At 34.5% G+C, this 72,089-nt stretch overlaps 4 protein-coding genes across 4 annotated transcripts; 1 reads left to right on the top strand and 3 right to left on the bottom strand.

Moving 5' to 3' along the window:
• Positions 1-444: 444 nt before the first annotated feature.
• LOC133320964 (cilia- and flagella-associated protein 44) lies at positions 445-12,647 on the top strand. Its single transcript, XM_061530057.1, has 12 exons — positions 445-536; positions 601-763; positions 858-1,625; positions 1,786-2,611; positions 2,674-2,896; positions 2,959-3,600; positions 5,734-5,841; positions 6,089-7,380; positions 8,104-8,411; positions 8,473-8,895; positions 11,460-11,684; positions 11,751-12,647. The coding sequence occupies exons 1-12, from the start codon at positions 445-447 to the stop codon at positions 12,645-12,647; spliced, it is 5,967 nt and encodes a 1,988-aa protein (XP_061386041.1).
• A 342-nt stretch (positions 12,648-12,989) lies between these two features.
• LOC133320963 (KIF-binding protein-like) lies at positions 12,990-15,086 on the bottom strand. The gene is made up of 2 exons (XM_061530055.1): positions 14,288-15,086; positions 12,990-13,768 (listed from the first exon to the last, which is right to left on the bottom strand). Exons 1-2 carry the CDS (start codon positions 15,084-15,086, stop codon positions 12,990-12,992), a joined length of 1,578 nt encoding a protein of 525 aa, XP_061386039.1.
• Positions 15,087-39,323: 24,237 nt separating this feature from the next.
• Positions 39,324-41,324, bottom strand: LOC133320962 (KIF-binding protein-like). Its single transcript, XM_061530054.1, has 2 exons — positions 40,511-41,324; positions 39,324-40,048 (listed from the first exon to the last, which is right to left on the bottom strand). The coding sequence occupies exons 1-2, from the start codon at positions 41,322-41,324 to the stop codon at positions 39,324-39,326; spliced, it is 1,539 nt and encodes a 512-aa protein (XP_061386038.1).
• A 1,866-nt stretch (positions 41,325-43,190) lies between these two features.
• LOC133320970 (KIF-binding protein-like) lies at positions 43,191-48,614 on the bottom strand. Its single transcript, XM_061530063.1, has 2 exons — positions 47,541-48,614; positions 43,191-43,987 (listed from the first exon to the last, which is right to left on the bottom strand). Exons 1-2 carry the CDS (start codon positions 48,505-48,507, stop codon positions 43,191-43,193), a joined length of 1,764 nt encoding a protein of 587 aa, XP_061386047.1. The 5' UTR covers positions 48,508-48,614.
• Between the last annotated feature and the right edge of the window lie 23,475 nt (positions 48,615-72,089).

The raw sequence follows: 72,089 nt of genomic DNA, 5'->3' as shown, positions 1-72,089 counted from the left end.
GACGATGATTACATTCAAACTCTTCTCGTGAGAGCGACTGTTCAGTTTTTGTTGAATTGACTCTCAATCTGTGTCTATTTGAATATGTTATGAGTATAAAACAATTTCTAGTTTCCAGATAAATTTCCTGGTAATATGAGGATATTAGGTTCTCGCCAGTAAATTTTAAGTTGATACCAATGGAACAGCGCTAGTATCTTGAATTGTTACTAGTGGGATATCGGTGTGTTTGATATCACCAACGAAGTAAACACAACTCGTTTACCAAACGGTGGGTATACTCGTAAACAACCAACAAGTATTTTGTTACCAAAGAAACAACCGATACAAACTTCGACCAGGATACCTTTTCCAAATAAACATTTCTTTTGTTTAGCTCAATATATAAAGCGGTTCGAAAACTTTGAATACGTTTTACTAAAAATATAAAATAATCCCTTAGAAATGCGTAACGATTCGGAAATATTGTATGAAAATGACAATGTGGAGCCAGAGTTTGAACCAACATTTGATGCCGGGGATGTTATTAAATTGAAGTAGGAGTCTTGATTTCTTGAAATTGTGTGAATTTTTCTGAATTAAAAATAATTTCCTTTGTAGGCATTCGTTTGGCTATGACTGTAAGCGGCTGTACAACATGGTCCTAATCGATGAGGATACATTGGTATTTGCCTCAGGCACATATATTCACTATTTTAGCATATCAAGAAGAGAAGTAACATTTCGTAAGTCAGTATTCGGTTGTGGTATTGGATTTATAACGGTAAGGCAACAAAATTTGCGTACTTCCCCTAAAGAATTTATGGTATAGATTTGCAAAGGAATAACAACTTTACACACTGTTCTTACGTTTATAGAAAAACTATCATCCTGATTATCCCCAACTTCTGACAATTGGTGAAAATGGACCTGACGCAACAGTTTTCATTTATGATTACCCGAACGAAGAACCACGCTTGAAATTAGAAGGAGCTGCTAAACAACAATTCACATGCGGTTCGTACAATCACAGCGGAGAACTATTTGCATCACAGGCAGGTTATCCAGATTTTATGTTAACCATTTGGAAATGGCAAAAAGTCGAAGTTATTCTACGATCAAAGGCATTTCAAAATGATGTCCTTCATGTACATTTCTCGCGTTTTAATCCCATTCTGTTGGTGACTTGTGGTCTGAGTCATATTAAGTTTTGGAAAATGGCAAATACATTCACCGGCCTGAAGTTACAAGGCGACCTGGGTCGTTTTGGTAAAACCGACTTTAGTGATATCTATGCCGTTTATATGTTACCCGATGAAAATGTTATATCGGGTTGTGAATGGGGTAATATGCTGTTATGGGAAGCTGGTCTGATAAAGTTTGAAATATGTCGTAAAGGTCGTCGACCATGTCATAGTAAACCCATTGTAAGGATTACCATGGATAATGGTGAAGTTACCACTGTGGGTATGGATGGTTATGTTCGCATTTGGTTTTGGGAAACTGTTGATTTAGCCGATCCACCGGATGATGATCGTTTTGTGGAAATAGAACCGATTTTTGAATTCTATGTTGGCGAATGTGAAATAAGAATGGTGCAGAAGATAAAACTTTTTGATGAGAATGATTTTGGTTACTATGTTTTGGTAAGTACAGTCGAAATAAGTTTGAAAATTTCCGAAGCACTTTTACGCTTTATTTGATATTACTTCGTTATAAGTGATATAACGCTTGTAGCGACATTTTGAATATTCAAAAATATGGAAAGCTTTTAGCTCAGATTGATTTACTACTAAACATTTCTAGGATGGTGGCGGTGGAATTTGGTATTGTGATCTAAATACCCGCGATATACCCAATGAATCGTATAAACTTTATTCGTGCCATGGTGGTCAGGTAATTGCAGCTCAAACCAGTCCGGTGTCACCACACTTAATGACATTAGGTCAAGATGGACGAATTTTGGTCTACGACTATGAAAACGAAAAAGTTATTTTGGAAAAACAATACTCAGCTGTTGGTACAGATCTTTTGTGGTTTGGCCCGAAGGTATCGGATTCCTGTATGGAATTGGTTGCATGTTTTGAAGATGGCATACTACGACAAATCTATTTAGATTTAACACAACCACAAAAACCCAACATATATTTGATACGTCCAATAAAGTCGCATACGGCTCCCATAACTAGGATTACAATAAATCCCTTGAATACCATGCTGATTACTGGAAGTGCAGATCGTTCGATTTTCTTATATAATGTAAGAGAAAAGAGGGATGCCTACATTTGGTTGCAACCAATGGGCTTTATACAATTTGAAGCAATTCCAAATTGTTTTTACTGGAAGAATGAAGAGAGTACGATTCTAATTGGTTGTAAAAGTGGTGAAGTTTATGAATACCAGCTGCCTTTGGATGTCGACGAGCAACAAGTATTTCTCAGTTATAATCTAACGGATAAGAATGCCATGAAATGTGGCAAGTTTGTATCGGTAAAGAGTCAGATTAGAAGGGAATTGCGCAGAGAAGAAATTAAACGTCGTAAAGAGAAAAAGAGGCAACGTAAATTGGATGATATTGAACGGCTAAAGGCTGCTAATCCGGGATTGCAAATTGATATGGAGGCTGCGTTGGGTGAGAATTCAAAATCTATTAATTTTTAAAGTATGCAAGTGTATATATTTTTTATTTTTCAGCTGATTCTGAGCCCGAAGAGGAAGAAGAACCTCTACATATACCCGCCATACCCAACCCAATATTATGGCTTAGGACAACACCAAACGATACTATATGGGTTTCAATGGGTGGTTATGATGCCGGTTATATATACGAATTAACCATGGATGCAGCCACAAATCCGATACGTTCAACAATTATCAAAGATGGTGATGACATTGAAATACATTCATTATTAGATATGTGAGTTGTTTCCAAAAATATAATTTTTTTCAAGAAACTGTTTTTATTTTGCATTCTTTCAGAGATCAATATTTAATTTTCGGTATGGTAAACGGCAAGATACGCATACAACACACAAATCCGGACAATTTCACCGATCTTCGTAATTATCATACGGTCAATATGCATGATCCGCTCAATGGCAAAATATCGCGTTTATTGCTTAGCCATGATGGTCGTTACATTTTCAGTGTTGGTTATGACGGCAATGTTTTCGTTTATCATTGGCTTGGACCCAAAATAGAAATAGAAAAGAAATCTGTACTATTTATGCCTCGAAAAATTATACCCTCTGAAGATATACTCGATCCGGAATATCCCTCATTGGAGCAAGAGAAAATTTATGCCGAAATAAAACGTCAAGAAGAAGCAGCTGCCGCTCATGAGCGAAAAGTTTTGAATTATATTTTAGATTTACAAGAGAAATTCAATCATTTTATGGAAGAAAATTTGAAGTTTGATGAAGATATTCGCATCGGACATCGTGATTTACTGTTGGATGAGCGTATTACGAATCAAATTCGTGATGAATTACAAGCCGAGCTCGATGATGTACGTGACGATTTGGCATATGATTTGGAAGTGGCCCAGGTTGGCAAGCGGAAATTATATGATTATTTTATTAGGAAATTGGATCATATACCGATCAAGATAACTGGAATTGGGTAAGTATAATTGTGTTTATTTCATTACAACATATATTTTTCAGATGTAATTGAAAATAGTCGATTTGGATTGTCTAAAAAAGAAATATACCTAGAAAGAGGGATACAATTTAATAATTGAACGGAATTGTATTTCAATTTGAAATATAAAATACTAGCAAAGTATGCGAAAAGGGAATACAAAAAATATATATTTCATATGGAAATCGTGAATACCGTATAATTTGTTGTGTTTTTGTTCTGAATTCCACCTCTATTTATACATCTAATATCAAGTTTGTTACCATTTAGTACTCTTCATACACAAAAGCACTATTTTCCGAAATCTATTTCTTATTTCCATTACACTGATTAATTTATTCTATTTACTATTCGTACACATAAATTCGAGTCTCCGAAGTTTTTTCCATAGCACAATACTACACTTCAACAGTAATCTAAATTCCAAATCTCAAGATTCAATCAAATCCAAATTGTACCAAATTTAGTATATTTCGTACAAATTTTCAAATATACCTCAATCCTGCTCTCAAATAGTAATCGTAAGTCCAAATTTAAGAATTCCAGCTCTGTCTTTTCATTAAAAACCAAATTATACCAGATTTGGTACCATTCTGTGTTTTTCGTACCCATATTCCAAACCTATCTCAATATTCCAAACCTGCTTTCAATTAGTAATCATAAGTCCAAATGTAAGAATACCTGCTAAGATTTGGTACCATTCTGTACATTTCCTACACTCCCACAGTAACCTAAGATGCAACTTTCAGGATGCGAGTTCTACCCGTTCACCAACGTCCAAATTGTACAAAATTTTGTGCTGTTCGTACCCATAATTACGAATTCCCAATGCATGCACCCCAATAAGTCCACATGTAAAGATTCCAGCTCTACCCGTTTAGCAACATCCAAATCCAAATCGTACTTATGAGTTCGAATTTCGAATTATTTCGAATCCTGTGCTATAACAGTAATTATATTTTCAAATATAAGTTTTCCGTAAGTACAAAATCCCAATACTACCTAAATTCTGTAATTTTCATTCCAAATTTATGTTTTCCATCTCTATCCGTTCACTCAAATTTACATTGTACCAAATTTTGTACCATTTAGTACACATAATGACGAATTTTCAAAACTACCGACATATCTCAATCTTGTACTCCAACTGTAATATTAATTCAAAATTTCAGAATCTTAATTACAAATTTCGGATTTTCAGCTCTATCCAAAATCCAAATTGTACTAAATTTAGTACCATTTAGTACTTTTCGCACCAATAAGTACGAACTACCACAATCGCACACTCCAACAGCCATTTTAATTCCCAAATTAAAGACATCAGCTCTATCTGTTCACCTAAATCTAACTTGCACAAAATTTAGTACCATTTAGTAATTTTCGTACACATAAGTACGATTTTTTAAAGCTACCTCAATCTTGTATTACAATAGCAGTCCTATTTCCGATTTTCAGGCTTCCATCTATATACACTCATTTAAACGCAAATAGTAGTAAATTTAGTACCACTTTGTACTTTTTATATAAAAATTTACTAATTTCATAAACCATTTCCATACATCAACACCACTTCCCAAACTGTATTCCATATAAAATTTCAAGATTCTAGCTATATATGTTCAATATACATGCAATTAGGACTATATTTAGTAAAGTTTAGTATTTTTCGTACACTTTTAGGACGAATTTTCAAAAACCATTTTATACATCTTTCTTACTTTCCATCAGTGGCCCACATTCCAAATTTCAGAATTCTAGCGTTTCCCGTTTGCCTAATACAAAGGGTACCACATTTGGAAATTCTAGTTCGAATTTCCAAAAACCCAGCCTTATCTCACGCCTACACACCAACAATAACCAACACTCAAAATCTCAAGCTTCTGCCTTTAGCCATTTCGTCTGGGCGATGATCTGTCAGTCACTCACGTACTTAACACACTCACGTAAAAACATTGAACTTCAATAACAAAAATGCCGTCGAAATGTTGTGTTTAATATCAATACTCGTCGAATTTTAAATCTCAAACAAATTCCAATGATTTACAAACGGAATGACGAAATATGTATAACTTCCATAACCAGTATAGTAATTTATATTATATTCTGTAATAGATCCGATGACGTTTTATATTCATTTCGGTTGGAGAGATTAGATGATAATTTTGAAGCAATTAAAGCTGATATTGAAGAACGATTAAGATTGGAAGCCTTAAAAAGAATGTAAGTAAATCCCTGCCTATTACTCCAAAATCATACTTACATCATATTAGAAATTGAAAATACTTTATACATATTCTAACATATTCTACTACCCACACGCATACATTCACATGTTAAAGAGGAAACATTGTTGTGGAATCCACATCGAACATTAGCCAAGAGTAAGAAACAAATCTCAACAACCTTCATCCTTTCGCTTAACGTTTAATAAAACTCTTTCATTCATTTTACATCTTTCCCCTCCTAGTCGTGCCCAAATGACATTGGCCGAAGATAAAGCCGACAGTATGCCAGAACCACCTTATGAAACGTTTTTCTTTGGTCGTGATCCCAATTCAATACTGCCACGATTTAGTCGAAAAATGTTGCGACTTTTAAGAGGTTATCGTTCCCGTCAGCTGTATCAGGTAGAGCGTAGCTTCAATTGGGAGAAAATGTGGAAACACAAACCCGATCCAAATAAAAATCATCCTGATGATGATCGTAAAATACAAGAGGCTGAACAAAACATTGGGGATTATAAGTTGAAAACTGGTTCCGAGTATGAACCACAACCGCATGAAACCTTAACCTATAAATATAAGGAAATAGTAAAACTGCGTGAAAAATTAAATGAACTTGTGGAAAATTTTAATCAGCGTGTTTTTCAATTGCGCGATGTCAAGAAGGACTTATACCAGCTTATTGAGGAGAAGAGTAAACGTTTGGAAGAAATTCATTCGCTCATACCGGAAAAGAATCGAAAGTTTCTAATGGACATACCGCCTCTTAATATGGACGAGGAATGGCCGGAATTGAATTTAATTGAACATTGCCAACCAGGTTGTAATATTGACATTCAAGATATTCTCTACATGGAAAATAAAGTAGAGGATTTGTTACCCAAAGTACCGGATCCAAAAGTTAAAGTTGAAATCTCACACAAATCATTGCACGAATTGGAGAAATATTTGGCTTTACAAATTAAAGAAGTTGATTGCTTCCCAAACGGCACAGAACTCATAACGAAATTACAACAATTGCCCCACCAGTCGGAGGACACATATTATAAGGCCACCGAAGATGGTCAGCTGTCTCCATGGTTAGTTGAAATACGTTATCGTTGGCTATTGGAATTACTTGTGGAACAAGATGGCATCATACATGAAGTTCACGAAAAAGTACGAACATTCAACGCCCGTCTTCGTGAACTGGAAGATCTACGACTTAATGTCAAATTTGAAGCAGAATTTATGCAAAGCTATTTGATTGGACTCAATCAGGAACTCTATATTTTACGAGATAGTGAACAAATTGAAAATGAATTGCTTAGCAATGCAGAGGCAGCCATGCAGACCCGAAATGCTGCCCAAACATCCATTAACGCATTGAATCGCCAAATTGATGATTTGCGTAAAGCTTGTGAACGTTACAACGAACAGATATCAATGACCCAGATGAAATTTCTAAGCACAACGAAGGGGCATAAATTCTTTGATTTTTTACGACGCATATTCAAAAAGAAATGGCGCCCAACTAAACCAGTAAAAGGGGGAGATGGTAAGTGACTTTTATTCTTTGAAAAATCTGTAAACTTTAGAATCGATTCGCTTGAAGGTTGTGTAGTTATCATATGCGACAACTATTTCGAGGCTGAAACATATGAATGGGGACGAGAGTCTATTGATTTTGAGTGGTAAAAGAGAGAGTAAATATTAATTAATTTTTAGAATATGTGGTATTGCGATATTATTTAAAGCTATTGGCGAAATAAAAAGATTTTTTAAGCAATGAAGAGAACAATACTGTTGACATTTTTGCCCTTACTCGCCTTCTCCAAGTTGGGATATGCAAAAATTCTGGCTTAGTACTCATCTTTCAACGAGCTCTTCAATGATGTTTATTTTTAAGGTATCTTTAAAGTTGAGCTGCAGTTTTTTACGCCATCGGTCACTGATCTGGCTCTGTGACAAATGTGTTTAAATATAACTCTTAACTCTCATATATACCAGAAAACCACCGAGAGACGTTTACAATAGTTACAAGCATTTTCGGGAACTGACGTCCATACGATTTTATCGATTTATATTTATTTCGTGACTACCCTGGTTTATATTCTAGTGTGCTATACTGGATTGGATTGAATTAATCGACTTCAAAGGCTTGTGGGAGCATCGAATTTATTTCAGAGTTAATCTTGTTTTTAGACATTTTAAATAGACCAACAACCTCTTCAGTTATGCCGATTCGAATACGATTAATATGTGAATGTTTATCTTTCAGAATCATCGGAATCGTCTTCGGATAGTGAGTCATCCAGCGAAGAAGAAGAGGATGACACAAAGAGTATTGATTCAACGGATATGACTGCTATACGATTGGACGAATCACATTGTCCGGCTGGCTTAGAGAGAAATATGTATGAAATGGCTTTCAAAATGCGAAGTGATCGCCATGAAATGGAACGATCTCTAAGCGAAGCTATGAAACTAATCGAATTGAAAAAAGAGGAAGTTAAAGAGGCCCTAAAGAAAATGAAACATCACGAAAATGTATATAGACAGGAAAATGAAAAATTATTGGATTTTAGGGTATGACACAAAATAGAACAAAATAATTTTCGATTACATTACACCTGTATTTCATTTGTAGCGCAAACGCCAACAAGAATTAAATAAAGTCCATGTGGCGGTCATTCTGCATATGCATCAGTTACAACATTTTCGTGAGGGTGAAGATTATCGTGATCTGAGCAAAGCTGTTCTATTCGACTCAACGCTGCTCATGGATTTGCAGGGCCGCGTAGATCAGTTGAAAGTTGAAACGCTAGAAACCAAACGTTTACATCGCATCAATATTGTCCATTTACGTCGCATGAATACCGATTTGAAATTTATGCGTACCGAAATATCACGCCTCGAGGAATTAATACGTCAGGAAATGATGAAAAAATTCGGAATGGTTATTGACTTGGATGAACTCGAAGAGGAGGTATTGCGAAAATATGTATTTGAATTGGAGACAACAGCTGAAGATGAATTAAATTTGCTGGAACTGGAAATGAAAAAGAAAAGGGTAAGTAGGAATGAAGTAAAATTTCAAGATATGCTGATGCATATTGTATTTTTGATGTGATATAAACATTTGACAAGCAAACGGTATATGGATGGTGAATATATGAACAGATTTTTCCTAGAGCATAACCAAATTGTTTTATTCAATAACAAATAAATGTCATCTTGTAGTGAAAAAAATGTGACACTTTTTGTACAGCATTCAATGCGTATATGCAGTATTTGATTACAGAATACATGGACGAACATTCACATACTTATTCATAAAGAACTATTACTATACATGTTTAGGAGAGCCTTGTCCGAACGTTTCCAAGAAAAATTGTTTATATTTTTTAGGGGGAATTACTACGCTGCATTTCAATTATTTGTTTACATTACTCCGCACTGAATGCTCGTTCGATCATTTTGTTTCCATATGTATGTACTTCAAACCTTCCTTGGTTGTTTGTATGAAGTGGTTTTTGTTTATAAATTTGTATCACATTGTAATTGAATACCACTCTCTTTTTCATAATATCCCTCACTTGAAAATTAAAATATTAATTTGCTTCGAGATTTCAACAAAATTGTTAATTGGCTTGTTTTTATTATTTCGAGTTAAAAAAATATTGTTCCAGTAATCTGATATCATACATTTCTCGCTGAAGTTTAATGTTAAAATGTATTATTTTGGGGAAAAAGAAATCCATTTTTTCGGCAGATGGCTGTACTGATAGATTTCTCGTAAATTATTGTTCAAACAATTTCAGATTTTTGCTCGTTTAAAGGATGGCATTTCACAGTAAAAAATATTTTGCTGTTTTTTGTTTGGTGCATTCAGTTGTGAGTTACAGGGTGTTAAAAATTGAAGTGAACAAAGAGGAAATTCGGTATATTTTACAGCTTTTCTTTGACAAAGGCGAAAATGCAAGCCAGGCGGCTAAAATTGTGAATGGTGTTTATTGTTCCGATACAGTAATAGCCAGTGGAATTTTGGTTTCGTAGATTCCGTTCAGGAATTTTTGACATGCCTGTCAATCGAAGTTGACAAGCAGTAGTCGTAACATCGCCCAGCAGCTAAAAATCTACCATAAAACTGTTTTAAACATTGCAATTGACCAGAAAGGGCCAGAATTCCACCAAGACAACGCTAGGCCACACACATCTACAGTGACTCGCCAGAAACTTCGGGAACTCGGTTGGGAAGTCCGCCATACAGTCCGGACTTGGCACCATGCGATTATCATCTTTTTCTTGCATTGCAAAATTTCTTTAATGACAAAAAATTGGTATCTAGAGACGATTTGTTAAAATCGACTACTGGAATTTTTTGCAAATAGAAAGCAGGACTTCTATGAGAGAGGCATTATGAAGTTACCTTTAAAATGGCAACAAATCATACAACAAAACGGTGCATTTTTGACCCAAATCGGACATTCCGAAGCATGATAAATAAAGTTTTATAGCCCATAATGAATTTCTTTTTACCCAATGTAATATTACTAATTAGTTAAACAAATAATATTTACCGTATACAATAGAATATGTTCCTTCCAAAAGTCACGGCATCGGCATATAGTTTTACAAAAATAATAAATATTTCACTATACGCTCAGTACTAAGGCTAATGCACATACACACACATACCCTCATCCATAATTATTAAATATACTTTTTTCTATAAGAATAAATGTTATGTTCTCTGTTTGTACCAATACATAATGGGCTAGTAAGCCTGGTAACAAGTCTTTGAAAATAAATAATAATAATAAATCCCAAGATGTAATTTATCAATCTACTCCTTTTTGTACCTTCCCCACAATGGTTCAACATTTTGAAAATTTCGTATAATGGTAGAATTCAGTTGTATACTCTCCAACGGAGTACATCATCGTTTTAGAATTGCCCCCTTATTACGGACCGTAAATTTACGGTATTTGGAAGGTTCCTATCTCAAGACAGGTCCATTTTAGGTATTTAAAGTACCTAGCGGTATTTTTAATCGATATTTTTGGGAATCGGCATTGTGACTCCTTGCCATAGTTGCATCATTTAAATGATTTATCGAAATTTTCTGTCAACCGTTGTAAATTTTATCTCAATAAATATGTAACTTCTCTTTTATTATTTCTTTCTTCTATATTTTCATATCTTCTATATTATCTTTCATGCATGCATGTGCAGAATGCCATAATACAAAGCAAATGGACGGGATTTTGTCCCCGGAATTCCATTCAATATATTATTAGCAAATTAATTACAAATATCAAAACACTTCCAACTCTATTAAACTTTTTTAATAAGTCCACATGATAGAATCTAAATAGACAACAGATCTGAAAGCCCAATAAAATATTTGTAAAAAATTAGGCTTTTACCTCAAAAAAATATTTCCACGATATCTCCTTTTTTTATTTTAAAATATTTTGTTTTAATTTTTATTCTAAGGGCGATGATCATTTTAATGATTTTTGATAATGGTGCAAAACTTCGATCATTAAACATGAATCGAAAGAGGAAAAAACTCACTTAAAATATTTTGTTTAAAATGTTCATTCTTCTTTCAATGCATTAATTTTTCAGACTGAATTGGCTCTTGCTCAGGAAGAACTTATCAAAGAGACCCAAATGCATTGTGACAAATTAAATATTTTGGCAATTTTAACGGAAGAAAAAACCTATTTGGAGCGTTTGCTTTTATCTCAGGAGAAAAACTATCAGAAATGGTCGAAACCACCAAATTTAAGTGTGGATAAAGACATTGAAAAACTCACCGCTATCGAACGAGAACAAAAGGAGCAAATTAAGGCATGTACCTAGAGCGCACATTTGCCATACACTCAATTCTTAAAATTTCCTACTCTTTTATTTTAGTTTTTGGAACGTGAAATATGCACATTGCGCATGAAAGCCAAACCTCTGCAAATAGATGGCGAATCTGATGAACATGGCATATTGCTGGCTCATCAGGAAATGATACCAACTGATGAACTACGCACCTGTCCCGACATATTACAAAGCGATGACTATCAGACACGACGCTTGGTCCCTGACGATTTCATAATGGATCGTTGTCAAAAGGTGGTGCAGAAACTTTTCCTACAACATTTCGGAAAAATGACATCCCGTGAAAACATTCGCCGTTATGCATACAAAGTTACCCGGTACTTGGGCCAAGCTGCATATAATTTTGAAGGTTCCATAACTGAAGAGATTATGAATTGTATAATTGAGAATCTACAAGAAATTATTCCTAAAAAATATTTGGTGGTACTGACACGAGACCATTTGGAGAAAATGTTTAACGAAATATTGGCCGTTTTTGATTATGAACGATCTGATGTTAATACCGAGGATGTGGTATCGGGAATATTTGACAATGCTCGGGAAGCGCTTAATCAAGCTACCGGCACAGCGGGCATAATGAATAAAACACAATTTGTTTTGGTGCATATGTTCAAGGAACTGATTGAAATATTACCTTTGGAGGAGTTTCAAAGTGACGACACAGTACGTTTCATTGCCGATAATTTGGAGAAAGAGACATTTTTTGATGCTCGTTGTATAAATATTGAAGGACTGGTTGAGAAAGTTGTAGAATATGCTAAGGCTAATTTCTTGGATGCCATAACGGCAATTCCCATAAGGACATTGGCAGTGAGAGTGCAAAAGGAATGTACCAAACGTCGACCACAATATGCACTGAGTGTACGCTGTTCTATTGGTTCTGTTCAAAGTGTGTCGGTAAAATCGAAAGATACAATGCATTAATTGTAAAGGATCTCATCCACATTTTCATAAGAAAAAATAAAAATAATTTTTGCTATAAAACAACTTGTCGTAACATTATTTTATGAAATTCTAAATGTCTATTGAAATAAAAATATGTATTAAAAGATTTTACATTTGATAATTCTATTGTCAGAGCTATTAAGCGGTGATGACTGATTATAATAAGGATATATTTTAACATTTTATAGTTTTTCCATGATTTTTATATAAGAAAAAGGCGTTACGAATTTATGTAATACATGGTATTTATTGTATAAAAATAGATTTCTTTATTTTAATATATCAACAATTAGTGCAAAAATAATTTATTCTACATAACACCTATGTATTCCTTTTATTAGTTTCACATTCATAGTTGAACAATGTCCCTGAAGCTAAAGCTTTCATCATCTCTAATCTAGCCGATTCAATATCACATTTGAATATATTTCTCAATTCCTCATCCTTTGTACACTCATCGACAAATGTGTTAAAATATAACATAATCATTTTCATCGAGCCAGGCACGTTAAGGTGTAGAGATCTAACATGTAATATGCCAAGTTTATAATGGGCGTTCATGCATAGTATCTTCTCGTCAAGGGTCAAGTTAGGTTTAAAGAAACTAGAACCACCTTTGGATGAGGCAATCACCTTTTCGAAGCACTCAATGGCATCTGCTGTTAGCTGCTGGACATCATTGCCATGCAAACGGGACTTGAGAATAATCTGAATACTATAACACATAGCCATGTCATACCAACATTGGCGACATATTGATAAATGTGTTTGCGTATTTAGATTGTCAAGTAGTTCTTTGTAGATTTTGATACGCACATTTTGCATTTCGAATTCATGTTTACCGTCTTTTTTAAAATAGGTTATTTGGTCATAAATATTGGTTAAATCCTTCATTACATCGACATATATTTCTATTTCATCATTGGGTGTGCAATATTTCTTGGCTTTTTCAAGACATCTTTTAGAGAATAAGAAAATTTTATTGGCATCCTTATATGTTGTCACGTAATCAGCGGTTATTTCACTTTCATATAGAGCTAATGGTAAACGATCATATAAGAAAGGCATATCGGTGTCGTTCAATTTTATGCTGTTGACGTCTGGAAATAAAAAGAAAAATAAGTGTAAGCTACGATAATGTGATGTACAGAAGAGAATTTAAACAAAACATTTTTTGAAAATATGAAGTTGAAAGATTAACGATGGGACATTACAAAATTAGCAATAGTTGATTTTTTTTTTGTCTATTTTGACTATCACATTTTTAAAACTTGTATGGATTATAATTTTGTCTTTCGATCTTTTATTTGTCTTTTTAGTATTTGTCTTTAGTAGTGTCTTTTATTTGACTTATTATCACAAATATCCCAATGAAAATGCATTACGAAAAATTAAATTACATATGCAAATGTGAATTTATTTGTTTAGAGAGTAGGAAATCTCGTTATCAATCAATAGATTTTTTTTGGAATTAAAAAATGTTAATGCGGAAGAGGGAATTCACATTTCCAAATTCCTAAAATTTTTAAAATAAGGCGCATTTATGAAGCGGTTTCCTCCTACTCTTTAAAAAATAAATTCAGTTTTCACTTGAATTAGGTTTACGAGTATTTACTTACCTGTTGTTAACATATCCACTATCCCGTCCAAACGTTTCCTTGACTCCAACAATAGAGCAATACCGTATTTTGCCCAGTAACGATTTAAATAGGCAAATATCATTTCGACATCTTGATGATGAATCGGTAAGGCCACCAATTTAAATTCATTTGCGAAGTAATTTGCTGCTGCCAAATATCGTCGAGCTTGTTTGAAGTTATTACTTTTAACATAGAAAACGGAAAGATTGGCTGATTGCCAGGCTAATTCATGATGTTTGTACGATTTACTTTCAAATGCCAGCTTCATAGATATGTAGTTATATTTGGCGGACATCGGATATATGTCCAAGTTTTGATATACTTGACCTAAGATCATTGTAATGTTCTTGTAGAGGTTGTCCACTTGGCGGAAATTTTTAGTATCACAAGCCTCTCTCTTATACTTCTTGTAAATCGTCTCCGCTTCCGCGAGAAATTTCAGAGTTTTTTTATTTTCCGATTGTTTATTGTACAGAATGCCTAAATTAAGATATGCTCCAATATATAGCAAAATAGCTTCCGTTACAAAATTTGCAGTTTTTATTATTTCAATGCATTCCTTCCAGTGTGTTTCGGCAATGGTAGCATCTTCACTGAGACGAGCAATGTCATAGCAAATAGGTGTCAAAAGCATTTGATATTGAAGTTCCTTGTCGCTGTCCTTTATCGTAGTTATAAACCTCTTAAGATCCTCTTTCAATTGTAGCAGGGATGAAGAATTCTTTAAAGATCCTGACTGATTCAACTGCCTATAGCGTTCATGAAATGTTCTGTTCATTTTTAGGAGATACATTTTTGTTGTATTTTCGATGACCGATCGATGTTTAAGCGACGACTGATGAAATTAAACTGAACATTTGTGCACAGGAAACATACCCATTCAAACTCTTGACAAAGACATACTGTTGGCGTGATACCGAGATGCAGTGAAACCCCAAAAATAAAGAAAAGAAAAACGATAGAATGTTTAAGTAAATATTTTCAATCTTTATTGTAAAGTAGGTGGGTTTCGTGAGAAACAAGACTTTACCTTAGCGTGCGTTAACTACGATAACGAGAGATGTTTTAGCAATGAAAGCGAGAATGTAAGTTTAATCAACGAGAGTTCGAAAGCAAGTGATGTTGCGATGGGCAAGAAAGCTACAGCAAGGCCGTGATCAACAACTACGACCACAGCATTGGAAAGCGCCTCTCTGCATCCGAACTAAGCGAATGTGGCTTCCAGGAGATATAGTAGAAGAGAGCGAACTCTCCCCTACAATCCGAACTAGGCGAATGAGGCTCCTGGAAGATATGCAGAGAAGATTTCCCCATTGGGCTCCGAAGAGCGGCCAATTAAAGTGGTTAATTGTAATGCTGTAGAAGGGGAAACAATGTATCGAACATATACATTGCCGTAAGCAATGTATCGAACTTAAACATTGCCGCCCACCTTGCCGCGCTAGCTGCGTGGCAACCGATATTAAATTAGTACGCGACTTAAACTATGGTTAGTAATTGCATTGTGAATTAAATGCATCGATAGGTATAGTAGTTCAGTTTTATTGAGCAGGAGCGGATATAATTCAATTTGAGATTATCTATTTTTCGACTATTTTGACAAAAAGAATACACGATGAAGTTATTCTTTACTATTTACAACTAATTTAGTCTCTGGTCGACGAACAATTCTTGTTGGACCTAAGTGATTGCTCACGACAGAGCACAACGAGTTATTGAAATTGCATATTGACTAAGTATATTTCGATTTTTTTTTCTATTGTGGAATTGAAGTAAATATAACAAATTCTAACTAGAGAAGACTATTGATAAGACTTAGAGGGAAATCGACTATTAATGGTTAAGGTGGCGAACGAGGAAGAGCGACTAGATAGATGTAAGTTGAACCGTATCGAAAGGGATCTAGAAGTTAAGCAGGCCTCAGTACGAATTAAACAAATTCTGTCCTATGGTAAATACGACAATCAAAAACGATAAAGAGCAGCCAAAATGAAGCAGAGCACAAGGGAGAAATGACTTCTAAGAAACTGCTTTGACTGAAAAGCAGACGAAGACATACACAAACCTTTGACGATACGACACGCTAAATTCGTATACAACTTCATATCGAAGGGTTCGAGTAAATATTTTTTTTCGAAAAAGAGCAATCAAGAAATCTCAAGAAGATTAAACGATTGATAACAAAACCCATAATTTTAGAGAACCAAATATCGATAAGAAGGCTACGAGGCTGATTTCCACCATGAATGGAAATCGCGTGAACGAATTCTGCAAGAATACAAACAAGTTGGCATGAAAACGGCAAGTTGATTGACGTACAATGTATGACAGCGTTAGATACTGAAAGCTTTGGGGAGGAGTGCACTGTTTGAAAGCAAAGAAAGGCTGATCTAGCAACGAAAATATAGGCCAGCGAGAATTACGAAAATTAGATAAATTTTGATCGGACGCAACGACGATAATTCCTCTCACAGAACATGTCCGACGGCGAAGGATGCTTCAATTTGGGAACATATGGAAGTCCCCAAAGTCGGAGTAGTGTTCTGTGGCGAGATTCATCCTCAGCAAAATCCAACGCAGTACTAAAGACCTGGACTGAGGACGAAGGCATAGGACCAGTCAGAATCCAGCCGAATATCGTGTTTTGGGCTAAAAGGGAACCCAAAACATTTCGTTGCGTCCCTTCCTTCAAGATCTGTGGATACAAATATGCCCCTAACAACAAATCTACAGGTCTACAATTGAAAAGATGAGCATCGGCTAAAAGAAGATTAGGCAAGCAAGAAGTGAGATTAGAACTAAGGGGCACTGAAGGAAGATTTCCAGATATTTTTGGAAGAACGAAAGCATTTGCATCAACAAATAAAGAAGAATCTAAGCGTGAACCGATGCGAATTGAACAATTTTTCTTGGAAGTGGCATAAGTTGATCTATTTACTCCAGAAACGGTTGCAGAGATTGCCTGAGTGGGCAATTTAAGACGATTTTGCAAATGTTCAGATATGAACGAAGTCTCTGATCCAGGGTCGATCAGCGCACGAACTGGATATGAAACTCCGGAATGAACGATGTTGACCATAGCAGTACCCAACATAACATTTCGATTTTGGGAGGTATGGAACACCTGACTATTTACTACTCGAGGAGTGTTGCCAGTAGAAGTTGATGCCACATTGCCATCTACTTGTGGAGGATTGACAACATTTGTCGCGATAGGATACGAAGGCCTAGACGATAGAGGAGAACCATTACTAGAGGTGTGAGGAGAACCAATCCTAGGTGATTGAGGAGAAGCAGTAGGTCTGTGCAACAAAGTATGATGGCGAATTTTGCAAATATTACAATTATGGATTCTGGCACAATTTTTGACGGAATGTCCTACAGAGAGGCAATTTAAACAACAATCTTGTTTCTTAGCCACTTCAAATCTTTTTTCAAACGAAAGAGTTCTAAATTTTGGACATGAGCGTAATGAATGAAATTCATTTCTACAAAGAATGCATGATTTCGACTTATTTTTAACCACAGAGGTAACCATATGGGCTTTGACTTTATTTTTCGAAATCGGACTAGAAGGGGAACTTCGCATGTCTCGCAAGCAAGCTAATGTTTGAATTCTTTCAGTAAGGAATTTGTTCAAGTCTTCCCACGACGATAGCGAAGATTTATCTTTAATACTCTGTTCCCACAAAGCTACAGTTAGTTTAGGTAAACGCTGTTGACAAATATATACTAAAATAGGATCCCAGTGATCCGTAGCTACATCATACACTGACATAGCAGAAATGCAGCCGTTGATACCACGCTGCAGAATTTTTAAATTAGAACTAGATTCAGAATCTAACACGGGAAGGTCAAAAAGGAGCTTGAGATGGTTATGCACTAGAATACGATTATTGTCGTACGTATCCTTCAACGACTGCCAAGCCATAGCGAAACTTTTATGGGTGAGTGGAAACTTAGACACGATTTCCCTAGCTTCACCTTTTGTTTTCTGAACTAAGTGACAAAGCCTCTCAATGTCACTTAGGCGAGAATTATTAATGAACATGGCAGAGAACAAGTCCCGGAATGTGGGCCACGATAGAAAGTCTCCATGGAAATCATCAATCTCACACGGTGGTAAGTTGAGATTATGCATTGTATTCGAAACATTAGGTGGTAAACTCCAATTAGAAATGGAGACGTCTGCAGGATTTGGAAATTCAGGTTGAACAATATTTGAGGAATTTGGGATATTCATATTCAAACTATTTCGCGAACTATTAATTTCATTAATTTCGATAGGAGGCCGATTAGATGCACTACCAATTTGTTGAGGATTTGGAGCTAAAGTAGTTTGCGGTGTGCTAACATTAACAACGACAGGAGTTGCAGGAGGAGATTTCACCGACTTAAAATTATGAATCCTTTCGTTGATCTCCGACAAACACTCAGTGAAACTTTGCCTAGAGGATTGAAATTTGGAATCGGCGGACGAAATTTGATCGGAAGTTATACCCTCTAAAGTCATCAAATAGTCAATACACTTATCATAAGTGTCCTTGACTTTAGACCACAATTCTTGAAGTTCCGAGCTTTGAATTTCAAGGTTGAAAATGGTGTGACTTTCCGGCTTAAGCATGTGGTACGAGGCAATAAATTTAACCACATTATCTGAAGCACGAATAAATTGTGTCAATGGAGTGACCGACATGATTCTGTAGAAAAACAAACGATAGCGAAGCAAAAAAGTTCAAAAAATCTATATTCTTACTATTTGAGGTCGACTAGAACCGAATATAGGGTACACACAGTCGAACTTGCAAAAGGATCGATGAAAAAGAGCAAATAGAGTCGATAGGATCAACAAAAAACAACAAATTTTAAGATATTTCCAAAAAGGGAACAACAATAGGCGAAAATAATTTGAAAATCGCAATTACCGACAGTAGGGTGCACGAAATTTCGAATTATGCAATAAATTTACAGTCAAAAAAGTTTTAGGGTAAGATCAAATAACTATTTTTTTCGCAAAAAATTACAACAATTTCAATAAAAAATTCCAAAAACTGTTTTTTATTAACTCGCAAAATAATACTTTAAATGTTCTTATTAAATGCGGATTGTAGGGTACTTTTTGTTAAAATATCCAAAATCTACAATAGACCAACAAATATAACAACAATTTTTTATAAATTATTTTTTAAAAAATTATTTATAAAAATCCACTATTTTTTATACGGACCCACTGTGCAGTGGTGAACAACGAATACCGCACAAAAGAGAATAAAACACAAGCAGTGTTGAGTGAGCGGCTAACGCACTACGAACAGACCAACGACAACGAACCAACAGAGATGTGTGGGGAGAGTAAGAACTTGTTGGTACGTTTGTTTGTTAGTCGGCTCACACTAAACAAGGCGGCTGGAATGCGAGAGTGATATTTGTTGTTGATATCACACGATCAACAACACAACGAGAATGAACCAACAGTGAGTGGGGGAAAGAACGATTGAACAGTATTAGTGGTGAAGAGAAATAATTTGTTGGTGGATCGAATGTTAACAAACAGACGCTATAAAAAGGCGCGTGGAATATTAGGATGTTATTGTTGTTATATTTATACGAACAAACAAGGAGAGTTGAAGTGATGTATTAGAACTGTTGGTAGGTTTGAGAATAACAAAGAAAAAAAAAGAAAAAGGGCTCGATAAGTGTATTGTTGTTAGTACTTTTTCTCACTAGTGGCTGATGAATTCAACGAGAAAGCGGGGGTGTATATGTAGCCTTTAGTGAGAAATAACAACTAAGCACTACACAATAGATCACTGGCTAACAAATTAAAGCAGTGATATGCGACAATGAGTGGACTGTATTAGATTTTTATTAGAAACACACACGGTAAAGCAATTGTAGGGCGACCAGAACGCGACGTAGCGCAAAATATAACACAAAATATTGAATATATATTTGTATAAAGCGAAAGGTAAAAAACGACAACACTCGCGGTATGCTCAATATTAAGAAACTGAACTACGTACCTTTGAGTTTATGATGTATTGTTTGGATGATGATGCAAATTTTGGCGTTGTTGATGATGATGTAGTTTTTTGGTGTTGTTGATGTTGATGATGGAGTTTTTTGTGAGGGATGTTGTTTTTCTCCTTTAAAAAAATAGGGAAGAGCTCAAATTAGCAACAACTTCGTAATTTGTTGGTGGTTGATCCGGCTCGAATGGATCAAAATGTTGGCGTGATACCGAGATGCAGTGAAACCCCAAAAATAAAGAAAAGAAAAAAATAAAACAATTTATATTAATATATTTTCAATCTTTATTGGCAAGTGGTGGGTTTCGTGAGAAACAAGACTTTACCTTAACGTTTAACTTTATAACGAGAGATGTTTTAGCAATGAAAGCAGAGTTTTAATCAACGAGAGTTCGAAAGCAAGTGATGTTGCGATGGGCAAGAAAGCTACAGCAAGGCCGTGATCAACAACTACGACCACAGCATTGGAAAGCGCCTCTCTGCATCCGAACTAAGCGAATGTGGCTTCCAGGAGATATAGTAGAAGAGAGCGAACTCTCCCCTACAATCCGAACTAGGCGAATGAGGCTCCTGGAAGATATGCAGAGAAGATTTCCCCATTGGGCTCCGAAGAGCGGCCAATTAAAGTGGTTAATTGTAATGCTGTAGAAGGGGAAACAATGTATCGCCGTAAGCATATACATTGCCAAGACGCATTTTCCAATATTAGTGTCAAATTTGTGCTATAGAGGGCTACACATTTTAATGGAAAATGCACTTTTTGATGTTCTCTTACTGTTTGCAATATGTTTATTGATGTGGATGCCTGAAGATTAGGATGCGGATTCAAATAATGACCCATGAATACTAAAACAACAATGATTTTAGGGTATGTCAGGATATTATAGCTCTGTGCAGCCCCAAGAGTTTGTAACGCCGCGACGTGTTGGTCCTAGACCCACCGTTAAGTATACCAATCGTCATATCTCGACTAGCTGAATCGATCTAGACATGTGTGGCCGTCCGTCTGCCCATTATTATGCTCTTCTGGCCAATGAAGATCCCTATGGTTTTTGGGAAAGATCAGTTGATATTAAGGGGATGAAATGGACCAAATACTTTATTTTTGTCGGTTTTCTGGTCGCTCCAGAGGCCGCAATTCTGACCCCAACATTTACACGGAGAATGGGATCAGGGCAAAGAATAAACATGCCAGTTTTAAATAAAGATCGGTCAATATTTAGCGGGTCAAATGGACCCTGACTTTTGTGTGAAAAATTAAAAATTTTTGTTCTATACGGAATAGAGTTGTTGACCTTTAAATTGATACCAATACCAATATTGTCGTATGTACTCGGCTGCGGGAGTTACACTTAAGTATTAAGAGGTGTTTAGGTTATTCAAATATAATTTAGTAAACCATTACCACACGGTGATCGCTTTGAAATGTTCCATGAGGTTGCAGTTATGGTCAAGGACAACGCCTATAATTTTCGGTGATGATCAGATAATAATTTTGGGCTGAAGTGGACCAAAAACTTATTTTGTTGTGTTTTTACGAGTCGATTTATAGGCCACAGGCCGAATAGCACAGCACAACCCACGGTGAAGGGAATCTGGACAAGCACTTAGAAGGGCTGTACTGAATATTTGTTTACCTGTAGTCGGTCAAGAGGTTGCAAATATTGCGAAATATTGCTCAAGCTCAGAATAAAGAACTACAGGAAGTCAAATTTTCGTTGAAGTTGTGTAGGGTAACATATGGTCGGCCCCGTTCGACTATACTGCTCGGCTCACTGGTTTTCAATCTATTTTTTTACTTATGACTAAAATATCCTCCGTCACTTCAAAATTTTTATTTCCGCTTCAAAAAAAATCTTCCCAAAAAAATAAAAACACAAAATTATTAAGTTTATGGCAATAAATAAATTAATTATACAACAACAACAAAATTATAAAAAATGTTTTATTATTAATAATTGGGTACTAACAAACCGATTGGATTATTAGTTTATGAGTTATCGTGCCCGCCATTCGTGAAACGCTGCTTCGAGAAATGCGTTTAAGAATCACTCTTGCCGTCACTTGATGCTGACTCAATCAATCGGCTATATCTTCAAGAGTAGATCGGAATAAAAAAAAATATGACACCGAGAATAGGGGGCTTTGGTGCACCTTTTACATAAAATCTGACAAAACTATATATGAGAGCTATATTAAATCTGAATCGATTTTCTCGAAACTTAGCACATATCATTCTGGACCTAATTGTAAAAGTGCCAAATTTCGTGCAAATCGAAATATATGAAGGGACTTTGGTGCCCCATTTACCTTAAATCTTAAATCTGAACCGATTTTCTTTTTCGCGGTCTTCAAAGTCTCTTCATAGTATCCAGATTTTTATTAAGTTAATTGAAATAAGTATTGAATATATATTCCCTTCTTACGTTTATAAATTGAAAGACTTTTTCGCGGTTTTTCACTATTTACATTGTGTTTTCATTGCATCGGGGGTTCACAATAATCACACAACAACACATGTGTATACAAAGTTCAATAAGTTGTCGTTTTTAAACGATTCTATGGCGTAGGAGAAACTCTTTAAATTACTAAAAAACCTAAAATACTATGTTATTTTTGGTTATATATAATAATAATTATATATCATATGTACATACTCTGTTTTTATTGTATATTTATACATTTCTGTAGCAGCGACAAAAATTCGCCTTGCACATTGTGGAACACATCATATATATTTGCAGAATGTTGCCAGCCATATAAATTGTTTTTAAACTCTCTAGGTTTTTTCTGTCATTATTCCATTGCATTTCAGAGAGTAAAAAATGTAGTTCTCTTTGTAATTAACAGAAAATGTTGTTACGATATCGTAACAACAGAGCAAAAGCCATCTAACGGCCAATTTGGAAATTCAATTGTCCTATCTTTATACTTTTATGTCTTTGCTCTTGACACACAAGGGTGTTGCTAGATCGACGCGGGTATCGATATTATTAGTTGTGTTCCTTTCCACATTATGTTTTGCCAGATCACTGATGATGTGAAAATGTATTCGGGTTTTTAAATTACAAGTTAAAAAAAGATATAAAATTTGTTTTCTCTTATTTTTAAATTATAATAAATAAAACGACAGTAGCCAATGTAGAGTTAAACGGCGAAACCCAAATCATGTAGTTATCATGACAGGATCAAAGTAGTTATCTTGTCAAATTCTAAATATATAACGTGTGAATACATGAAGGCGGCTTAAACAAATATACAAGTAAAAAAATTATAATCAGAATAAAAATAAAATAAAAACGCGAAAAAACATATTTGGTGTCCCATATAAAACAAATCGAACCGAAATTCGATTCAATTGCAATTCGAAAACTCAATTTGTAATTCATAACATTTCATTTGTAATTGTTAATTCACAATATTTCATTTCTAATTTTAAACTTTTCATATGTAATTTAAAAATTCCATTTGAAATTTAAAGAAAGTACAAACATTTTATTTTATTTCAGCTTTTTCATTAGTGATACATACATAAAGATTTTGTAATTCATATATTTCCATTTGATATTCCTAGAGTTTCATTTGAAATTCAAAGAAATCCATTTAGAATTTAAAGAATTCATAATATTTCACTTGTAATTCATAAAATTGCAGTTGCAATTCGTAACAATTCATTGCAAATGCATAATATTTTATTTCAAATTCGAATAAGTAGGGTAGAATTTTTTTATTATTTAGTGAAAAATATCAATAAAAAAAATAAATACATAGACATAATTTTATAAAAATATAATAATAATAATTGTTTTTTAATTCCACGAATATATGGAGTTCTAACATATTTACTTTGAATATGGTACATCAATTATATGTACATACATTATTACCCACCTTTATGTATTGCACTTTTTTGTATGTAACCAATAATATTGTTCAAATTTAAAATTAAATATTATAAATAACAACTGAAATGTTATGAATTAAAAATGGAATTCTTGGATTTTCAAATGAAATTTTATGAATTTCAAAAGGACTTTTAAAGGTTTCAAATGTAATTCTTTGAATTTCAAATGGAATTCTATGAATTTCGAAAGGTATTCTATGAATTACAAATTAAATTCTCGAATTACAACTGATATGTTATGAATTGCAAATGGAATTCTCGTATTGCAAATTATATGTTGTGAATTACAAATGGAATATTTGAATTACATTTGATATGTTTTGAATAAGGTATAGTCTCAAGCCGGTATTCAATTCAATTGGTTTTTTGTTTCACCATGGGAGCTATATGTAATTATGTAACATTTCGTTACGCTGTGAAAAATTCCGTCTCAATTGGACAAACTTTGAGAGTATGGTGCACCATTTAGCTATATCTAAATCTGAACTGATTTCAACGTCTTTGTTCTAATTTGAATTTATTTAGAATCATTGCACATAATACTCAAAACAATACACATACAAAATATATATTTCGATTTGATAGAACAGTTGATTGTAATAATTGGAATTTTTGTATACACGAACGTTTTAAACCGGGTTTGTTAAGGGATGATGTTTGCCGACTACATTTCTGAGAATAAATGAAACAAATGGATATTAAATTGTTAAGAGAGAGATATTTATTTTTATATATTTATTGGACACGTCGAAATTGAACATGCAAGGAAACATGGCTCGATTTGTTTTGTATGTTGTCATCACGTACGTGAACGACCTTTTTGGGAGATTTGAATCAGAAGAGCATAATTGGTTAATGGTTTACTAAAAACAATAACTGTCACTATGACCCGAAAATGCAACAGCCACAACTAGAGAGGAACTTGCAGCTGAAATATTTAGAATCAGAAGAAAAATGTGCATGACTAATTCCCTGATCTGAATATAAATATTTTTGGTATTTAAAAAAATCGAGATGTTACAGTAACAGTAAGTTACTGTTCCTTCCATCTTATGCATAAAAATGCCGTGCAAAACCAGTAATTTCAGAATGTATGTCTTAAGTAATTTAGTTGGTTAAATATCTAAAGAGGAGGAAGGTTAGGTTTGGGGATGAGAAATCAGACAGAAGATATATTACGTGTCAAGATTGCACTTTCCCCGCCACTTTAGGTTTCTAGGAGGTTTCTTGGAGGTAAAATACAGTTTGGTATTGGCTGTTTTATGCTTAGATACGACGAGTCCAGATTCCACACATGTTCTCGATCGGATTCTGGTCGGAAATTTTAATATTTTTCGATTTTAACCATACTTGAGTATGGCGACTTTTATGAACTGGCGCGTTGTCCTGCTGAGAAACGAGTCCTTCATTGTGGCTGCTTTCCCAAAATGGCAATAATTTGTCTTCCAAGACTTGAACGTACTCCATTGAATTCATCCGACAACTAGGAAATGTCAAATAAAGCTTTCCGTGGCAATAAAATGCTCCCAAGACCATTAAGGAACCGCCACCGAAATATCGTTTTTAGAAATATCGTGATTCTGTTCGTAGTTGCATGAAATGACGTAAGAAAAAACGGCGGAATCTTCCTTAGGGGATATACAAAAAATATGTCTATGTAGACATATTTGGGAACCTTTGGGAAGAGGTTATGTTTGTTTGTGAATTTGCTATCCATTACGCTCCAACGATGTTTCTATAGGGTGAAGATCTGATGATTGTGTTGGCTATTAAAAACTCTGGTTTTTGACTCTCGAAACCAATGTTTGACACGTTTTGGTGTATGTTTGGAGGTTATTGTCAAGCTGAAACACAGAAGGGAACAATAGCGTTTTCCAACACATTTGTATAAACAATCCGATCCATTACTGCATAAATAAATATCGTAAATATATCAAAGTCCATAAAAAACATTATGAAAACACAATATCATTATTGACCCTCCTCCATGCTTCCCAGTACCCTTGTAATACTTTGGCATGAGCCTTTCATTTTTGGACTTTCTCCCGGTAATTTTTTATGTCTGAGTGTTTAACACTAAACTTTAATTCATCCGAGAGCATAATACTTCTCCACTGAGTCGGATTCCATTGTTCCACCATTGTTTTTGCTAAAGGCAATCTGGCTTTCCGATTCTTTTCAGAAACAAAAGAACTTTCTTGTTAGTCTCCGGACATGTAAGCACGTCTACGTTCTGTTGTTGAAGTAATATCCAACCAGAACTCTTTCACCAATTCCGTTGAACTCTTAAATGGGTATTTTTTTTACTGCTATGACAATTTGTTGTTCAGTAAAGTAACTTCGGGTAATGTGGACTACCATTTTTATACCCTTCACCACACTGTGGTATAGGGTATTATGTCTCTGTGCATATGTTTGTAACAGGCAAAAGGAATCGAGATAGACCCATGGTTCCTTTAGAGAATATGCATAGCATAACTTTCTGAGTCGATTTATGCATGTCCGTCCGTACGTCCGTCTGTCTGTCCATGTTAAATTGTAAACAAAGTACATGTCGCATTTATGGCCCGAATTGGCATAGGTCACATATTTGGCCCAAGGACGAACCCTATTGAAATTGGGAAAAATCTGTTCAGATTTAGATATAGCTTCCATAAATAGTTTCGCCCGATTTTATGTAAATGGTGCACCAAAGTCCCTGAAAATAATTCGATTTGCACGAAATTTGGTACAGCGTACTGAATTAAGCCTAGAATGACGTGTGCTAAGTTTCGTGAAAATCGGATCAGATTTAGATATAGGTCCCATGTATAGTTTCGCACAATTTTTGGTAAATGGTGCACCAAAGTCCCTGAAAATCATTCGATTTGCACGAAATTTGGCATAACATACTGAATTAAGGCTAGAATGAGGTATGCTAAGTTTCTTGAAAATCGGTTCAGATTTAGATATAGGTCCCATATATAGTTTCGCCCGATTTTAGGTGAATGGTGCACCAAAGTCCCTGAAAATCATTCGATTTGCACGAATTTTGGCATAGCGTACTGAACTACGTCTAGAATTGTGTGTGTAAAATTTCTTGAAAATCGGTTCAGATTTAGATATAGGTAACATATATATGTTCGACCGATTTAATGTAAATGGTCTACCAAAGTCCCTACATATCCTTCGATTTTCATTGGAATCCGTCCAGATTTAGATATAACCCCCATATATTTTCGTCCCCATATAGTTTCGTAGGACCCAAAATATGTCTATTAGGAACAAAACGTGCATAAATTAGTCTAACCTAAACTGTGACAAGTATCGTTGAAATCCGTTCATATTTGGATATAGCTTTCATATCTATTTTCATCCGATTTTATGTAAATGTTGCACCACACTCTTCATGTATTTTTATACCCTTCACCACACTGTGGCACAGGGTATTATGTCTTTGTGCATATGTTTGTAACGGGCAAAAGGAAACGAGATAGACAAATGGTTCCTTTTGAGAATATGCATAGAATCACTTTCTAAGTCGATTTATGCATGTCCGTCTGTCCGTCCGTCCATGTATTTTTGTTAACAAAGTACAGGTCGCATTTGTGATCCGATTTGGATGAAATTTGGCACAGTTCACTTATTTGGCCCAAGGACGAACCCTATTGAAATTGGGAAAAATTGGTTCAGATTTAGATATAGCTCCCATATATATTTTCGTCCGATTTTATGTAAATGGTGCACCAAAGTCTCTATATATCATTCGATTTGCACGAAATTTGCATAGCATTCTGAATTAAGCCAAGAACGACGTGTGCTAAATTTCCTGAAAATCGGTTCAGATTTAAATATAGCTCCCATATATATTTCCGTCCGATTTTATGGAAATGGTGCACCAAAGTCCCAATATACTTGGATTTGCATGTAATTTGGCATAGCGTACTGCATTGATTCTAGAATGATGAATGGTAAAAATCGGTTCAGATTTAGATATAACTCCCATATATTTTCGTCAGATTTTATGTAAGTGGTGCACCAAAGTCCCTATATATCCTTCGATTTCCACGAAATTTGAATTTAGTCTAGTATGATGTGTGGTAAGTTTCGGAAAATCGGTTCAGATGTCGATATAGCTCCCACATATACATTTATATTCGTCCGATTTGACATAAATGGTGCAACAAACTCCTCATGTTTATCCGATTAACACGAAATTTTGCACAAAGTATCGAATTGAGACTTGAATGACGTTATTGCGTTTTATTGAAATTGGTGCAGATGCATTCATCGCTTCCATACTCGTATGTATTTCAAACGGTTGTCTGATTGACAGTGCGGCGTACCGAATAGCGTGTATCAATTTTGCTATAAATCATTTTCCACAAATTTGTCCCATGGTACGCAGACGCCCATAAATCTGCCCGAATGAAATTAAATGTATCGTATGTTGCAGAACATTGACATGCAATTGCAAGGATACATATGTACAATATACCCAAAGTGGTGAAGGTAGTCGCGAGTGATTGCAAATGCTTCTTCATTCATTGTAACTTTATCATTCGGGATAAATTGAAAACATTCGAATTCTCGCCGTGAGCATTTGTGAGAAAGAGCGTATTTTAATAATTCTTCGCACCCTGTTTTTAAACGTTAGGCATCTGAAAATATGAAAATTAATTATTAATAATTTAATCTTCGTTATAAACAGGTTTGCGAATACATGGGTAATTGCTGAAATCAAAGATATTAATTTGCTCGGTTAATTATTTAGCAGGTTTAAGTGTTTTTTTTTATAAATTTATACATTAATTTATAATTGCTACGATATTGTGTTTGTATTTGCCAATGAGATTGGTCGCGACTCGCGACAAAAACGATATAGGTATTTTTACTTTTGAATAATTGTACTTCGTTATGGGATTTTTTGTAACAAAATATTTTAACTCTTTGTGATCTTTCTACCTGCTTCCTACCACCACATGGCACCCATATCTAATAGACGTACAAAAATAAACAACAAAATAGTTTTTTATATCTTATGTCAATCTTAGGGTAAAAATATTGACGTATAACAACTATGTTCGTTTCCAGGATTTTTATGAAACTTAATGTTTTTACTACCTACACTCAATATGATTTTTATAAATCATGCTGTGAGATGTTGTCAATGCCGAGGCATCTTGTTGTATATTAGGAATACAACCACAAGGTAAAATACTTTTTTATTTTCACTTTTTACGTTTAACTGTTTTCATAAAACATTAACAGAAAACTTATCAATTAAACACATGTATAACATAAGGGCGCTAAATCAATCTGAACTAGGAAATGGGTATTTATGGTAAAGCAATCATATGAATACCATTTTTTCAGTGCTGTGTAGTCTGGATTGAAGGACCACGTTCAAAGATGTTGTTTTGGTCATTCCATCTAATTTGTGGCCTTCCCCTTCTGCGGGAACCATCAGTAGACTCGCTTATAAATGCGTTTTGAGCTGGGGCATTCTCATTGATTCGCACAACATGGCCCAGCCACCGTAGTCGCTGCAGCACAATACGACTGACTATGTCGATGTCCGCGTATAAATTGTAGAGTTCGTGGTTCAAGAATTTTTCTTTCAAACACCCCAAGAGCTGTCTCATCTGTTTGCGTAAGTACCCATGCTTCAGATCCATATAACAGCACGGGTAGTATCAGCGTCTTGTAAAGTGTGAGTTTGATCTGGCGGGAGGTGGCCTTGTTTCTAAACTGCTTACTTAGACTATTTAACTTTAACTGCTGACCTTGTGCTACTTAAAGTTATCCTGCATAACCGTATTAATTTTGCAGGAATAGTTCGGCTGGTAACCCATCGGCTCCTACTGCTTTATTGTTCTTGAGCCAATTAATTGTTTTTATGACCTCATCTTGGCTAGGTGGTATACACTCTATACCATCATATCTTATTGGTTCTGAGGTATCTTCTTCACCGTCACTATTTGATTACAGAAACTTTTCAGAATGCTCCTTCCAGATCAGGTTTCCTTCTTCATCTCTACAGGAGGATGTGCCTGTACCAAAACCTTCGGTTTGGTGTTTTACTCGTTGGTAAAATTTCCGGACTTCATTATTGTTCTTTCTTCTTTTTCTGAAAACACGTTTCTCCTCTCTCATTTTCTCCCGATAATTCTCCATCACATTACGTGTTGCTACTGGCTGCAGGGTTGCCCTATACGCTGCGTTTTTCACATCAGTAGCATTACGACACTCCTGGTCGTACCATGGGTTTCTTGGTGATGGTTTTTGGTACCCAAGTGTTGTTTTTGCTGCAGTTTGTAGGGAGTGGGCAATTCTCTGCCATTGTGCTTCTATATTATTATCGGGACAACGGGTGCTTTCGTCAAGCAGTTGGGTAAGTTGAGCAGAGTAGGCCTCTGCTACCTGTTGTGTTTGCAGCTTTTCGACTCGAGTTTCCGTGTTACATTAGACGCACCTTTGCTGCTACATTAAGACGGGTGCGAACCTTGGCTGCCACAAGGTAATGGTCCGAATCAATATTCACTCCTGCCTTCCGTCTATCACAACATGATCAATTTGATTTCTCATTACTTGATCAGGAGAAATCCAGGTGTCCTTGTGAATATCGAAATGCTTGAATCTGGTACTGCTAACTACCATGTTTTTTGCTGCCGCGAAGTCAACCTCATGCCGTTGTCGGAGGATTCTTCATGAAGGCAGAATTTTCCGACAGTGGGTCAAATAAATTTTACCTTCCGATTTTTGCATAAAAAAGAATTTTAATGTTATGGCCGGGGAAGTGGTCATATGCTGTTTCTAGGCGCTCGTAAAATATGTCTTTGGTCTGCTCATCTTTGTCTTCGCCCGGAGTATGGGCGCTAATAAGACTGATGTAGAAGAACTTCGCTTTTATTCACTCATCTACTGGAGTGAATTTGGAGACGAGGTCTTTAATTCTCCTGTTAACCATAAATCCACAGCCAAATTCATGGCAGCTATAATGTTGTGCCTAATCGTCTGATTTACTTACGCCTTTCCCTTTCCATCGCATTTCCTGTAAGGCAATAATATCGGCTTATTATTGGCCTAAAGAGCAACTGACAAAAATTAGATAGATCGGATCAAGATTTGATAACTCCCATACAAAGGGTCTTGAAAAATCCGCTTTTTGGACCTGTAAAATTGTTTACATTCATCCCAATTCCATGAAAAATTTCATGTCTTTGTCCAAATTACTTCAAATTTGATCGAAGACAGTAATAGTTGTTTCAATTTAGTTGTTGGTCCATGTTTCAGGTACCTGCCATACCAAAAGTCCCTAAAAAAGTACTATAAAATCGTTATATGCAAAGTAGTAGTTTTATTTTTGTTATTATAATGAAATATTTAATATACTTTAGTTACTAATAAATCACTTTTTTATCATTCACAAAATTTTCAGAACACATATCAGAGATATATATAAACCAGTGAGCGGAGCAGTATAGTCGGACGGGGCCGACCATATGTTACCCTACACAACTTCCACGAAAAACTAACTTTCTATGGATCTATATTCTGAGCTTGAACAATATTTGGCGATTTTGAACCATCTGGACCAACTAGAGGCCGACAAGTATTACTAATGTTCAGTACAGTCCTTCTAATTACTTGTCCAGATTCCCTTCCTTTGTGTTGTGATCTTCTTATTCCCATTGGAGCCTATAGATCGACTCGAAAAAACACAAAAAATTAAGTTTCGGTCCACTCATCACAATTTAATTATCTGATTGTCACCGAAAATTTTAGGCGTTATCCTTGCCCATCACTGGAACTTCATGGAACATTTTAAAGCGTCTAGAGAAACCGACAAAAATAAAGTTTTTGGTCCATTTCATCCCCTAAATATTAACCGATCTTTTCCAAAAACAATAGGGGTCTTCGTTGGCCAGAACCCATCCTACATGCAAAATTTCGTGAAGATTGGTCCATAACTGTGGTCTGTTCGTGTTTACAAATTATAATGGACAGACGGACGGACGGACACACATGTCTAGATCGCCTCAGCTAGTCGAGATATGACGATCGGTATACTTAAAGGTGGGTCTAGAACCAATATTTCGCGGCGTTACAACATTTTGGGGCTGCACAAAGCTATAATACCCTGACAACATAGTTGTGTAGGGTATAAAAATACGCTTTTACCCATAAAAAATATTTTTAATCCGTAATTTTGTAGCTTTTTTACTATATTGTTAGAATGTCCACGGAATCTCATTTTTATACCCTTCACCACACTGTGGTACAGGGTATTATGTCTTAGTGCATATGTTTGTAACAGGCAAAAGGAAACGAAATAGACACATGGTTCCTTTCGAGAATATGCATAAAATCACTTTCTGAGTCGATTTATCCGTCTGTCCGTCCGCCCGTCCGTCTGAAGATGTTAAATTGTAAACAAAGTACAGGTCGCATTTATGATCCGATTTGGATGAAATTCGGTACAAGTCACTTATTTTACCCAAGGACGAACCCTATTGAAATTGGGAAAAATCGGTTCAGATTTAGATATAGCTTCCATATATATTTTCGTCTGATTTAAGGTAAATTGCACGAAATTTGGCATAGGGTACTGAATTGGGTCCAGAATGAAGTGTGCTACGTTTTGTGAAAATCGGTCCAGGTTTAGATATAGCTCCCATATATAGTTTTGTCCGATTTAAGGTAAATGGGGCACCAAAGTCCCTACATATCTTTCGATTTGCACGAAATTCGGCATAAAGTACTGAATTAGGTCAATAATGACGTGTGCCAAATTTCGAGAAAATCGGTCAAGATTTAGATATAGCTCCCATATATAGTTTCGTCCGATTTCATGTAAATGGGGCACCAAAGTCCCTATATATCATTCTATTTGCACGAAATTTGGCATAGAGTACTGAATTAGCTCCAGAATGATGTGTGCTAAGTTTCGTGAAAATCGGTTCAGATTTAGATATAGGTCCCATATATAGTTTTGTTCGATTTAAGGTAAATAGTCTACTAAAGTCCCTATATATTTTTCGATTTGCACGAATTTTGGTATAGGGTACTGAATTAAGTCTAGAATGATGTTGCTAAGCTTCAAGAAAAGATCCATAGCTAGGCCGATTGACACAACGTACTGAAGTAAATTAGTCTCTGGCAAGTTTCCCTGAAATCGGTTCAGATAGAGATATATAATAAACACGCTACGTCTGTTAGGATACATATGTTAATACATACATATAGGGTATCATATAGTCGGCCCAGTCCGACTTTACTAATTTCCTTACTGATTTTATTTTAAAATATTTTGTTTATTTGAACTTTTTACTGTCAGGGCGATGATCACTTAAATGATTTTTGATAATGGTGCATATGTTCTTTCCCTGGTTTTCTTTTTCATTGCAAAACTTCGATCATTAAACACGACTCAAGAGGAAACATCTCACTTATAATATTTTGTTTAAAATGTACATCCTTCTTTCAATGCACTAATTTTTAAGAATAAATTGGAACTTATCAACGAGACCCAAAAGCACTGTGACAAATTAAATATTTTGGCCAGAAAAGACCTATTTGGAGCGTTTGCTTGCTCAGGAGAAAAACTCTCAGAAATGGTCGAGATCACCAAATTTAAGTGTGGATAAAGACATTGAAAAACTCACCGCTATCGAACGAGCACAAAAGGAGCAAATTAAGGCATGTACCTAGAGCACACATTTTCCATAAACTCAATTTTTACAATTTCCACCTCTCTTATTTTAGTTTTTGGAACGTGAAATATGCACCTTGCGCATGGAAGCCAAACCTCTGCAAATAGATGGCGAATCGGATGAACATGGCATATTGCTGGCTCATCAGGAAATGATACCAACTGATAAACTACGCACCTGTCCCGACATATTACAAAGCGATGTTTATCAGACAGAAATTATTCCTAAAAAATATTTGGTGGTACTGACACGGGAACATTTGGAGAAAATGTTTAACGAAATATTGGCCGTTTTTGATTATGAACGATCTGATATTAATACCGAGGATGTGGTATCGGGAATATTTGACAATGCTCGAGAAACGCTTAATCAAGCTACCAGCACAGCGGGCATAATGAATAAAACACAATTTGTTTTGGTGCATATGTTCAAGGAACTGATTGCGATATTACCACTGGAAGAGTTTCAGAGCGACGACACAGTACGTTTCATTGCCGATAATTTGAAGAAAGATACATTATTTGATGTTCGTTGTATAAATATTGAAGAGTTGGTTGAGAAAGTTGTAGAATATGCTAAGGCTAATTTCTTGGGTGCCATAACGGCAATTCCCATAAGGACATTGGCAGTGAGAGTGCAAAAGGAATGTACCGAGCGTCGACGCTGTTCTATTGGTTCTGTTCAAAGTGTGTCGGTAAAATCGAAAGATACAATACATTAATTGTAAAGGATCTCATCCATATTTTCATAAGAATTATTGCTATAAAACCACTTTTCGTAACATTTTTTATAATTACATTCTAAATGTCAATTGAAATAAAAATACATATTAAGCGGTGATGACTAATTATACTAAGGACACATATGGGAAATTACAAAAATCTTTTAAATTCCTTGAAACAGAGGTTTGCAAGCTTACAACATATTGCATATAATTTAAATTCGTTTCTATAAAATTAAATGTTCTTTTCAAAATCTTAAAATATTAGTATATAATAAATTGTGTGGAAGCTGTGATGGTGGTAATGTACAAAAATGGGTGAACGAGTTTGTTTGTGTTCCTTCATGATTTGTGGCTAAACTACACAACGCATGCACCTGTGATTAGTGAATAAGTTGCAGATTACCCCATGGACAATATGGTTCTATTGTAAAAGGATGCTGACATTTTGAAGCCGGATTTTCGATGTTTTTTAATAATGGGCTAAAATGATTATAGGATTGTAGAACTCTTGATTTTGCTTCGTTTAGTCCAATGTATATTTAATAAGGTAGCCGCATCGGGCCAGCTGTTGGACAAATAAATGTCAAAAATGTTGTTGTAATGTTGAATCAAAAAATTAAAAAACAAAATTATAAATGAAAATCTCCGAATTTCGAAGAGCTTTTTTGGCATTACTTTTATTAACATTTTCTACAAGAATTTGTGTAAAAAAATCTTGTCAATCTGTTTGTTTTTGCAAAATATTTTTGACATATCAAAATACAACAACCGATGTTTATTGTAGAAATTCGCCGATGCGGCTACCTTGTATATCTACCTTGGTTTAGTGTATATCTCATGAATGTGCTCACCTTAGGTTAGGGTAAAATATGTTAGGGATGTACGGTTGTAACAACTGTCCACTCGGAGACTATGTCCATTGTGATCATCCTTTTTCGATCGATTTTTACCCCTGACCAAAAAGTCAATTTTTAGACTTTTCGATTTTGCCTTGGACTAAAAAGTCGATTTTTCAATTTTGTCAAACCTGTTCAAAATCGATTTTCGACTTTTACCTACTAAAGAAAAATCGACTAAAAATTTAATTATTATAAGAATTGTTGTCAACATATTAAAAAAAATGTGGGATGTGTAATTTTTTAACAATTTCGGCTTTGTGATAATAAACAAAGAATTTATGAAGAAAATCGAAAGTCGACTTTGCGATTTTCTCAAAGGTCAAAAGTCGACTTCGACTTTTAGACTTTTCAATACAAAAAGTCGATTAATCGATTAGTCGAAAGTCGATTTACCCTAGTGCCTCTGTTGACAGATTTCCTCACAGAACTCTCTCCTAAGGATGAGTTGATAATTCTGCTTTCCAGCATTCTATCAATCCATTCCGTTAGGAGTGAGGGGAAACATGTGTTTACGAGAGCAGAATGAATGGCTTCCAGCTTCACATTGTTGAAAGCTCCCTCAATGTCGAGGAATGCTGCCAAAGTGTAGCCAGAGGACTCCATATTTTTCTCGATGCACCCAACCACCTGATGCAGGGCTGTATCCACTGATCTGCCTTTGATGTATGTATGCTGGGAGTTGCTAAGTTTACTATGGTCAATAGTGTTCCTAATTTCTGAGTCTAGTAACCTTTCTAAAGTCTTGAGTAGAAAGGAAGAAAGACTAATGGTATATAGTCTTTTGGTAGCGTATGACTCGGCTTCCGGCTTTCGGGATGAAGGTCATTGTTACCTCTTTCCATAGACTTGGTATATACGACAGAAGTAAACAATCCCTAAAGATGTCCGACAGAGATAACAATACTCGTTCATCTGCGTGTTGCAGCATGCCCGGTATCATACCATCTGGACCAGGAGACTGTTTATCGCCCATACCAGTTTTGGGTAGCTTATAGTATTTTCTATCAACTTCTCCTCCTCCCTCGTTCGAACTACAGGCTGATGAACACACTGCGCACCCTCCCTATAGTCCTTACAACCAGGAAAGTGGGTTGAGAAGATCAAGAGACTCACTGCCAGAGTTTGTCCACGTTCCATCACTTCGCTTAATACTACCTATAGATTTTGGATCTTTAGATAGTACTCTGCGAAATCTGGCCGCTTCGTTGACTCCTTCGATTGACTCACTATAGCAGACCCAAGACTCACGTTTAGCCTTCTTGATTTCGCTCTTGTACCTATTGAATTGTCTTTTATAGACATCTCAATCTGTACTGAGCTTTGTCTTACTAGCTCTATTGTATGCTTTCCTTGCAGTCTTCCTCAAGGTTGCAAGGTTTTGTGAACACCATTTCGCTGAGATTTTTCCCAGGGTATGTTAGGGGACAAGAAGCCTCATAGCTCTTCAGAAGAGTAGCCGTGACATTACCTCTCACCCTATTTAAAAACGTTGGTGTGTTGCCCCTATTACAAATTCTAAGATTATAGCTAAGTATAAACTCAAAAATGGACTCACCTCTCGGGTTGGTGTTACTGCTTCCCCAGTGGAAGTGATGTGCGTTGGCGTCACATCCGATGATGGTATCACCAACTTTGCCCATCTCCTCCATTAAGCGGCATACTTCCATACCGGGCGGGTCAGGAGCCTCGTAGGGGAGATAGACCGCAGAGAGGAAGAGAGGGTGAGTAGCAGTTCAGCAGCTGCTGCTCTACAGTGATGCAGATAGATCTGCACCACGTTAAGGCTTGCTGCGGTCCGCTTATTGTTTTGGAGATGGGAGACATTCCATAGCACATCTCACCCTTATTTTTCCTCAAATATTGCTCTGCAGCAGATTCCGTATCGATCTTCGCGACAACACCGCCGTTCCTTTCAAATGAGGCGAGGATTCTCCACCTCCTCATCTGAAGGACGTCGTTCTGCTTCTCCAATAACCTTAGTGTATTCTCCAGCCCCTTAAAAGGTGGTGAGATCCACACAGAGGTTACCATACCGCTTGGTATCTCATGGGCCGCTACAGCTGCCAGTCTGCTGCCTACCCAAAGAGGGTCCAGGTTGTTAAGTGTCTTCTTTACGCCTTTCTATAAGGTGGTCAGGCCAAACCGTAGGCTCTGTCTATCAACCTCGTCCGATAGGAAGAGGTCCTTCAGATGATGATGATCCCGTCCGGGTCAGCTCGGTCCATAATTGCTACTCGCAGATCTTCCGGAACCTCTTTTTGGAGCAGCAGAGTCGCTGAGCGTCGTTGTAGGTTTCTGTGCTACCTGCTTCGAGACAGCGTGTTTGGCTTCCAATCGCCGCTCTTGACAGGTTTCTCCTTCGACGCTACGACGGACGCAAACGAAGCAGAGCTTTGTACAGCCGACGACTGCGTGGGTCTCTTTACAGTAGGTTGTTGTTCCTCCCAGGACCTCATTCTCTTGACAGCCGTGGGCTGTGGCCGAGATTTGGCACCCGGGGTTGCAACCACTGCAGAGATATGCCCAGCCGACGCAGGCACCTGCTGCCCAATTGTCAAAGCCTTGGATATCGGCTTTGGCAATTCTACAGATGGTGTATTGACAAAGGGTGGTTGTGTCTTATCGGACTTCTTGGAGACATTTTTACGGGCTCTCCTTCGGGGCGACTCAAATTCCGTTGAAAACCGCGTGATTTTAGTTTGTTTAAGTGCCGAACCTAAAGAGCCCTGCCATGTTCAATTCCGCCAAGTAAAACGGCGGATATAGGTACCTTGAATGTATGAAAAACTGCAAAAACTAATTTCTACTATTTCGCGTTTCTCTTCGAATTGATTTTACCTACATTCATGCTTGCATTATCATATTCGCGGATCTGTGTGAAAATAGGTCAAAAATACATCGATACGCGAATAATATGTCTATTTTATCCTAAATTGATTGTGGTGACGCATCTGCGGTTCTTAACCAATTCCTTTAATATAGATGAACTTTTGTGTATTTTCATTGGAGATTACTGAAATCTGATGCGCATAAAAATCTTATGCACTTTGCGACATTTTTAGCCATTTTTACGATTTTTGCATAGTAAAGTGCGGCACACTTTGGCAGCTAAATGAAACATCGAAAAAGCCGCATGCGCAACAACTAATTTCCACTAATACGCGAAATGCATGCTTTTCAATATAGATCATTTTTATGTGCAATTATGCAATATATTTTGCCATTTTTGACGCCGAAACTCTTATCAGATGAATCTACCGATATTTAACAATCATCTAAAAGAATTTGAAGAGGAAAGCATCGCATATTTTAGAAGATTGAGGCAAATCCGTATTCCCTTAACCATACTAAAAAAATCGAAAATTCATATAAACGTTTTGTCTTAATTAAAAAAAATATTTTCGGATATCTTCTTCTTTGTTTTTCACGATTATTAACCTATGTACTAAAAAACCATGTACCAAAAACAATTTTCAAACTTTTTTATGGAATTTTAAAAGAATTTTTTAATTTCCCATATACGCGTTGAAAATTGAATTAAATATCCCAGCTTACATATTTCAACATTTTATTGTTTGTCAATGATTTTTATAAAAGAAATAGGCGTTAGTAATTTATGTAAAATAAGGTATTTATTGTATAAAAAATATGTTTTTTATTTTAATATTTCAACAATTTGTGCAAAAATAATTTATTCTACATAACACCTATGCATTCCTTTTATCAGTTTCACATTCGAAGTTGACCAATGTCCCAGACAATAATCAAGCTTTTGCCATCTCTAATCGAGCCGATTCAATATCACATTTGAATATATTTCTCAATTCCTCATCCTTTGTACATTCATCGATAAATGTGTTAAAATATAACATAATCATTTTCATCGATCCAGGCATGTTAGGCTGTAGAGATCTAGCATGTAATATGCCAAGTTTATAATGGGCGTTCATACATAGTATATTCTCGTCAAGGGTCAAGTTAGGTTTAAAGAAACTAGAACCACCTTTGCACGAGTCAATAACCTTTTCGAAGCACTCAATGGAATCTGCTCTTAGCTGCTGGACATCATTGCAATGCAAACGGGACTTGAGAATAATCTGAATACTATAACACATAGCCATGTCATACCAACATTGGCGACATATTGACAAATGTGTTTGCGTATTTAGATTGCCAAGTAGTTCTTTGTAGATTTTGATACGCATATTTTGCATTTCGAATTCATGTTTACCGTCTTTTTTAAAATGGGTTATTTGGTCGTAAATATCGGTTAAATCCTTCATTACATCGACATACATATCTACATTATCCTTGGGTGTGCAATATTTCTTGGCTCTTTCAAGACATTTTTTAGAGAATATGAAAATTTTATTGGCATCCTTATATGTTGTCACGTAATCAGCGGTTATTTCACTTTCATATAGAGCTAATGGTAAACGATCATATAAGAAAGGCATATCGGTGTCGTTCAATTTTATGCTGTGGACGCCTGGAAATAAAAAGAAAAATAAGTGTAAGCAAGGATAATGTTATGTACAGAAGAGAATTTAAGCAATTCATCTTTAAAAATATGAAGTTGAAGGGTTAATGATGGGACATTACAAAATTGCCAATAGTAGAATTTTATTTTGTTATGTTATGATAACTTGTGTGGATTAAAATTTTGCCCTTCGATCTTTTATTTGTACTCCGTATTGGACTTTACTGAAATGCATTACGAAAAATTAAATTGCATATGTAAATGTGAATTTATTTGTTTAGTGAGTAGAAATTCGCGTTATCAATCAAACCTATCATACACATTTTTGGAATTAGAAAATGTGAATTGTGGAAGAGTGAATTCACATTTTCCAATTCCTAAAATTAGTTGCATTTATAAAGCGGTTTCATCCTACTCTTTAAAAAATAAATTCAGTTTTCACATGAATTAGGTTTACGGATATTTACTTACCTGTTGTTAATATATCAACTATCTCATCCAAACGTTTCCTTGACTCCAACAACAGAGCAATACCGTATTTTGCCCGGCAACGATTTAAATAAGCAAATACAAATTCGACACGTTGATGTTGAATCGGTAAGGTCTTCATTTTAAATTCATTTGCAAAGTAATTGGCTGCTGCCAAATATCGTCGAGCTTGTTTGAAGTTATTACTTTTAGCATACAACTCGGAAACATTGCCTGATTGCAGTGCCAATTCATCATTTTTGTACGATTTACTTTCAAATGCCAGCTTCATAGATATGTAGTGATATTTGGCTGACATCGGATATATGCCCAACTTTTGATATACTTGACCTAACATCAATGTAATGGTCTTGTAGAGGATGTCCACTAGGCGGAAATTTGTAGTATCATAAGCCTCTCTCTTATACCTCTTGTAAATCGTCTCCGCATCCGCAAGAGCTTTTAGAGCTTTTTTATTTTCCGATTGTTCAATGTACAGAAAGGCCAATTTAAGATATGCTCCAATATATAGCAAAATAGCTTCCGTTACAAAATTTCGAGTTTTTATTATTTTAATGCATTCCTTCCAATGTGTTTCGGCCATGGTAGCATCTACACTGAGACTAGCAATGTCATAGCAAATAGTTGTCAAAAGAATTTGATATTGAAGTTCCTCATCGCTGTCCTCTATCGTAGTTATAAATGTCTTAAGATCCTCTTTCAAATGTAGCAGGGATGAAACATTTTTTAAAGATCCTGGCTGATTTAATTGCCTATAGCATTCATGAAATGTTCTTTTCATTTTTAGGTGATGCATTTTCGATTTACTTTAGATTACCGATCGATGTTTAAGCGACGACAGATGAAATTAATCTGAACGTTTGTGCACAGGAAACATACCACTCAAACTCTTGAGATTTAAATAGTAAGCCACACCAGGGTGTTGCCAGATCGACATGGATATGAATACGGTAAGAGTAATTTCGAATTGTATGCGTTTCCAAGAACAATTTGTCATATTCATATTGACACTAGTATTACGTTGGAATCAAATCAGCTGGGGTTTGCTGTTACCTTTTATAATTGTACCATGACAGTACTCAAAACAATACACATACAAAATATATATTTCGATTTGATAGAAAAGGCGATTGTAATAATTGTACCATGATTCATACTAACGTCTTGCCATTTTTTTGTTAAGGGATGATGTTTGCCGACTACACTTCTGAGAATAAAGGAAACAAGTGGATATTAAATTGATAAGGGAGAGATATTTATTTTAATATATTTATCGGACACGTCAAAATTGAACATGCAAGGGAACATGGCTCGATTTGTATTGTCTGTTGTCATCACGTACGTGAGCGCCTTTTTGGGAGATTTGAATCAGAAGAGCATAATCGATTAATGGTTTACAAAAAACAATAACTGTCACTATGACCCGAAAATGCAACAGCCACAACTAGAGAGGAACTTGTAGCTGAAATATTTAGAATCATAAGAAAAATGTGCATGACTATTCCCTGATCAGAATAAAAATATTTTTGGTAGTAAAAAAATAGAGATGTAACAGTAATAGTAAGTTACTGTTCCCTCCATCTTATGCATAAAAATGCCGTGCAAAACCAGTATGTTCAGAATGTAAGTCTTAAGTAATTCAGTTAGTTACATCTCTAAAGAGAAGACAACATTTTTAAAAAATCTTTACAGTATTCTGAGTTATAATTACTTATACTAAATTATAATAAGTTTTATTTACTGATATGCTAACATATGGATTGAAAAAATCACAGCCCACCAACTGAATGGAACATCTACCTAGCCCTCAGAAAAGTAACCTCTTAAGTCTTCATATTTGTTTGCACACATTTCGCCCACATTGCACTTACACATGCCTTATGGGACCACACAGTCATCCATCTATATGTTTGTAGAATATTTCAAGGCTACCAATCTTGTATTATTCGTTATACGCCTCTCATAAAGCAATGAAAAAAGGACAATAATACATACGATTTGAGTTCACAAAATTATTTTTCAATAATATGACTCAAATGTTACATACTCATTTATCAATTATCTTTCGCGAATTTTAAAAAGCAATTGCGGCAGTCATAACCATGTTTATTTTGGAATAAATGTATTGCGTGCGGCACAGAAATATATTTAATATTTGAAGGGCAACTTTTGAATCCATTATACCAATCCATTGTTGATACAATACCTAAGGCCTTATTTTCGAAAACTATTTACTGAAGTTAACGTCTGGATCTAATATCAATTTTCCTAAAGATAATAATACCTGACCTTTTTCTTATAATTAAGATATAAACACATATATTCCAATTTTTAAATTTCAATATTGCTTTATTGAGAACAAAAAAAAAGTTGCAAAACATAACAGATAAAAACGAATCAATCTCAATTATTATCTTGAGAAAGATTGAAATTAAAAAGCTTAAAATAGATTTCAATATCTAAAGTTTGTTAGTTTAATAAATACAAGTCATATTATTTTTTTATAAAAGCATAAATTATCTAAACATGGACAAGAATTGAGAGGTATGTAAGGCTGAAAACACAAAGAAATGACACGCAACGCATTGTCTTTGTGCTTCTTGTGAGAATGAAATGCATATTTTGTAGCCAGCACAAATGTTGCACAGCACAGCGCGATCGTTTAAACACGCAAACGTTTTTTCACATTTGCTATTTTCATTGGCAATAAATTTACCATTTCTCGACAGACACCAACTTCAGCCTGCAATGCTTTGGCTGGCTCCTCCAATTTGGCGCATTCATCAATGAAGGTTTTATAATATTTAAGGCTGTTGCTAAGATTCTCTAATTGTAGATTCTGGTCGGGAGTTATAATTTTATAGTGCAGTCTTCCGACATGAAAATGTGCGTACAACAGGGTTCGTTGCTCCTCCACATCCATGTTGGGTTTCCATGAACCATCCTTTTCGGTATACGACTCGATGTAGCTTTTAAAATGTTTAATGGCTTGCTGGCAGACTTGATTGATTTTACTTAATTCCTGGGGATTTGGTGTGCGACTAGCTTTGAGTAGATCTAATTTAATGTCGAGTATGGCGCTATAAGCCAAACCCGCTCCATACCAACATTCACGACATATGGACATGTAGAAGGTTGGATTGAGCAATTCAATAAGTTCTTCATAGTATTTGGCGCGACGTTTTTGCATTTTCGATTGGTTGATGGGATCCTCTTCGAAGAATGCAATGTGCTGATACAGTTCGGCGAAATCCTTAATGATTTTTGCATATTCCGTGGCATCGGTATCGGGTTTGTAATGTTCTTTGGCGATATCAAGCCATTTGGTAACAAAATGATAGACTTCTTTGGCATCGTCAAATGTTAAACAATAATCACAGGTAATACGTTTCTCGTATGCTTCCAATGGGAAATCAGCAAAAAGGTATGCATTTTCATTGATTTTCAAACGTTTGGCATCTGAAAATAGGAAAATTCATTATTAATAATTTAATCTTTGTTATATACAGGTTTGCGAATACATGTGTAATTACTGAAATCAAAGTTATTAATTTTCTCGGTTAATGATTTAGCAGGTTTAAGTGTTTTTTTTTTATAAATTTATACATTAAGTTATAATTGGTACGGTATTGTGTTTGATTTGCCAATGAGATTGGTCGCGACAAAAACGAATATTTTTACTTTTGAATAATTGTACTTCGTGATCTTTCTACCTGCTTCCTACCACTACATGGCACCAATTTCTAATAGAAAACATATTTTTTTTTATTTCTTATGTCAATCATAGGGTAAAAAAAGTATTGATGTATAACAACTCATGTTGTTTTCCAGGATTTTTATGAAACTTGATGTTTTTACTACCTACACTCAATACCACTTTTTAAATTATGCTGTGAGATGTTGTCAATGCCAAGGCATCTTGTTGAGTATTAGGAATACAACCACAAGGTCAAATACTTTTTTATTTTCACTTTAAGGAGATTTTTACGTTTAACAGTTTCCATGATGATGGATATATATAGCCGATAGTTTCACTAAATTCACTACACCTTTTTCAAATGTTATTCAAAACATTTCAATTTCAATTCGAGAATTATATTTGTAATTCGAGAACTCAACTCATTTCAAATGTAATTCGAGCATGTAATTAGTAATTCACAACATTTCATTTGAATTTCCATTTTTCATATGAAATTCCAAAAATTCCTTTTGAAATTTAAAAAAATTGTATTTGTAATTGGAATATTTCCATTTGAAATTCAAAGAATTCAACTTGAAATGTATAGCATTTCATTTGTAATTCTAAAAATTTCAGTTGTAATTCGAAACAATTCATTTCAAATTCATACATATTTCTTGCGTGTTACCAGTAATATTTTTCAAATATAAAATTAAATTTAAAAACAAATGAAATGCAATATATTTCAAATCAAACATGTTAAGAATTTCAAATGGAATTATTAAAATTTCAAATCGAATTTTATTAATATCAAATGGAAGTTTATGAATTTCAAATGGAATTCTATGAATTTTGAAATGTATTCTATTAATTAGAAATGTAATTCTCGAATTACAACTGATATGTTATGAATTGCAAATGGAATTCTCGAATTGCAAATTGTATGTTGTGAAATACAAATGGAATTCTCGAATTACATTTGATATGTTTTGAATAACATATGAAAAAGGTGTAGTATAAAATGTATGTTCTTCCAATACAAACTACACAGTATTCAGCATTTCCCTTTATATAATCAAAAAGGTAACAAGAGAAGTTGTCCAATATAAAACGTCTTCGGATTTAATGAAGGTTTATTAAATGGAACAACCAATTCGTTTTATCTGAAATTTACATGTTTTTTTTAGTTTTGATCTTTTTGGGGGAGGAACCAGAAGGGTCTCATCTTCAAGATTATACATTTGATTTAAACATTTTCAAAATGTACCACATGGCCTGGAACGATCTGATCTTCGGACTTGATCTAGGTTAGGTTAAATTTTACGATGTACACTGTTTCAATCAAATCGATTAATTTTTGATTTTACACAAAGCAGATGGAGGTTTTGGTAAAAAATATTACGATATGCTAAAATGGAACAAAATCGCTTTATATTGGATTTACATTTTTTTTGAAACATTGTGGGAATGTTCCAGAAAGAGTGGACAGGTAGTCCCATTTTAGTCCAATGATACGACACACTTTTATCGTAGCAATGTCTATATACCCTTATTAACAAAAAGCCTGAGGGTATAAAAACCTATTTTAAATAAAATAGGTGTAACAATGTATGCACCTATTTTTCATACAAAACACTACGAATATATATGCAGGGACTAGAAAAGTATTTGAAAATTAATTTCCCCCTTATACTTGGTAATATATGTACTTAGCTACGGCACCACATTTTTTGGAAACTCATTGTGCCAGTATTTTTTTCATTATGCAAAACAAAATGAATATCTAAACTGTCTTTTTATCAAAGAACTGTAATTAGAATCACATAGGTTTCTGACATATAATCTAATGTGTATGACAAATTACTTTAAGTGGCTTATGGCCTATCAAGAAGCATTTTCTAAGATATATGCCAAACAATCAATCAGATAACAAGTAAAAGCGTCATTTGTAAGGTAAAATAAGTTAAATGTTACGTCAAAAAATGGTTTTTTTGTAGTAGCTTTTGGATGAATATACACCTAAGTTTTACACGGTAGATTGGTTCCAGAAGAAGCCGTGTAAAAAAAAAAAGCCGTGTAAAGACATTGATCTTATACATAAAGCGAATTCCCCTAAATTAGTGCTTCACATTTGCTTTGACCAGTAAAAATTGTTTGTAGGCGCTAAAGGGGAATTCACATAAATCTTTTAGCTAGTGTTCGCAAACTATACTTCGCAAAAATTAAATTTGACAAAGAATGGAATAAAATCGTCTAAAAAAAAAATAAAAATATTCAATTTTCAAACCGTGTTATATCAAAACCGTGTACAAAAAGACCGTGTAAAAACAGACTTAGGTGTTCATCCAGTTCATATTAGTCCAAAATACAATGACTTATAGTGGCATTTTTAAATTTGTCGATCGACGATATTGCGAAAATTTATGTTGTAGTTCTTAATAATCTCCTTTACTTATAGTCAACGTCGACGTTCTATTGCTAGACAATTCGTATTGACATTTCATTTGCCGTCGTACCATCCGGCTCATCCGTCAGAACTTCATAATCTCCCAAATCAATATTCTCATAATTTCGTATATATTCCTATTAACAATGCAGATATTTATTCAAAAGTGTATCGGTCCAAAATGCGTATGATTAAAATCAACAGTGGCGGCCCATGTTCTCTTAACCCTTCCAAACATATTTCTTGATTTTTCAAAGTTTAACAAAAAAATCGATATTATCCAAACCATGGTATAATTATTACAAGGTAGGGCACAGCTACCAACTGATTACAATTTTTTCTCAAGGTGGCTTGTTCCATCAAATCAAAATACTTTTTTTTTGTGTGTATTGGTTTGAATAGTATGTCAAATAAATTGAAAAATATTCAAATTTAATTGAAATGAAAATAAAGTTTTTAACACTTTCGTCTGGAAATAATTACTTTGTTATGGATGAAACAAACATTTTATGGTATTCCCTACAGGATTTTGGGAAGAAATCATAACTTTTCATTCATTTTTCGCGTTTTTAATTTTGTGTTGAGGAAATGTCAAATAAACACAAACATTTGTTGCGTATATTTATTTTATTTTTGGCAGAAGAGGCCACACGTGTATAGTTGCTTTTTTGTTATTCACCTCAAGCTGTCCTACCTTGATCCAAACTATTAAAACAGTTGTATGCACAATTTGGAATGTTGTTTCAGTAGTATTGTTTAAGAAATAATCTATACCCCTAATGTTTTGTATAAGAGATGAAGTGAAATATAACATATGTATATCTATCAAGTACCGATATAGAACAGATACATAACGCTTCTATCCATTCTATATATTTTTTACTTACCTTCAGCTAATTTCGTTTCATCATCGTTGAATAGACGATCTTTCGATGCTGATAACAATGCCAGACCATATTTGGCCCAACATCTGGCTACATCGGCATAACGATGTTTAAATGTTTCCTGAATATCATTTTTCTGTTCTTCCGTCAAGTTGGGTGGCGTTAACATTGTTGCTTCATGTTCTGACATCACCAATGTGGCAGCAGCCAAATGATGACGTGCCTGCTTAAACATGTTTTGTCCTATGAAATACTGTGATAACGTTGCTGCATTCAAGGCAAAATCTATGGGTTCATAGGATTTGGCCTCAACCTGACGTCTCAGTGTCATGTGACAATATTGAGCAGATTTTTCCAGCTCACCCAAATGACCATAGACCTGTGCCAAATAGAATGAGCAAAGTGTATAGAGGCTTTCGAGCTCCTTGAGTCCCTTGCCGGCTTCAATTTCATCGGCCGTGCCAAAGACATCGGTTATAGCCAACGGAGTTTTCTTACTTTCCATAAATTCCTTGTACGATTTCTCTGCCTCAGCCAGATATTCAAATGATTTCTTATATTCCGTACGATTGGCATAGATAATACCCATTTCATTCATGGCTCCCATATATGGTATTATGGCTGGTGGTTCCATTTTGCGTTGCTGCACTAAATCCAAACACTCCTGCAAACATTTCTCACCCGTACTGGGCTCTTCACAGAAAACATAGATGCGGCCCAAATCACGGCACACGAAGGCCTGCAGCACTTTGTAGGTGAAATCATCCTTACCATCGTCCGCCTCTTCGGCCTGCACGGACACCAATTCGTTCTTGAGATTCTCTTTCATTTGCAACAGCAAATCCCTAGCCGCATAATGCGACCTATAGGGGTCTGTGGGTGGATCGTTTTTGCTTTCATCGTTGACAAGTTTAAAGGCCTTTTCGTAGACTTCCTTGTAGTCGCTGAGTATTTCTTTGGGGATGACCATGATGCAGTTGTTGTTGGAGCACGATTCTAATTTATCGTTTACGTAAAACGATCTATGGATATTTGTGTGTGCTGCCCCAAAAATAATTTTTCCGGAACGGGAAGCGCACGCACAGTGAAAATTTTTAGTTATGAATAACTTAGGGATTTATCAATCGACTTTGAACTTTCATGATTCGGTGTTACAAAGGTAGCCGCATCAGCACAGTTGCTGGTACAATTAGCTGTCAAAAATATTAAGTGAAAAACGAATTTTGAAGATTTATTAGCATTTTCTCAATGAATGATTTTTTTTTGATATGTTTGAAATATTATTGATCTAGAACAGTTTTTTTGTTGTAATTGGTTGCTAATAAACCTAATAAAATTTTCCTTGGCCGCAAGGTCGATTTACTTTGCATTACCATTCCCGGCATACTGTGCGGACTGCCAGAATATTAGATACCTTTGTATTTTTTTATGATTATGGAACATTGCCGGTATTGAAATACATAGGCCAGACGCGACCATAAACTTTACAATTTCCCTGAAATTTTATATATTGTACACAAAAGGTGTTAAAACATTTTCACATTCCTGTTTTTATAAAATTAAAAAAAAATGTCAAATACTAGAAATATTTTTATTAATTCAGATTAAGTACCCGCTAATTTCAATGGTTTGCGTCCTATGCGAAATGTGTGCAGGTATTTGTAATATATTAAATATATAAAAAATATCTATTGGATGCATCAATATTTAAATTATATTCCCAATACGAATATAATTTAAATTATTAAGGTATTTCCGATATATTTGCCAAAACCTGTTCTACCTTTAATTATGTTGGTATACTTTAATACTGTATTCGATGGTGTCATTTCTTTATTATAATTGTAGGCACTATCCAAAACAATAGCGGAGACTTCAATAACATCCCCAGTTAGATGAAGACACTTAGCAACCCTTCCAACAAATATTAACTCTAGATGTCACTGCAAGATAGCCTATCTCATCAAATACAACTCTGCATACAGTACTAACTCACCACTAGGTGTCTCTTTGAAAAATACAACTCTGTCACACGCATAGCTATGTTCAGTATGTATTAACTTTAGGCACACACATCATTTCTTCTATGCTCATAATTCTCATATGCATTTTCCACATATAGTTTGTATATATACAACGTTCAAAGCGGTGTTCGACGGAAGTGTGTGTCTTCTGTTTGTGATGGCACGTAGCTGGACATTGATCGCTAGACCGTTATTAGTGTTTGCAGATCTGCTCAGTGGACATCCGTCACACTATTGTTCTCCCAACATAAATTTGCCTGACAGATGTTTGGTGCTGAAGTTCTAGTGCCGGTCTTCTGTTGCATCGACGCCGGGTCGAAACGCACAGTCATGCATTGTCCGTCGGGTGTTTCTGGTGATGATGGTGGTGTCATGTCACCATTCGACCCAAGGCTCCTCGGCGGTATACAATTGCTGTGAGACCAGCATCGAATTTCCCAGTCTGTCGTTTTCAAAATTTCTTAGTTAAGTAACTTGGTAGCTTAGCTTCGGATTTTCGTAAATTTACAGTTCAGAACACTTCCATACCAGTGGCATTGCCGAGCAATTTGCCCATTAATTTTGCTTTTCAAACTGAAAAAAATATTTTTTTAATAAACAGAAGAGTGTGAGCGTGAAGTTAAAAAAATATATATGTTGAAGAAAAGAAATTAGGGAACACTACTTAGCAAGGTCAATTTATATTTATTTTCTACAAAAACAATGTTGTTTTTGTAATATAATTAGTTGTTGTAATTCATGCACACACCTTGTTACATAGCATGTTATAATAACATAGGGTAACAGGAAGTGCCTTACATTTAGTGGCGTGTAATTATATTTTATATTAAAAATCTAATAATTGATTGTTTAATAAATTAAAATTTGTTTATAATATATATTTTTACTTTGAGGATAGTAAATAAGATAATATAACCATAAAATACAACCATAAAATACAACAAACAAAAATTTATTCCAGGCAAATGCAGTAAAAATGTTTTTCATTTATATTAAATTTCAGCATTTCATTTATTTTAATTTATTTGACATGATTTTACACGCACATACACAATATATGTATTTGTATTGTACTGATTTGAAAGAACAGACCAATTTGAGTAACAATTTTAATCAGTTTGTTTGTGTAGAGAACACTCTAAATGTATCCGTTAAAAATATTAACAGACAATAGCAATAAATTAAAATATACAATCAATTAGAGCAAAACAGTTGCTATACCACATTATCAGCGCATTTGTTGAAATCATCTTTTATGGAATAGGAAATATTTTCAAAAATATCTCTTAAATAGTGAGTATAATATTTTATACCCTTCACCACACTGTGGTACAGGGCATTATGTATTTGTGCATATGTTTGTAACAGGCAAAAGGAAACGAAATAGACAAATAGTTTATTTTGAGAATATGTGTAGAATCACTTTCGGAGTCGATTTATGCATGTCCGTCTGTCCATTTTGAATTGTAAACAAAGAAAGAAATTGGCATAGGTCACTTATTTTGCCCAAGGACGAACCCTATTGAGATTGGGAAAAATTCAGTTCAGATTTAAATATATCTCCCATAAATATTATCGTCCGATTTAATGTAAATGGTGTACCAATGTCCCTATATATCTTTCGATTTGCACAAAATTTGGCACACGGTACTGAATTAGGTTTAGAATGACGTGTATTAAGTTTCGTGAAAATCGGTTCCGAGTTAGATATAGTTCCCTAATATATTTTCGTCCGATTTAATGTAAATGGTGTACCAAAGTCCCTATACATCTTTCGATTTGCTCGAAATTTGGCATAGCATACTGAATAAAGCCTAGAATAATGTGTGTAAAGTTTCGTGAGTTTCGGTTCAGATTTAGATATTGCTCCCATATATATTTTCGTCCGATTTTATGTAAATAGTGCACTAAAGTCCCTATATATTTTCTATAATAATGTGTGCGAAGTTTCATGAAAATCGGTTCAGATTTAGATATAGCTCCCATGTATATTTTCGTCTGATTTTAAATAAATGGATCCATATTCTATTGACAAATCGTACTGACGTTAATATACATTAACCTCTGACAAGTTTCCTTGAAATCGGTTCAGATATAGATATCCATATATAATTTCGAGCTATTCATGTTAATTGTACACCATAGGTTGAAGAATGACATGTGTAGGGATTGATGTTAGTCGGTTTAGATATAGATAAAGATCACATATTTAAGTTCGTTCAATTACATGTTAATGTTTCTTCAAAAAGGCGACGTCTCACAGTGGGAAAAAATGCAGATCTAGCGCGCAGAAAATAAAAGTTTTTACTGTATGTTTATCGATATTTTGGATAAAAATAGATTTAAATGGACAATTTTAATTATTTTATGAAAAAATTTGGCGATTTTTTTATTAACCCATTAAGCGCCGATTTTTTTTTTTTTAGAAAAAACTTAAATTTTTAGGTGAAAATTACTATTTTGAAGCATTTGAAATATTGTATAATAAGCAACATTTTTCGTTATAACTAATAATACTCCTAAAATGGGAGCTTCTTTTAAAAATTCCGAAACATTTGGAGGGTAAAAAGTAGGTTAAGGGCAAACATTATTGTTATTATATATATATATATATTTATTATTGTTAATATTACATATCTAAAACATTAAACTATATACAGTGGTGGCCACGTAATTAAAACATTTTCTGCGGCAAACATTTTTTGATCAGCCATCGATTCGTTTGAAGTATTTTTAAAATTGTTTTTAATTCAGAACACTTAGATATACTGCACTTAAGAGATTTGGTATGAAAATAGAAAATTATTTCTCACATACTGCAAACATATTCCGGCCTTCTTTAATAAAGACTATTGAAATCGAATCGCTCCTTTAGGTTTATTCCAAATTTTTTAAGTTTTTATTTCAAATATTTATTTATTTTAAGAAGTATTTATTGTTTTCTACTAATTCTAGCAATTTCTTTTTCATTCGGTCATTTATTTTCTATATTATGTGTGATTTTCCGAATGTTAGGTGTACTGTACAAACTGTTGCCAATATTGATAGATTTTACTGATTTTTGTAAAATTTTTTATCAGTAAATGATTTTATCGGCGATTAGTTTAATTAATTTAACAAATTTAATTAGTTTTTAAAAATAATTTTCAAAAAAACTGCAGTAAAGTAAAAAATCACACAATGTTTTATTTATGTGGCCACTTCAAAGACGACGTTTTTTCACAAATCCCGTTATTTAGGAAAAATTGCATGCTATAATTTTCTATTTTCATACCAAATCTCTTAAGTGTAGTATATCTAAGTGTTCTGAATTAAAAAAAAAATTTAAAAATAATTCAAACGAATCGATGTCTGATCAAAAAATGTTTGCCGTAGAAAATGTTTTAATTACGTGACCACCTCTGTATATTTTACAACATTTAGGAGTTACTTATTAAATACTAATCACATTCAGAATCCGAGTTTTGATCTGAATTAGTTGGTAGCATTGGATCCTCCAGTAGTTTAAGAACTTCTTCAGATAGTGACTCACTATATCGATAGTTAAGAAATGTACTACGAGACAAACTTGATATTTTTGGATCAGAAGAAAATAGCAACCTATTGAAAAGATCCTTCATTGTTTCCTCACGACTAATTTGTCTGGTGTACAGTTCCCTGTAGTTCCGAAAGTCCTTATTTCTGGATTCCATGGCATCTCCAAACAACATTCAAATGGGCAAAGCTGCACATTTAATTATATCAGCCAATTTCCATGCTGACGCTCCATTTGTTCCTTCTGGCGGCCATCCATTTCGTTTTAAATCGCGTACATAGCGTGGTAACTGTTCGTTCAACGTTTGGAGCAGCTTACTTAAATACCCCCATTTTCATTCTCACACCCAGTACTCTGGAACCTTAGGATGGACATTTTGAACTTGTTTTTTTCTTATCTGCTATGCTGTGATCTATTCCAAGTCAATTATATCAAAAAAATTCACAAATTTTTCATTTTATTTGAACAAAACCTTAAAAATTGGTATTTTTTCAAAAAATTGCCATAAATCCGAGAGTCGCAGGAAAAAATTTAATATGATGTTCTAGACAGACACACAAGAAAAATAAAACAAAAATCAACGCTGAACTCGACTGCACTCCATACTAAACCCCTATTTTAATTGAAGGAATTAAAAAAAAACGGAACTTTCATATATTTAGCCCGAAACACCTAAATTAAAATAACTTATGGGTTATATAACTATACCATTTAATTAAATACCAATACTATATATCAAAAATGGACAAATTCTTATAATAATATATTCACAGAATGCACACGACCATCGCAATTTTATAGCTAAAAAATACCATTTTTAACATTGGAATTTTTTTTCGTTCGTTTGTTTTTAAAATATGAGATAAACATTTTTTAAAAAAAAACATGAATGTAATAAAATGCCAAATGAGATATAAATGAGATTGGTTCAGAATATTTTATCTATCGAAATTAATACATTCCAACTGTCTTCGAAATTCCATTTACTGTTTTGAAAATTGAATACTTTTCTTTGTTTTCTCTGGCTGAAATACACGTTTGACGGAAGCAAACTAAATAGTAATTCTATCTCTAATGTACAATTTTACAAATTTAAACCTTTAATTTTAGTGTTCATCCTCATCACAATACTGTGATATAGGCTATTACGGCTTCGGGCGTATGAAACATGCAAAAGTTTATCCGATTGAGATGAATTTTGTCATTTTTCCAACAATTTGAAATTGATAAATGAGTTCCAAATTAAAAAGGGTTGCATTTTTAATTTCTCAAACGAGACTATCTTCGGTAATTATGCCATGAGTCAACCTATTAAATGCACTTGGCATATATTATGGAATTAAAAAAAAAAAACAACAATTTTGATAAATCAAATGAATATTGGTCTTTTCATTAAAAGTCAAAAATAAAATAACCAAAAAGAAAAAAAAATTATATATTTTTTAATTTCGGTTTTTCAAATGTAGAAAAATATTACAGAATCTATTTGTGGTACATCACGTTTTCAAGTAGAGAGACCATTGGCATTTCCAGAATATATAAAGAATCAAAAAGAATGTTTGAGTGCAACAAAAGGAGAGGATTGTTGACGTGAAAATTCAAAGATTGGTGAGTAATCTTAGTATTTTCAATATACATATACATATGTATATATATATATATACATATATATTTAAAAACATTCCGAACCGTTTGGGGAGGGTTCCCTTAAACGCTTTAAAAAAATTGAATGTTTTTTGTGTACTTAATTCGAACCTACACTAATCCAAGAATGTCCCTTTACAATTTCAATCGAAAATCTTGAAGATATAGCTGATTAATTGTGGCAACATCATGCGTTTAAAGTTGGAGAAGCACCACTTTTTTCGAAAGTGTTTTTACCAGTGGCTGACACGATAGATTTTAAATTTTTTCATAAAAAAAAATTATCGATATCTGCTAAAACTGTACCGCTAATCTTTGTCAATCTGAGGTAACGACCTTTTTATTGGTTTTTATTAATATTTTTGAAAAATTATGATTCCAAAACAATTTAAATAATATTACCATGTACAAATATCAACGAAATTACGCATTTATTGCAGTAAATAAGAAATATAATGAGAGATAAGTTGTAACAAAAATACCTAATTCCATGGAAAAATACAAACTTAGGAACAGAAAAAGCTGTACTCCCTAAAAAGGCGTGCATATCCGCAAATACTTATTTGTATACCCTTCACTGTGGTGCAGGGTATGTCTTTGTACATATGTTTGTTACAGGCAAAAGGAAACGAGATAGACATGGTTCGTCATGTTCCGTCCGTTCATGTATTTATGAGCAAAGTACAGGTCGCATTTATGATCGGAATTGGATGCAATTTAGCACAACTCATTTATTTGGCCCAAGGATGAACCCTATCGGAGAAAATGGAGAACATTGGTTCAGAATTAGAAATGGCTCTCATATATAGTTTCGTCCGATTTTAGGTAAATGGAGCTACAATATCGCTTATTGGATTTTGTATAATATATTCCGATGTAAATATAACCCCTATATATTATGTCTTGATTTACAAATATCTTCCATACATAATTTTGCTCGATTTCATACAAATGGGACACTAAAGAATCGAAGTCTTCCCGATTGACATTCAATTTTATTATAAACTAGCGGGCCCGGCAACCGTTGTCTTGCCTTGCAATATTGTTGAATTAAACCCTCCAACATAAGGTAGTAATATTTTTTTCAATTTTTGCATTCTAAAGTTTCTGTTGATAAAAATTTATTAATATTCGAATTCGTGAAAAAAATAATTTTAATAAATTTGGGATTTAATTAAATTTCTCGATATATTTATAAGAATCCCTCATAACGGTAGCTCAATATTAATATAGCTTTTTATACCCTCCACTATAAGAGAGCTTTGAAATTTGCACATACATTACTACTCCTAGGCTATTGGGTATTGAAAATGTTCCATATTGGTTCTCTTTTAAGGACAAAACGGTATTTTGTAGTATGAGGAATTTTGATTTTTTCAACAGAAATGGTAGTAATTTTAAATTTTGGATTGTCATTAAGCAGAAAGTTTCGGTACCAAAAATTATTAATGTTTCGGGGTACCGCACATATAATGGTAGCTCTCAATATTCGGTATTTTGAAGATCATGGGCTCGGCCTTCAACATAATTGTTTCTAATTTAAAAGAAAGGATACTTACTGAGCAGAAAATATCTCTACTTAAAACTATCAATATTGTCCCATGTGTTCGGGTCTCCTACTAATAGCGTCATCCCTTAATATTCGATATTTGGCTTAATTTTATATTTTGGATCATCATTGAGTACAAAATGTACCTAACAAAATTTGCCCAAGCTTCCCAAAAGCCTCCACATTATACGATTCTTTGGGGATTTGGGCATGTCTTTAAACCTAATCAGCTGTAGGTCGTTGTTTTATTTGGTAGCATAATTCCTACTAAAAGTTATCAATATTGGTGCACCTTTGTGGGGTAGCCTCTATAAAAAGGTACATTCGGTAATTTGGGGAGTTTGGTCACGTTTTCAACCAAATTGGCTGTAATTTTATATTTTAAATCATCATTGAGTACAAAATATCATTACAAAAAATTATCAATATTGGTTCAAGTTTCGGGGTAGCACCCATATAATGGTTTCCCCCATATCTTCCTACAAAAAACTAATATATCTCCATTCCCATTGTAGTACCTGCACATTTTTGAAAAAAAATCTCTATTTAGATCCAAGTTTTGATATAGCTTCTACATACTGGTGCCGCCCGATTTTCAGTATTTTGAATAAAACCCGAATTTTCTCATAGAGTTGTTTATAATTAGGAATAACGGATTTCTGTGAGTAAATAACATCATATCAGAAATTATACTCTATAGCTTAACGTTTTAAAAATACGCCATAAATATTTCCCATTCAATTTTTCGGTATGTTTAAGTTCATACCCCCGTTTTTGCAATTTGTAATTTTATAGTCACATGTTCAACATGATATGGTAACATCATGAGACTTTTTGTTATAATAAATGTTTTTGGTGAAGATTTTGGTATAACCTTCACGTTAGGTATTTTGCCTTGGCTGTTTTTAAATATTACTGGTTTTTCGTTTTCTCTTTCCAGTTGTGCTTAATGATATATTTTTGCAAAGGAAATGTCTTGTATAGTAGTTTTCTCTGTGATACAAATTTTTTGTGTCGGATTCATACAATGATCGCGTGTAAATTCAATGATATACTTTTCAATTTTTTAGGTATTCTCACATAAAATAGTTTCAATACAATGTCAATCCAATTGAAAAAAATAATAATAAAATATTTTGAAAATGTTTCAATAATTGACAAATGTAGACTTAAATGCATGACACGCGGCCAATTTTCGCCCAAAATAACATCTATGACGTGGTGCAACCGAAATAGCTCGATACTAAATTCGTGGAAATGCAAATACGCTTCATAACTTTTTGCAAACTTTTCGCGATTTTCAAATTTTTCTCACCTTTTAACCTTCCCTGAAGCTCCACGATCATTTCAAGATTAAGATAAGAAAAATCGGTTCAACCGTTTTCGAGTTTTAGCGAGACTAACGAACAGAATTCATTTATATAGTATATATATATATATATATATATATACATAAATATATACATAGCTTAATTTTCTATGGAATGAATGTGGGTTTAAATTCTAAATTAATTAAATCTCTCTGCAAAAAGATTTTTAAACATTATCATTGATAATATCTTGGAATATTAATAATCTCTGAAATATGTTTATTGGTATCACAAGTCCTTCATTGAATGTTGAGAAAGAATGCCAGATTTAGTTAAAAAAATGCTAGGAAGTGCTAAAAAATTTATAAACGTGTCAAAAAAATAATGAAAAAAATTATTTATAGGTCAGAATGAGATCTGTATTTCCCACCACTCTTCCTACTATTTTTCCATTATTTGGAACTTTGGGCTCATTTTCATCCGATTTGAGTGTAATTTGGTAGTTTTTTTCATGGCGTTTCAAAAATTTCTACTAAAAATATTAATACCGTGTTTTTTCGGAATGACAAAAAGTGTTTTTTTTTTTGTGCTAAGCGAGTTCAATAAGTGCAACACTGCAGAGGATATACAAACATGATTTTACGAGTATTTGTTGTGCTTTGTAATAGATAAACACGAGGTTGTGAGTTCAAATCCCAGCATGGGTATTTTTAAATCTTTTTTTATGGTAATTGAATAAAAATACTTGTTTTCGTTTGGTACTATTTGCATTTAGTTGAGCATATAGAGATGCTTTAAAAAATCGTACTTACGTGTACGAAAAATACTAAATTTGGTACAAGTAGAATTTAGATGAATAGATAGAGCTAAAGTCTTGAAATTGGAAATTTTAATTACTGTTGGAGTGTAGGATTGAGGTAGTTTAGGAAATTCGTACTTATGACTACGAAAATTACTAAATGTCACTAAATTTAGTACAATTTGGATTTTAGGTGAACGGATAGAGCTGAAAACCTGAAATTTGGAATTAAGATTACTGTTGAGGATTGAACTATATAGACAGCTTTGGAAATTCGTATTTGTGTGTACGAAAAGTACTAAACGGCACTTGATTGTTTCTGTGTGAACAAATGGGACTGAAATCCTGAAATTTGCAATTAAAATTACTGTTGGGGAGTAGAATTAATTTATACCCCTGTGCACGAAAAGTTCTAAATTGTACAATTTGGATTTGTGTGAACGGATAGCGCTGAGATCCTGAAATTTGGAATTACTGTTGCAGTGCAGGATTGAGATATGGAAGTAGTTTTAAAAATTCATAATTAAGTGTACTAAATGGTTGCACAATGGCAAAGAATTGCCCACTCCCTACAAACTGCAGCAAAAGCAACACTTGGGTACCAAAAACCACCACCAAGAAACCCATGGTACGATCAGGAGTGTCGTAATGCTACCGATATGAAAAGCGCAGCGTGCAGACAGTAGCAACACGTAATGCGATGGAGAATTATCGGGAGAAAAGGAGAGAGGAGAAACGTAGGTGCAGGCACATCCTCCTGTAGAAATGAAGAAGGAAACCTGGTGACAGATACAGACAGCGTGTTGAGGATATGGAAGGAGCATTTTGAAATGCTTGTGCCCAATGATTGGAACCTCAGCATCTTGTGTCCCGTGCATAAAAAATGAGACAAGACGATATGTGCAAATTATAGAGGAATAAGTCTCCTTCCCATCGCATATAAAGTGATAGCCAGCATGCTGTGAGAACGACTGAAGCCAATGGTCAATGACATTATTGGACCATACCAATGCGGCTTCAGACCTGGAAAGTCCACCATTGTCCAGATATTCACTCTGCGCCAAATCCTGGAAAACCCCACGAAAAACACATCGACACATTACCGAACGAGGATTCAGACAATGTGACAGTTTGTCGTGTGACCTTTTTAACATCCTGCTGGAAAAGGTCATACGAGAGGCAAAGGTGAACAGAAATGGCACTCTGTACACCAAACAACACATGTTACTCGCATACGCCGATGACATCGACATAATGGGTCGAACATTGAAAGCGGTAACAGCCACCTTTGAACAAATTGAGAAGGGGTCTGCCAAATTGGGTCTGGCAGTAAACGGCGAGAGGACCAAGCTGATGGTATCAACGCACAAGACGTCCAGTAGACTCGGACCAACTATGGAACTTGAGAACTACAGCTTCGTGGTAGTCAAAGATTTTATATACCTTGGTACCGCCATAAATAAAACTAATGACATCAGTTTTGAAATTCGGAGAAGGATAGTGTTGGCCAACAGATGCTACTATGGTCTGAGTAAGCAACTCAAAAGCAAGGCCACCTCCCGCCAGACCAAACTCACACTTTACAAGACTCTGATACTACCCATGCTATTATATCATAGCTGCCCAAAATTAAAATGCGTTAGTATGTGTGAGAGAAAACAGAACAGTACTGAACAAAATTGTGCGTACATTTTTGTGGTCGGAAAAAAATATTGTTGAATTTAATTTTTGTTATTATATAAATTAAAAGCATTATTAAAAATGTTTTTATATGAATTACAAATTGTATATGTCACAAAAATCAAATAAAGTTTATAAAGTAGCATATACCGAGATAATAATCATATTATAATATTAAATATTACGATAATTATCAAATATTTAATTCTTAAAAAAAAACAGCAATTGTTCTTTTGTTTTTAAAACTTTTTAAACATACAAAACGCATTTTAAATAATAAAATAAAAATCCAATATATACTGAAACACTTTTATCCCTAAGTGTTATTTCGTTGATTTTCTAGTTGTGTTCATTCGTTGCCTGTCAAACAACGACTGACTGAAAGAGCCTAACAATGCATGTGAGTAGGCAGCTACTTTAAAGTATACTGATGGGCTTCATTGTATTATATGGATCTGAAGCATAGGTACTTACACAAGCAGATGAGGCAGCTCTTGGAGTGTTTGAGAGAAAAATTCTCCGAAAGATCTATGGGCCGATCTGCGTTGACTATTCCCGGACATCGGCGATGTTAGACGTATTGAGCAGCAGCGACTACGTTAGCTAGGTCATGTTGTGAGAATGGATGAAGATGCCCAGCCCAAAAGGCATATAAAAGCGAACCAGCTGATGGCTCACGCAGAAGGGGAAGGCCGCTAATAAGATGGAAAGATCAAGTGGAAGAAAACATAGCCGAATATGATCTTTCAAAGTGGAGAACCTGCGCGAAAGAACGTCGCGCCTGGAAATCTTTTTTAAGCTCGGCGTATGGAACGAAAGTTCTGTCATAAGCCAGCTAAGTAAGTAAATGGTACTAAATTGTGTACAATTTAGTTCTGAGTTAAACGATAGAGATGGACAACTAAAATTTGGAATTAAAATTGCAGAATTAAGAAAATCACTAAATGGTACTATATATGGTACACTTTGTTTTGTGTGAACAGGTAGGGCGGGAATCCTAAAATTTGGAATTTATTGGTTCCAGTTTGAGTGAACAGATAGACATGGAAAACTTATATTTGGAATTAAAATACTGTTAGAATACAGGATTGAGGTAGTGTTGGAAATTCGATCTTATAAGTACGAAAAGTACTTAATGATACTAAATATGGTGCAATTTGGATCTACGTATGTGAACGGATAGGGCTGGGATCTTGAAATTTATTATTTGAATTACTGTTGTAGTATAGAATTGAGGAAGTTTTGGAAAACCGTACTTACGTCTACGAAATATAATAAATGGTACTAAATTTGGTACAATTTGACGTTGGTGAACGAATGGAGCTGGAATCCTTAAATGTGGACCTTAGATTATTATTTATGACTGAGGTAGTTTTGGAAGTTCGTACTTATGGGTACGAAAAATACTAAATTTGGTACAATTTTGACTTTGGGGAACGGATAGAACTGGAATCTTGAAAGTTGTAACTAGGTTTACTGTAGGCGTGTAGGATTGAGGTAGTTTTGGAATATGAATACGAAAAGTACAGAATGCTACCAAATGTGGTACAATTTGGATTTTGGTGAACAGATAGATCTGGAATTCTTAAGTTTGAACATACAAATACTATTTTAAAACCTAATTAAGGTAGTTTTGGGAATTCGTATTTATGAGTACCAAAAGTACAAAATTTGGTATAAATTGGGCTATGGTGGAAATAAGATTGCTGTTAAATGTAGTGAAGATGAAACGTACTAAATGTGGTACAATTTGGATTTGGGTGAATGGATATAGCTAGAATCCTGAGTATTAAACTTAGTGAACGATTGATATATGAAGGTAGCCTTGAAAATGTGTGAAGAGTACTAAATGACAATAAATGTAGTATTGGATGTAGGAATAGAGGTAGAATTCGTATGTTTAAATGTTGTACAGTTCATTCTGAAAATACCTTTTTTGAAAATTGACGGCGAGGAGGTATTTTTTCCTCACCGAAGTACAAAAAAGCTACATCGATTAGAAAAATGGACTTGACATAAAAACAAATATATAGAAAGTTCTGTAAAAGTAGAACTTTTTATATAATTGTCTTTTGTCCTCAAAGAACCTAAACTTACACAAGTGTCAAATTACAGCCACATTGGTTGAACATTTTTTCTATAGGAGGTATTTTATCTTTCTAGAGCATTGTTGGGCAAAATTAAATTGAGAGCAAGTGTGCGCGAGCGTAACTGAGAATTTACCATTAAAAACGACTGACGTAAAGAGAAAGAAAGAGAAAATGTGTTTACCAATCGACCCTCAGTTACGGTAGCGTATATGGGTAAGCATGCCTGTTCTAGAGCATGGCTTCTTAACTAACAGATTCGGTTATAGTTACGTTGATAAGAGTAGATATGTTGTTCACTTTAATATTTATTACAGTTATATATATTTTTACCTAATAACGATTCTGGTCTGACCGAATATAACAACTACTTCCTAAGGAATATTTTGCAATGTATTATTCGGTTAGGACATTTGCCTACTGTGGCTATACTATAAATATTGTCGCTTATTGGATATAATCCCTCTACATTTCTCTAGTATTTCTTAATGTCCTTTGGCATACGGGAATATGTTTGGAAAGGTTCTTGAACTGACTAACATTAAATTTCCGCTAGAGTTATCTAAGTATTCCTGTAAAACTTCGTTTTTTCCTATTGGTCCTTAGCAGACCTAATGTAGTGCAATTTATTCTTTTGGTGCTGGTTGTATATTTATATTACATGGTCGAAATTAACGCATTTTAAAATTTAATCAAGGAAGTGACATGTTGGATTTTGTCCAAAAACTAATTTTAAATATTTTTTGCTTTAAATACCTAATATGGTATCTTAAGGGGACCCCCCCCATTCTCGGGGTCAACAATTTTGTTGATATAATTCGAATCTACACTAATTATAGAATGTGCCTACAAAATTTCAAATGAAAATCTCAAGAACTCTTGAAGATATAGCCGATTTATTGTGTCAGCATCAAGTGACGGCTAAAGGGCTTCTCAAACTTTAAACGCGTTTTTCTCTAAACATTTTTTTTGCGAATGGCGGGCACGATAACTCAAAAACTAATAACCCAATCGATTTCAAATTTTTACACGTTTCTCTGTGAGTGTATAGCTATCGTATGAACTAGCCAATCTGTAAAGATCTTCCTTATTTTTTAGCTTGGTTTTTGGTCAAAAATCGGCGATTTTCCAAAAATATTTTTTCAAAGGTCCACCATTTTGTTAATTTTAGAGCGAAGTCAATAATCCTAGTTCATACGAGAGCCAGACATGTACTCTTTCTAACACAGTTGGAATTTTCGGATTCCGATGTTCCAGTGAGGAGTTATCATGCCCGCCATCAAAAATAAGGACTTTTCTTTAATTACAAAAAACAACAACAAAACAACAACAAAATTTGTTTGTAAATTATTTTTCTTCTATTTTAAATCTTCAATTATATATGTGTAAAGTTACAAACCTTAACAAGCATTGGTATTGATTTACCAGCCCATTGAAAATCTTGAAAAATTAAAATATAGAATGGGGGGGTTCGCTTAAATTATTTTTTTATAGTTTCGGCCAGACCGAAACATACATTCCTTATAAGGAAGGAATTCCTTAATTACCATAATTTCTGTTTGAACGATTATAAAGTGTTATACTATAAATACTGCCGCTTACTCCATATAATCCCTCTACATTTTTCTAGCATTCTCAGAATATCCTTCAAATTGTAGACAAAGGATTTTTAAAGGTTCTTAAATCTGCTAACAAGAAATTTCCGCTAGAGGAAGTGAAATGGTGTTTGCCTTAAAATTATAGGAGATAATATTGCCGGTAACTGTTATACACAATTCACCAATGTAAAATGCAGAAAAGTCCTTTGTTTCGCAACGAATGTGGCAACAATGCTGAGGGGTTGAACTGAAAGCAACAACCACTTGTGGCATACATATGTTGCAACATGACCTTATTAACATGTTGAAGCATTGAACAATTCTGCAAAATGAGCATACATACATTTCTTACATCCTAATTATATATGGGAGACATTTTTCGCTCTCTCCCTCTTCTCTTTCGGTGCATAATGTTGCAAAACAAATGCCGGTTAAAAATTTTGAGAGTAATCATCATCTCCGAGAGAAAGAGCGAATTGTTTGTTATCACTACTTCGTGTTTGAAATGCACATTTTCCGAATGAGAAAAAAATGCCCAAGACTTGGGCGACACTTTGCAACATCTCTAGAATTCAGTAGTGCGCTAATATTGGTGCAGATTAGTAAATAGTGGCGTGTCTCTGTGTCGCTGGCAATCGGAAAATTCTACGATTCGCAAAAATATTGGAAAATCAACGTGGTGATGACATCAACAAAAATTTACGTCATCATTGCCAAGAAAAGTTCACAAACAAGCAACGGCCAAGAGTAACCACTAGAAGTGGCAAAAGACAGGAGGAGAAGAAGAAGAACAAGAACATATAGAATAGAATATATTACAAAAACAACAACTTAATTAAAACACAACAACAATAACAGCACAAGAAGAAGACAGTAAAAAACCCCAACACAAGCAAAAGGAAACTTTGGTGGAGATTTCTGAGGGTCTACAATCTTTAGTGATACTTTATAAGCGGAACGGTTAACGTGGCCACACAGCCAGTGAGCAAAAAACATAAAAATTTAATAATTTTGCGTTTGATGTTGCTATTCCGATTCATTCAAAATTTGTCATAAATTTACCCACAGTATAAAAATCCCGAATAATAGCCACAGGGTCAATTAAGTTAATTGCCAAACTGTGACCCCAAATTGTTATTAACGGCAACAACAATAACAGCAATTAACAACAAATAAGAAAGAATAAAATCAAGCCTAAGATCCATCACAAAAGGCATTTGAATAGCTCGCAAAATTTGATTAAGTTGACAAAATTTGTGCAAAGTGTGCTGTGGGGGTTCTAAACGGTGAGAAAGTGTGAAAATTGTGTGTGAAAAAAAAACAAACAAACTTGGTGCCTTTGAAGTCAATTCCCTGAGAAATTAATCGCAAAAAACGGGAACCATATTGCAAATTAATATCCACCCAATTAATTAAAAAGAGTATTTCTTGTGCCTTGCCCCAGGTCTTCATAAGAAAACAAGTGCCATTATTATTTTGTTTGTGGTGACCCGGTGAATTTAATCGATTTCGATTTTATAGACCTACATAAATTGAAAAAAAAAATTTTTTTCTTGTTGTTGTCTTCATCGTGTATAGCATAAGGTGACCAGTTCATTGCCTGCCGGTTAAAGCCAGCTCCAACTAACGTCCATCAGTGCCTCCGTAGAATTCATCTTCCTCTCTGCTGGTCTTCCACTCATCTCCAACGTCCTCAGTAGCAACAACATTCATAATGCAACTAATTGGATTATTACTAAATTTGGCTGCCATAACAGGTAAGTAGCGTCCGCCTTCCATAGCAATAATTATTATTATTCCGACACGAGGTTGGTGTGATTTGTTTGTAACCACAGCGATTGTTTACAATGTTCGAATGAAAACATTCGAAAAGGGAAATCAAGACGATTTAGAATTGTGGTATATGGTTTTAGAAATAAATTGCCTTAACATTGATATTAATTTTAAGCTTATGTAATGGATTTAGTTCCAGCTTCATCTTATAATTATTTTTCGTCCTATATTTTGTACTAGCGGACCAGGTGAACTTCGTGCTGCCCCATGTAGTTTCAAAAATTCGGATGAAACCCTATTGGAATTGTTTCTGATTAAGATATAAATTCCATATACAGGTTTGTTCGATTCCACAAGAGTTCACCAAACCCACAATGTTTGTACGATTGAGTAAAAAATTTAGAAATTTTCGATATGTCCGATTCTGCACAGCGTATCAAAATGGTTCTTGAATGAATGTTAGGTTTAATGGAAATCGGTTCAGATTTGGATATAGCTCCCATGTTAATTGTGGTTTATTTGTTGTAAATAATGAAACAAACGACCAAAGTTTGTCCGATCGGGACGAAATTTTACTTTTTGTTGTCTTCTTTTTTCTTCTTCTTCTTGAAGTCTTCAAATACATACATATGTATATGTTAACCCGTTCAGACCCAAAGACATTAATAATTTTCTGATGTATTTGTAGACAAATTGAAACAGGAGCCGCATATTAGGTTCGTTCCCAGTTTATTTGTATTGTCTGTGTTCTAAATGGTTAATAAAACATCCCAAAACAAATAAAAACCAGTAAGGAAAGTTTAAAAGTCGGACGGGGCCGACTATATAATACCCTTCACCACCTTGGGTACATACAAGAGATGCTCATATGTACAATATTCTTTAGATAGAATAGACAAGGCATCTGTGGAGGATCATTGAAATGGAATCGGACGAAATTACTGCGTGAAGTATATAGAAATTTGAATTAATTAAGCAACCCATACACATACTGATCTAAAATTTTTGAAAAATTGAATGTCAATCATAAGATCTATATATAAATGGACGTATTTAAATCTGAATCGATTTCAAACTTCACCAAAGCATTCTAAACTAAATTACATACCCGTATGGGAGCTATATCTAAATCTGAACCGATTTCAACAAAACTTCGCATACATCAGTCTGTATCTAATTCAGTAAACTGTGCAAAATTTTGTCTCAATGGGACGAATGTTGACAGTATGGTGCTCCATTTACATAAAATCGGATGAAACTACATATGGGAGCTATATCTAAATCTTAACCGATTATCTCCAATTTCAATAGGGATCGTCCTTGGGCCAAATAAGTGACATATGCCGAATTTCATACAAATCGGATCATAAATGCGACCTGATTCTATGCATATTCTCAAAAGGAACCATGGGTCTATCTCGATTCCTTTTGCCTGTGGATGCAATAAGACACAATTCCCTGTACCACAGTGTGGCGAAGGGTAAAAATATATTAACCAATATATATTAAAAAATATATTCCAATATACCACGGCATTTTTCGCGAGTATTTTTCTCACATTTACGTTAAAAACATTCTCCAGCCATATTTCATTTAATATTTGGTAATTTCTCGCCCAAATTTCAAAATGAGAGTATAAATATAGTCGGTGCGGCTTTAAAACATCCCAGATATGTTTAGAATGCTAGAAAGGAGGTTTTACAAAATATAACGTCAGGACAGGAACTTCAAATCTATCAAAATCAAAATCCGACAAACAAATTATTTAAAAAAATATCGCGAAGCCCAATTTTTCTGACTTGGTAAACATTATGGTCCAATAATATTGATCTAGGAACCAATATATGCGATGATAATAGCAATAAGGAGGTCAGATTCAAAGATCAAACCACAAGTTCACACAAAAATTTAGACATCTAACGTCAAAAACAGCGATCTTATTAAAGAAATTCAAACGGACGTAACTACAATAATGCAAGCACTGCTGTAAAAAACTAGAGCTCGCAATATTGAAGATAGAAATTGTGAACATATATTAATGCTACTTCAGCAATTTTTGATACTGAAAATGAGATATATCGGACAATTTTTTACGGTAGCCCCCATATATCGGTACCCCAAATTTAAGGATTTTCTTCATTTTTTTACTAATCAGCTATAATTAGGTATTTTTATTTCCAACTGGGTGGAAAAGTACCCTGTGCAAAGTTCTATCGCTATCGGAGAAATATTTAATGTCTTTAGTGCAACATTTACATAAAATCGGTGGAAATTGTATATGGGAGCTATATCGAAATCTGAACCCATTTTCTGGAAACTTAACACACATCACTCTAGACTCAATTCAGTACGCTATGCTAAATTTCGTACAAATCTGAAGAAATAAAGGGGCTTCAATGCAACATTTACGCAAAATTGGACGAAAATATGTGTGGGAGCTACAGCTAAATCTGAATCGATTTCAACAAAACTTAACACACGTCACTCCAGACTCAATTTGGAACGCTGTACAAATTTTTAGTCTCAATCGGATAATTATTATTCACTTTGTTGTACTACAATTGTGTTGTAGTTACACCCTTTTTTCAGAAAATATCAAGTCAAAAGGACGTAACTGACATAAAACCTTTAAAAACCAAAAAAATTAAATTTTTTTCAAAAAAAAATAAAAAAAAAATACGCTATATAGTGCGCTTAAACTATGAAAAATTCGAGCAATGCTCCCTTTTTAAAGATTTTATAACGTTTTTTGCTTCTCCTGTAAAATTATATAATCCCTTGGTGCCAATTTCGGACTGTTGGCGGATGCATTGGAACTTCCCAACCAAGCTCCCGAAGTTTCTGGAACACGACGCCTCTCCTGTTGGCCATTTCTGGTCAATTGTAAATTGTTTAAAACAGTTTTATGGTCTATTTTTAGCTCCAGGGCGATGTTACGTCTGCTAACATGCCGGTCAACTTAGATCATTTCTCCAATTTGATGGACATTTTCGACGACCGGCCTACCTGTGCAAGGTGTATCTTTAACATAAACCAGTAAGGAAAGTAGTAAAGTCGGACGGGGCCGACTATATGATACCCTTCACTACTATGGGTATATTTAACGAATGCATCCTAACAGAAGGGCCATTAACATGAAATTGGTTGAACTAAAATATGTGACCTATATCTAAATGTGAACCGACTAAAATCAATCCATAAACATGTCATTCGTTTGTTACAATAGGACAAAATTATATAAATCGATTTAAAGCAAACATCAAAAATATCAAAATGCTCAATTTCATGTCAATATTACAAACATGAGGAGTTTGGTGCACCATTTACTTAAAATGGAATGAAAATAGATATGGAAGCTATATCCAAATATGAACCGATTTCAACTAAACTTGTCACAGGTTAGGTTGTACTAATTTCAGCAGGTTTTGTTCCTAAAGACCATATTTTGGGCCCTACTTAAAATCGGACCAACATATATATGAGAGCTATATCTAAATCTGAACTGATTTTCAACAAATTTTACACACATCAATCTAGACTTAATTAAGAACGTTATGGCAAATTTCATGGAAATCGAAGGATATATAGGGACTTTGGTGAACCATTTACATTAAATCGGTCGAAAATACATATGGGATCTATATCCAAATCTGAACCGATTTTCAAGAACTTTTACACACATCATTCAAGACTCAATTCAGTACGCTATGCCTAGGGACTACACCATATACCTTAAATCGGGCGAAAATATATATGGGAACTATATTTAAATCTGAACCGATTTTCACGAAACTTAGCACACATCATTCCGGACCTAATTAAGTACCCTATGCCAAATTTCGTGCAAATCGAAAGATATATAGGGACTTTGATGCCCCGTTTACCTTAAAACGGGCATAAATATATATGGGAGCTATATCTAAATCTGAAACGATTTTCACGAAACTTAGCATACATCATTCTGGACCTAATTCAGTACCCTGAGCCAAATTTCGTGCAAATCGAAAGGTATATAGGGACATTGGTGCCTTGTTTACCTTAAATCGGACGAAATTATATATGGGGGCTATATCTAAATCTGAACCGATTTTCACGAAACTTAGCACACATGATTCTGGACCTAATGCAGTACGCTATGCCAAATTTCGAGCAAATCGAATGATATGTAAGTACTTTTGTGCCCCGTTTACCTTAAATCGGACGAAAATATATATATATGTAAATTTTACCCGATTTTTTCGAAACTTGGCACACGCCAGTATCCTATTCCAAATTTCGTCCAAATCGAATGATATATAGGGACTTTGGTGCTCCATTTACATTAAATCGGATGAAATTATAAATGGGAGCTATATCTAAATCCTGGACGTTTTTCATGAAACTTACCAGACATCATTCTAGACCTAATTCATTACGGAGTGCCAAATTTCGTGCAAATCGAAAGATATATAGGGACTTTGGTGGACCATTTACATTAAATCGGACGAAAATATATATGGGAGTTATATCTAAATCTGAACCGATTTTTCCCAATTTCAATAGGGTTCGTCCTTGAGCCAAATAAGTGACCTATGCCAAATTTCATCCAAATCGGATCATAAATGCGACCTGTACTTTGTTTACAAAAATACATGGACGGACGGATAGACGGACATGCGTAAATCAACTCAGAAAGTGATTCTATGCATATTCTCAAAAGGAACTATGTGTCTATCTCGTTTCCTTTTGCCTGTTACAAACATATGCACAAAGACATAATACCCTGTACCACAGTGTAGTGAAGGGTATTAAAATTCCTGAACGGAATCTACGAAACCAAAATTGCACATAATTGGCTGTTACAGTATCGGAGGCGCTTGGCTTGCATTTTCGCCTTTTTCAAAGAAAAACTGTAAAATGTACCGAATTTTCTCTTTGTTCACTTCCATTTTTAAAACTCTGTAACTCACAACTGAATGCACCAAACAAAAAACAGAAAAATAATTTTTTTACTGCGAAATGTCCAACGAGCATAAATATGAAATTGTTTGATCGATACTTTACGAGAAATCTATTAGTACACCCATCTCCCGAAAAAATAAAGGATTTCTTTGAATTTTCTTGAGCGTGTTGTCTTTTAACAAATCTTTAATTGTATGAAATGTGTTTAAATGTTGAGCGAAACAAAATATGAATCTAATTCCGTTACTATTTTTTTTTTCAAATATATGACGTGGAATGGACTTATTGCCTCAGAAGCCAGCAATTGGGCCAATAGTGCAATGTTACAAATTTCAATTCTTGTTGATGTTATCAATTCGTAAAAATCGTTCCATGTCCTAAAAACTGTTACGTTATATTACAAATAGTCATAGTGTTTAGGTTATTACATAGTCGGCATGCACCTGCAATTGCCACATTTTCCATTGTTTGTTTTACACGGTTTTTAAGTGATTCTTTTCTTTTTTTCGAAACAAGCATGCCATTCTATTTTTTTATGTTGTTATTTTCCTAAATATTATTGACCTCCTCTTCTAGTTTCGCTTTCATTCAGCACGCTGTTGTTGTTTACAATAATTTGTTATTTGCATGATATTGCCCAAGTGGGTCCAAAGAAAAATATGCGTAGTTTAAGCTAATTGTTGCATTTTTACGGAAAAAATATTGATTTTGAAAATAGAAAAATGGACAAAATTGATTTTGTTTAAAAATGGATTAGTTATACAAAGCTTTGAGTTTCCTTTGAAAAAAAAATATAGGTGGAATTGTTTTCAAGCTTTTAAATATTTTAATCATCTTTGGTTTGATTCAAAATAAGTATGATTGATTGGTGAAATGCAAATGGCATGGGGACTGTATGAAAACGTTGACCTACATCGAACATTTTCTGCGAAGACATATCTTACATACTAATAACCCAGAATACTAAAAATAGGGCAGTATTGTTATTTGAGGACTATACCAAAAAGTGGACCCAAATCATTAATTTTCTACGAAACCCGTGTTTTACCCACCAAAAACTCGGAATGTTTAATTACAGAAACTTCAATGCGAAAGGCGTTTAGGGCCGTCAAAATACCTTTGTCAAAACATTTACCAATATTGCAATTTTTCTGCATTATACATACCAACTACTACATCTAAACATATTGTCTATCATTTTCAACAATAAAATCTTCCATCCCATTTTTCTCAAAAACATTACCCCTAAGATATTTATATTTTTTTACTTTCCAACATCACCTACTGCTACATGTGTGCATATAGTTTCACTTCGGAAGCAATTAAATAGATTCGCAGTTTTACAAGAGTTAAAGTTTACCCGAGAAAACTTTGTGAAATTTTTCAATCGAATGACTGACTAGTAGCCACAACTACCAGTCCATTTCACAAGGAACCGCTTTACGATTTACATACGTATATATGTATGTATGCGTACATGAATATTGCATAACTTTTGAATTTGATTTTGAAATTCAGTGTTTTGTTGCTGCATTCCACACTGAAGTTCAACACTTTTAATTCCCGTACAATGCGGTAACCGCCTGTCCATTAGCCAAATTTTAGCATAACC

This window comes from Musca vetustissima, unplaced genomic scaffold (genome assembly GCF_032173495.1).
Source record: "Musca vetustissima isolate MV318-11 ecotype Yass unplaced genomic scaffold, APGP_CSIRO_Mvet_v1 utg20955, whole genome shotgun sequence".
Taxonomy (NCBI): Eukaryota; Metazoa; Arthropoda; class Insecta; order Diptera; family Muscidae; genus Musca; species Musca vetustissima.
The sequence above is the reverse complement of the archived record's forward strand: the minus strand, read 5'-3'. Positions and strand labels throughout refer to the sequence as shown.

Bases quoted from the DNA above. Each gene is read 5' to 3' on its own strand.
- LOC133320964 (XM_061530057.1), top strand. From the start codon at position 445: ATGCGTAACGATTCGGAAATATTGTATGAAAATGACAATGTGGAGCCA. The intron at 2,897-2,958 runs GTGAGTTGTTTC...GCATTCTTTCAG, and splicing joins ATACATTCATTATTAGATAT to AGATCAATATTTAATTTTCG. The intron at 8,896-11,459 runs GTAAGTAGGAAT...TTAATTTTTCAG, and splicing joins TGGAAATGAAAAAGAAAAGG to ACTGAATTGGCTCTTGCTCA.
- LOC133320963 (XM_061530055.1), bottom strand. From the start codon at position 15,086: ATGAACAGAACATTTCATGAACGCTATAGGCAGTTGAATCAGTCAGGA. The intron at 13,769-14,287 runs GTAAGTAAATAC...TTTTATTTCCAG, and splicing joins AGTGGATATGTTAACAACAG to ACGTCAACAGCATAAAATTG.
- LOC133320962 (XM_061530054.1), bottom strand. From the start codon at position 41,324: ATGCATCACCTAAAAATGAAAAGAACATTTCATGAATGCTATAGGCAA. The intron at 40,049-40,510 runs GTAAGTAAATAT...TTTTATTTCCAG, and splicing joins AGTTGATATATTAACAACAG to GCGTCCACAGCATAAAATTG.
- LOC133320970 (XM_061530063.1), bottom strand. From the start codon at position 48,507: ATGGTCATCCCCAAAGAAATACTCAGCGACTACAAGGAAGTCTACGAA. The intron at 43,988-47,540 runs GTAAGTAAAAAA...TCCTATTTTCAG, and splicing joins TGAAACGAAATTAGCTGAAG to ATGCCAAACGTTTGAAAATC.